General features: G+C 36.2%; 5 protein-coding genes across 12 annotated transcripts; 2 read left to right on the top strand and 3 right to left on the bottom strand.

Annotated features, from left to right (window-relative positions):
• Positions 1-4,595: 4,595 nt before the first annotated feature.
• Positions 4,596-9,340, top strand: LOC147524049 (RNA-binding (RRM/RBD/RNP motifs) family protein). 3 transcript variants are annotated; one of them, XM_086601745.1, is made up of 12 exons: positions 4,596-5,047; positions 5,320-5,873; positions 5,962-6,051; positions 6,155-6,394; positions 6,816-7,037; positions 7,134-7,431; positions 7,569-7,897; positions 8,020-8,129; positions 8,238-8,338; positions 8,427-8,503; positions 8,584-8,680; positions 8,863-9,340. In XM_086601745.1, the coding sequence occupies exons 1-11, from the start codon at positions 4,864-4,866 to the stop codon at positions 8,677-8,679; spliced, it is 2,301 nt and encodes a 766-aa protein (XP_086457871.1). In that variant the 5' UTR covers positions 4,596-4,863; the 3' UTR covers position 8,680; positions 8,863-9,340. The 3 variants fall into 3 exon arrangements, with proteins under 3 accessions (XP_086457871.1, XP_086457864.1, XP_086457854.1); XM_086601738.1 differs by having other exon boundaries at positions 8,808-9,340; XM_086601728.1 differs by having other exon boundaries at positions 8,788-9,340.
• A 3,225-nt stretch (positions 9,341-12,565) lies between these two features.
• On the top strand, positions 12,566-13,623 carry LOC147524048 (BolA-like family protein). Its single transcript, XM_086601722.1, has 3 exons — positions 12,566-13,159; positions 13,249-13,271; positions 13,363-13,623. The coding sequence occupies exons 1-3, from the start codon at positions 13,097-13,099 to the stop codon at positions 13,532-13,534; spliced, it is 258 nt and encodes an 85-aa protein (XP_086457848.1). The 5' UTR covers positions 12,566-13,096; the 3' UTR covers positions 13,535-13,623.
• Positions 13,624-14,053: 430 nt separating this feature from the next.
• On the bottom strand, positions 14,054-20,766 carry LOC147524047 (Plastid-lipid associated protein PAP / fibrillin family protein). 4 transcript variants are annotated; one of them, XR_015218477.1, is made up of 9 exons: positions 20,636-20,710; positions 19,540-19,603; positions 19,139-19,451; positions 18,896-19,011; positions 18,703-18,825; positions 14,663-14,761; positions 14,513-14,557; positions 14,281-14,440; positions 14,054-14,187 (listed from the first exon to the last, which is right to left on the bottom strand). XR_015218477.1 is itself a non-coding variant. In XM_086601673.1 (9 exons), exons 2-9 carry the CDS (start codon positions 19,567-19,569, stop codon positions 14,118-14,120), a joined length of 870 nt encoding a protein of 289 aa, XP_086457799.1. In that variant the 5' UTR covers positions 19,570-19,603; positions 20,636-20,719; the 3' UTR covers positions 14,054-14,117. The 4 variants fall into 4 exon arrangements, 3 of the variants coding, with proteins under 3 accessions (XP_086457799.1, XP_086457812.1, XP_086457802.1); XM_086601673.1 differs by having other exon boundaries at positions 14,281-14,354; positions 20,636-20,719; XM_086601686.1 differs by having other exon boundaries at positions 14,281-14,354; positions 19,139-19,466; positions 20,636-20,716.
• A 560-nt stretch (positions 20,767-21,326) lies between these two features.
• Positions 21,327-27,803, bottom strand: LOC147524046 (calcineurin B-like protein 1). 3 transcript variants are annotated; one of them, XM_086601698.1, is made up of 9 exons: positions 27,493-27,803; positions 27,057-27,192; positions 26,437-26,519; positions 25,070-25,129; positions 23,894-24,002; positions 23,722-23,774; positions 22,687-22,767; positions 21,795-21,907; positions 21,327-21,701 (listed from the first exon to the last, which is right to left on the bottom strand). In XM_086601698.1, the coding sequence occupies exons 2-9, from the start codon at positions 27,133-27,135 to the stop codon at positions 21,638-21,640; spliced, it is 642 nt and encodes a 213-aa protein (XP_086457824.1). In that variant the 5' UTR covers positions 27,136-27,192; positions 27,493-27,803; the 3' UTR covers positions 21,327-21,637. The 3 variants fall into 3 exon arrangements, with proteins under 3 accessions (XP_086457824.1, XP_086457837.1, XP_086457830.1); XM_086601711.1 differs by having other exon boundaries at positions 21,327-21,721; positions 27,493-27,631; XM_086601704.1 differs by lacking the exon at positions 27,493-27,803 and adding an exon at positions 27,284-27,436.
• Positions 27,804-37,145: 9,342 nt separating this feature from the next.
• On the bottom strand, positions 37,146-45,483 carry LOC147524045 (uncharacterized protein At1g28695-like). Its single transcript, XM_086562912.1, has 3 exons — positions 45,191-45,483; positions 44,699-45,076; positions 37,146-37,836 (listed from the first exon to the last, which is right to left on the bottom strand). The coding sequence occupies exons 1-3, from the start codon at positions 45,335-45,337 to the stop codon at positions 37,279-37,281; spliced, it is 1,083 nt and encodes a 360-aa protein (XP_086419038.1). The 5' UTR covers positions 45,338-45,483; the 3' UTR covers positions 37,146-37,278.
• Between the last annotated feature and the right edge of the window lie 7,994 nt (positions 45,484-53,477).

The raw sequence follows: 53,477 nt of genomic DNA, 5'->3' as shown, positions 1-53,477 counted from the left end.
AAGAAAGATTAAGAAGCAATAAACTAGAGTAAAGCAATAGAGGTTTTTCTTAACATGAGTGGATTTACTCCCTCCACACCTTTCCATATATTGATTTATACTTTGTTTTAGTGCACATGTTTACGTAATCTTTAGAATCTAAAAATAAGATAAGTAGTTTTAGTATAACTAAATCTTAAACTTACTAGTTCCCTAAATAGCATAATCAAGTGGTATGTTGTCCTAGACTTTAGGTTGGTTCGAATCCCTACTAAAACTAAACGAACGAACATTCGTGAGTAAGGACAGATTGAGTTTACACCAAACGGAGCAAAGAATCCAAATCTCTATAACCGCAAAGTGAAAAGATCACTTATCCTTGCTATTGCTCCATTCCAGGATCTCATATACCCATCTTCTAACTTTCGATCCAATCTTTATGTACTTATGTTCTAATACCTAATGGTGAAGCAAACCAAATGTCATTAGCCCAATGGCATTCGAAATTAAAAAGAGGTGTTCCATGGCTTCATATTCCTTAGAACATAAAGGATATGAGATATCATCATTATTTATTCTATTATTTATCATGTCCGATCCCCAGTTGGAAAGATATTAATATACATTTTCCACAAAAATATTTGTTCTCTTGCTGCCAAGTTAGTCTTCCAAACCCTTTTAATGGACTTAGTGTGGAAACTTTAGTCATTATCTTTCCACTGATCTTGGTTAATCAGGTTGAAAGCTAACTTGACATTGAAACAACCTTTCTTATCTGCTCACCAAATGAGTTTATCAGCCCAAGCTTGAGGCCTGATGTACGTGTACCTTGTTGATGATAGATACAATCATGGAATCGAAAACCCCCCTTATGAGCTTCTGATTCCAGCCAGAACCATCAGCCATCATAAGGTGGTTAACTCTCCAATATTTTTGCATGCCTATGGGTGGCCATATATCTATCCTTTAAAAGGATAGATTTTCCATGCATCATAAGCTAAGGATCATGAAAGACTGAGGTTTTAGTCCCATCTCTAATTCTCCACACGGACCCTTTCTCCACCAAGACATGGTTGTTATGAACTCCTTTCCAAAAGTAAGAGGCAATGGAAGGTGTCCCTTCAGGATGCCCTAGCCATCTGTGTTATTATTTTTTGCGTGCGTTAGAGCATCATCAACGCACTGCTAAAAACCATTTCTAATGTGACAGATAGAATTTTTTTTGGCAATTTCGTTCACTAACGCGTTGCCAAACACCCGTTTCCATCTCAGCAATTGTTAAATTCTCGACCAAAATACTCAAAAATTTAGCATCCACTTGCACGGGACAACTTTACCCGTCCAGATGTTGGACGGGTCAAGTTTTGCCATCCATAATGTTTTCATTTTTTTCATTTTTTTTTATTAAAAAATTAAAACTACTCAATTTTGTACCGTTGGGCCCACGATGTTAGACGGGTCAAGTTTTGCCGTTCAGAGCTTTTTCAAAAAAAATTAATAACAAATTAAAATGGCTAGATTTTTTGGGCCCAACGGATATATTTAGATCCGTTGGACTTGTAGTCTATATATATTCATTGGTGCCTCACTCAATTTTCACCAATTCACTTATCTTTCTCTCATCTTTCTTCTTTCAATTTTCAACAAAATGTCTTCATATAATATGGAGCGTCATTCTCGTCTGAGACATGGTTTACATTTCATCCATGCTGAAGATGAATTATTGTGTTGAGAACATATGGTTGCAATTGTTGGAATGGAGCGTGCTGTTGTATTGTCAAATTATGGACCTAGATGAGTTTTTTGGGATAGAACTTGTGAAATATTCAAACACAACGACAATCATGGAGATAGAATGTATAAAGTCTTATTGGACCGATTTTTGAGGGTTTGTAAGAATTGTAATAAATATTTTAAATTGGAGCGTGCACTTACAATTGTTTGTGTTTTCAGTAGCGATGAAGAGCGCTAGCTAAAAATTACAGAGAAATATATGTTTCTAGAAACTAAAGGAGTAGAATTTGTTCATGAACGTTGTTTGGAAATTCTTTGAGATGTAGTTGAGTGGTATTAGTATAAGTTTTAGCGATGCAATTTATTTAAGTTTTATTTTGTAATATGTTTTTATCGTTTAAGTGTATATTTTTGTATGATAAATGATGATATTTGAGGGACAATCATTAACATTACATTTTAGAAGTTTTTGTATAATGACGTAATAATATAATGATGTATAAAAATATAATAATTGTTGGGTGTTATCGCTCAACATGAGGAAAATTGGAAAAACCAAGAAGCTGCTTTTTTTTTTTTGTCGTATGTGGTACTGTTCGTTTGAAGATGTGAAGGGGTTGGTCGCGCTCAGATTTGCCTTGACCAGAGCGCGCGCCTTACCTGAAAAAAGAAGATTTATTTATTTATTATTTTTTTTGGTATTTGTTACTGATGGACCCCAATTTGTGTTGGGCAGACTCCAAAAAAAAATGATTATTACAAGTGTGTCATTAGTCTCAAAAAATCTAAAAAAAAACAATTATTACAAGTATGTTATTGGTCACAAAAAATTGGATTCGAAAACCCCAAACTTAAACGACCCGGCTAGGTCGTTTGGACTAAGTCCCAAACGATTGACCACCGTTTGGGACTTAGTCCAAACGATGTGCCCACACCGGTCAAGAGCCCAAAAAACAGAACTTTATATTTTTCAAAATCCAAATCCCAAACGACATGGCCACACCATTTGGACTGAAGTCCAAACTGAAGTCCAAAAGGTGTGGCAAACGGTATGGCCACACCGTTTGGACTGAGTCCAAAACGATGTGGCCATGTCGTTTGGGATTTGAACTTAGAAAAATCCCCAACGACATGGCCACATCGTTTGGGATTTGGACTTTGAAAAATATAAAATTCTGTTTTTTGGGCTCTTGACCGGTGTGGGCACATCGTTTGGACTAAGTCCCAAACGGTGTGGCCAAGTCGTTCGGACTTAGTCCAAACGACCTAGCCGGGTCGTTTAAGTTTGGGGTTTTCGAATCTAACTTTTTTTGGAGCAATGGCATACTTGTAATAATTGTTTTTTTTTTAGATTTTTTGAAACCAATGGCATACTTGTAATAATTGTTTTTTTTTTGGAGTCTGCCCAAAACAAATTGGGGTCCGGCAGTAATAGGACCCTTTTTTTTTGTCGTGAAACAAGTCTACTAGAAGTTGAGCACCCCTCTTGCCCGTACATACCAAGTTCTGATTTTTTGCCAGAAAATTGAGATCGTGTTTTTACACTGAAGTTTCACCTTAATATAAATAGAAGAGTTCGGGTTTTGAGAAACCAAGTCGATCTTGAATAGAAACCCAATTTTGAGAACGTAAAAAAACCAAGTAATAATATAATGACGTATAATGCATAAAATAAATTTGGATATAGCCTCCTTTGTTTAATCAACATAATTCATATACCTAAACCTGTTAAAATCTTCAAAATAACAACAACAACAACAACAACAACAAACCAATATAATTATTACAAAATATCTACGTGTCATTAATACTATGGAACTACTATGATAATTCCATCTTCGTCCTCGCCCTCGCCCTCGCCCTCTCCCTTTCTTAGGAGCATTGCCTTGCTGCATGATCTCGGTAGGTACTCTCTGAAACATCAACGCAATGTATGTAATTTAATTAAAATCTAAAATTTGAGTTGTAAAATAAATATTTGAAAATGTAAAACATATAATTAATAAAATTACCAAGGCTTTCACTTGGTTTGTTAAATCTGCTATCGTCTGGTCACGTTCATGAAGTTGTTTCTCAGCGTGTGCTCTTTCAGCTCGTTCATGGTCTAAATACCCATAATACTGTTAAGTTTGGTTAATTTAAACCAACTCGAAGCCCCTGGTTGAGTAAGATTTCATTTGCTAAGCGACCACGCAATATTTTATGTATTGTGTCAATATTTTATCTAAGTTAAATCTATATAGTACGTTGAAATTAACATAATGAAAATATAAATATACCTCATTAAGCTGTTGGAAGTCAGGTACAAGCAGACAAGATGCTATCGTTTGGATGCTCAAAAGAGATGGTGGTCTCCATTCCCTGAGAACTAACAACGCAGTATGACCATGTGTCATATGGATCACTAGGTAGGGGTACATAATAACCATGATATACTTCGGATGTTCTGTTGGAACTTGCAGGTTATGGGAATTCGACGTCTCGTTTAAAACTTTGACTAATTGTCACATCCATGTTTGCACCTTTATAAAGTGTTTGGAACATATTTGCACTCCCCGACCTATGCAAAAGACTCCTCTTTCGTCCAGCTCGATGATGGTGATCCATTGGAAAAAACGGAATGAAATTTGGTAGAAAAACGATCTTTGATTAGGTGATTGAAGTTAGGGAGCTTGAGTTTATGTCGCCTGCAGTTCGTACGGAAAATGGTTATTGGAAGCTTGAATGCGCGTTTTAAAAAAAAGATTGTTTCGACCGGGACTGGACAATTTTTGTGGTTTAAAGAAAATTTAAATTGGAACGGGACAAGTATTCCAATAGAAACCTCAAATTTTGTGAAAATGCATTAGTGTTAATAACAATTTTGATTGACCAAAAAAACTGATGTGTCACAATTTATTTCAGCACTGAGTCGCTAGATGAGAAAGGGTACATCAAGATATTAGATCTATAGTCAAAACTCAAAAGCATATCTCTTTAAAAAAACCACTTTATTCTCTCTCTCTACCGACCTAACTGTCATATATAAACCGACGACTCAATCTTTAATATTCTGTTTAATAAAAAAACATTACTACTTTCTCCCAAGCCAAACTTATTATTAGGGTTTTAAATTAAATCTCACCCCAAACAACAAACAAAAAAACAAGGATGCCTCCACGAACGGTGAAGAAGGTTGTTAAGAAAACACGAGCTGCCAAAGGTACAGCCGCGGCTAAAGCAGCGGCGGCTCAGACTCAACAACAGCACCAGCAAGTTGTTAAAGAAGAAGAAGAAGAGGCTGAATTAGAACCTGAATTGAAAGTTGAAGAGGCTGAAGCTGTTTCTGTTAAAGGTGAATTAGATTTGATTTATTATTAATGAATGTCATAAAAAGTTTTGATTTTTATCGTTAGTTATAGCTTGTACTCAACTTAACTTATGAATTACACATGCATATTAACCAAACAAATCTCAGTTGATCCTTTTGAACTACGTATTCGTATGTGAAATTATTGATATAATGCTGGGAAAATGAAAATGGTCTGGTGATGGTTATAGTTGCATTTTTAACTACTGTTCTCCTAATGACATGAAGATGAGCTTACCTGTTTTCCTACCATTCAGAGGAGGAAGATGTGCAAGAGGCATTTGACGAAGAAGACGAAGCGGAAAGGTTAGAGTTGGAGGATAATGAGGTGGAGTATGAGCCTGAAGAGGAGACTGGAATAGACTATGATGAGAAGGAAATGGAAGATGAAGAACCTCGGGAGGAAGGAGATGGCGATGAAGAAGGATCTGAGGAGCGAGATGTTGGTGATCTGGAAGAGGGTGTTATTGCAGAGGAGGAAATGGAAGATATTGGTGAAGAAATTGAAGGGGTAGGAGGTGAAGAGCATGCTGAGGAAGAGCATGAAGAAATGGCTGACAGAGAGCATCAAGAGCATCATGAACTTGTCAAGGAGAGGCGCAAGCGTAAGGAGTTTGAAGTATTTGTTGGAGGTTTGGACAAGGATGCATCTGAAGATGATCTTAAGAAAGTGTTCAGTGTAATTGGCGAGGTTGTTGAAGTCAGGCTCATGATGAATCCTCTTACAAAGAAAAACAAGGGCTTTGCATTTTTGCGTTTTGCAACCGTAGAACAAGCAAGGCGAGCCGTTAAGGATCTGAGGAACCCAGTGGTATTTTTCTTGGTCTTTTCCTAGTTCAAATGGAAAGCAATATTTGAGTTAAAAGTTTTCATTGAGCTCTTAATGTCTTTGCTTCCAGGTTAATGGGAAGCAGTGTGGTGTTACTCCCAGTCAAGACAGTGACACACTTTTTTTGGGTAACATATGCAAAACATGGACAAAAGAAGCAGTATGTTGTTTTTGTACATAGTTTCTTATCAAGTTATCCACAAGTTGCTATTATGGACGGTATTTTTATTTGTTTTCTGACACTGAATGCATTTCTTATTCAGTTGAAAGAGAAGTTGAAACAATATGGAATTGACAATGTCGATGATTTAACACTGGTTGAAGATAGTAACAATGAAGGAATGAATCGTGGGTTTGCCTTCTTGGAATTTTCATCTCGTTCTGATGCCATGGATGCTTATAAGCGTCTGCAGAAGAGAGATATTTTCTTTGGAGTTGATAGAAATGCGAAGGTCTCCTTTGCAGATTCTTTCATTGAGCCAGATGATGAAATCATGGCACAGGTATATGCCGAGCATTAACTCCTACTTTATCCGGCTGAGGTACATTATTATGTCCGTTACTTGATATTGCATTTGAGAGGTTCTGGGTGTCCATTAAGTATTGTATTCTGGGAGAGATGAAAGTTGATATCGTTCATCAAGTTCCTATATTGAATGCAAAAGGAATGTGAGAACATTTTATTTTATTTTATTTTTTTTCTTATTGGGAAAGCTGATATATTAAATTAACAATGAGAATTTGGAATTCGTGTCTATGTATGCTGTGGGAGGTAAACTTATTATCTGGTGTAAATGTGTAATAGGCTTAATTTCCTGTTTTAACTGTGTTATGTGCTTTTCACCTACATGCTTGTAATTTCAAGTTCATTTGGATTTGGGCGCAGCTTGAACTTGTTTATGCGACTGTCTATCTTAAATTCAGGTTAAAACTGTATTTGTCGATGGTTTACCTGCTTCGTGGGATGAGGACCGTGTCAAGGAGCAGCTAAAGAAATTTGGGGAGGTTGAAAAGGTTGAACTTGCCCGCAATATGCCATCAGCTAAGAGGAAAGATTTTGGATTTGTTACTTTCGACACACATGATAATGCAGTTGCATGTGCTGAAGCTGTTAATAATGCTGAGTTGGGCGATGGAGATAACAAGGTCTGTCTTATATTAAAATAGTTTTGTGTTTGATTCTTGTGAACTATGTTGTTTTTGTTGCAAATGCCAATCTTGCTTTGTTGCATTATATTTCAGGTTAAAGTTAGGGCAAGATTATCACGCCCATTACAGAGGGGTAGGGGAAAGTATGCCACTCATGGAGATCTTCGTTCTGGAAGAGGGTTTCCTCGAGGTGGTAGGGGATCCTGGGTCAGGCCAGCACCTCATAGCTTCCCTGGTCGTGGTTTAAGAGGCGTTGGTGGCCATTTGGCGCCTAACCATGGTCGTGGATTTAAGGGACCTTTTGGATTTAGAGAGAGACGTCCTGTTATGGCTGTACCAGAGAGAGTCAGACCCATGCCGCCCCCTATGAGGTCTTACAGTAGGAAACCTGGTAAATCTTCGGGCCTAATATTCTCCTTTAATATGATCTAGCTTTAGACAGCAATTTTTAATTTTTAATTATTTTAATATTTATTTTTAATTTTTTTAAAGTGGTTTGTAGTTAATTCTGGTCTTCCATTTGGGCAGTTCCTTCTTATCCTAGGAGTAGTGCAAAGAGGGACTTTGTTCGACGTGATGAGCCTCCACCAAGAAGTAGAGTTGCTGTAGATTATGGCTCCCGAGCTGCTCCTGAGAGGCGTGCATCTTACAAGGTTGACTATGCTCCCCGTGGGCCGAGTTATCCTGATGACATGGCTCGTGGTGTGGCTCGTGGTGCAACTCGTGCTGCACCAAGGAGGGCTTACGTTGATGAGGGCTATGAACGGAGGTTTGAAAGACTTCCTCCAAGCTATAGGGAAGGGCGTTCTCGTGATTATGACTCAATCTCTGGATCTAAACGTCAATATTCTGCGTTGGTTAGTATTTATATCAGTCATATATTTCCAATGGACGCACCCCTGTTAGTTTTCCTTCAGTCCCCCCTTCTTTTATGCACAACGGATATTTGATTGTATGAAATGCTTGCCTGCTTTGGTAGGATGATGTCCCTTCCCGCTATGCGGAAGCTGGTGTACGCCAGTCACGAGCTCGTTTGGATTATGGAGTTGGGGGCAGTTCTTCCCAGTATGAAGATACATATAGTGAGAGGTACTTTTAAAATGATTGACTTGTGTTCTTATATATTTTCTCTTATCTCGGAACATTTATATTGTTAAATTCATATGTAATAGTGATTAATATCAATTATGATTTTAGGCTTGGGAGATCTCAAATTGGGTATGCTGGAAGCAGAAGTTCTCTGTCTGCCCAGGATTCACACGGGGTGTATGGTAGTCGCCAGGGGATGAGCTATGGAGGTATAAAACTTTTAAGAATGCGATATTTCATATTCGCTCAAGATTCAGTTTTAGTTTTCTAATTACGTACATACTTGGTCTTGTCCAGGTTCTTATGGTGGTAGTGATGTTGGTGGGACGTATTCATCAAGTTATAGTGGTGATTACGTGGCTCGTGGACCCGATGTATGCAACTAACTTGAGCAGGTGTTATCTTTGTTCTCTTGCGGATCTTTGTTCCTAATATGATTTTTTTTCTTTTACAGATGGGGGAAAGTTCCTATTCCTCTCTATATCCAAGCCGTGGTTTGGGTAGTGGAAGTTACTTGGGAGGTGGTGGGGGTTCTGGTTCATATTACTGAGGTAAATTGATACTCTCGCTTTACATATTGTTATAGATTGACAATCTGAGTGATTGTTTCAGATTATTGGTTTATCTTTCATAGTAATAAGTTGCTAGAACACATTAGGATTACTTTCGATATAGCAGTCTGATTGGCGGCGAAGTTGTAGCTCTGTGGTCACACAAGTTCGTGCTCTGACAGATTTTGCAAAAGTCGCTTAATAGGCTGTGGATTATTCGAAGCCTACTCTTAGTGAAGCCTGCATCTTTGTGAAGAAAGTTAGCTTTTCAAATTGCATTCTGCCTGTCTTTAATCTCAAGTGGGAGTCTTTGGAGTTCTCTGTCCTATGAAGCGAGGACAATACATCTGTGGTCCACAACAAGTTTAGAGAACAGGGATGTCTTCTGGTTTTGCATACTTGTGGTTCTAAGTATTGGAGCTTAAGTCAAGAAAGCCTAGTATTTATTTTCTGTGAAATGCTTATTTATTTCTGTCCCTGTAAGAACTCCAACAGATGGACAAAGAGGTTGTATGGTGCTTTATAAGATTTGAACAAGCTTTGTATGACGTACATTAAAGCCTTGGGGTACATGGAAAGTGATTATAGCACTTCTTGATACTCAGTGTTGAGAATTTGGTCAAGTTTTATCTGGAAATAACAGAGGATATATTATGGCTATTTCTACTTGAATAACTACTTTAGGACCGCAGCCTTGAACAAATTGGAAGTTCTGTTGGAGTTAAACACAAATATAGAGTTGATTGGTATATCATATAAAATCAAGTAAAATAAGTGGTAAGTTTTGGAAGAACTCTCTCTTTGGTCCCAGTTTTAGTTGGGAAGAATCCCGTTAAGTAAGCATACTGGTCATGAAGGAAGAAATACAACATAAAGGTTTGGTGAAATCTCTTTTCACCTGTTTGAAAGCCTTGAAGGCGGGTTACCTTTGATCACTAACAAACCATGGAGTGGGGGATTTGTGATGCTTACAAGAGTATCCTTGTTTAGCACATTCTTGGTTATCATGTGCATTCAAAAGTTGCACTCGTAAGGTGGACAACCCTATACAGGAAGGGTGTTGTGGCATATCCTACCACGATAAGGCTTTTGAAACATGGAATTTTGCATATGCACAGATTTAAGAATTTAATTTGTCATTTTAGCTAGCTCTGGTTGTCTGCATGAGACATATGTTTGAGTTGGGAGGTAATTAACTTGGAAGGGTTGAGATCTTCACAAGGAAACCTAATTATTTTACATTATAAGTTGCCAGTACTCAATGTCATCAGGATATTAACAGTTAACATGTCAGAAGATTGTTACCTGACCAACAGAAGTGAATTCTCCCCTCTATTTTTAAATAGTTGGTCTTTGTTCAAAGTGATGACAGGTTCTGTTTTACTAACTGTATGACTAATTCTAAATAATAGATTAGGTCAATTAGGTGATCTGGCTCACATCTATGAACAGGATTTTTGTATGTGCTTCAGTCTCTAGTTTGCGTTGGTCCCTCTTATATTGATACGTGGGACTGCAGTTTTGAATTTGGATAATGTACTCGGATATACCTAGTTCCGCTACTTCACTTGAAAGACATCACCCTTTTCATCAGTGTGTATAATTGATCTCAATGTTGTTGTCTAGAGCTGACTTGTTTGGAGGTACTACTCATGATAATTTCCTCAAGAAAAGAGTGACAATAGGATTGGATGCAAAAGTAGCATACAATTTTTTATGCCTGGTATACTTCATAATCCATTGCCACCGATAAGGAAGCCTGAAATTCATCCCACAGGCCATAGAGGTATGATAAGAACCGAGTAGCATTTGGGTTTTGCGGAAAAGCTTTTTAGTAAACTGAATTCAAGTATTTAAAGTTTTAAATGACTTTGTTGGTAAAGAGTGGTATAAAAGCTAGATTCCAGTGAAGTCCTGAATTTCTCTTGTACATTTTTCAATGAATGGAGACCTAACAAAATAACATCGGTCTCAATGTGTTAGACGTTTGATGTGTTACTTCTTGACATACTCTGAACTGTTGCTGACGAAGGGCTCTATCATATGTTCGTAACTGTTCCTTTTCTTGAATATCACGTTACAAGTGCACCATGTGGAAATTTTGAGAAGTTTCTCATATTTAGTCAAAGAAAATACCTATGAATCCTTAAAAGAAAATACTTCTGGACATACTCTGAACTGTTACCGACGAAGGGCTCTATTGTAACTGTTCCTTTTCTTGAATATCACGTTACAAGTGCACCATGGGGAAATTTTGAGAAGTTTCTCATATTTAGTCAAAGAAAATACCTATGTAAGACTCCTTCAAGGAAAATACTTCTCGACATACTCTGAACTGTTACCGACGAAGGGCTCTATCATAACTGTTCCTTTTGTTGAATATCATGGTACAAGTGCGCCATGTGGAAATTTTGAGAAGTTTCTCATATTTAATCAAAGAAAATACCTATGTAAGAGCCCTTCACTGATTAACAAAGTGATAACCCTCCCCAGCAAGTTCCTGTGGTTCCACAGAACACCTCACCACATGTTCATGTGGCTTTGAGATAGACACCACTGCCTTAGAGCAGCTTGAGCACGTGGATGAGTGTCAGGCTCACTCGGTCTTCTCCTTTGTGATGGATCTATGTTGCCTATAGTTTATAGTTTTATTACTTGATGCAACTGTATTGCTAACAATATTTTTGGTGCGTAGTCTCTCTTTGTCATCTGTTCTTTCCAGGGTTAAAGTGTGAAGTGAAGCAGCAATTCACCTCGTTTCTTTTCTTTTACCATTCGCTTTTCCATTTGTATAAATAATGTAACTTTTGTACTCGGGAAACTAATTTAACAATGTGTGGTTATCATTTTGTTAAAATATAGTAGCAACGGCTCTCTGAAATATAGTTGTCGTGTGTGGTTTATTTAAATTCTCTTTTTGACTAAGGGCATCTCCAATGGGGGGTGTAAACCGTATAGAATGGAAATTTTACACCCCAAATATAAAAAAACTCTCTCCAATGGGAGTTTCTCCAATGGGGTGTAATTTAGCTTAGTTAATAAAAAGGGGCGGGGAATTAAAATAACGTCTCTCTGCTTTAACTTAAAAAAAGCCGGACGTCACTTCAACACACGTCTGAAGCTTTATTTTTGGAGTGACGTCCGAGTTTAAATTAAAGAGGGACGTCACTTGGAGTGACGTCCGAGTTTAAAATCTATTTTTTTTGCACTCTTCCATTGGAGAGTATAGAGTGTGGATATTTATGAGCTATACAATACTATACAATTAGAGGTGTAAAATCCTAATGGCACTTACGTGGAGCCTAGGTGGAGGTGTAATTTTACACCCCCCATTGGAGATGCCCTAACAAGACAGCAGTATGAATTGCAGAAAAATGCACACTAAAAGTAAGAAGCTTTAACTTGGACCGGGTAGATTACACTTGCATTTTCTCTACCGCACAATACTTAGTTTATGTGCCTTGGGGACAGTTGGGTTTTTCAAGTGGGAGTGGATATGGTGGTCTGGGGGTTCCTTCAGTGGGTGCGTCATATATTCCTATCTGACGGAAGGTAGCTTTCCTTGCGCAAGTGTCTGTTTCAAAGTTTGGTTCGCTTCAGCGGAATTTCCAGCCAATCTAAATTTATCCAAGATTATCCAACTCTCAATAAAGCTGTTGCAAGAGTTGTGTTTTGTTGTGGTGTTGAACAAGTGATCTGATCGAAGTATCCACAACCAAATTTAAATATTCCATCTTTTGGTGAATCCATGGGCAATTGTTAAACCAATTTTCAAGCGGAACCTGTTGGCTGATGGTGTGTAGATCCATTCTATGCGCACTGTGGATGGTATTCATCATTTTGTGGAACGCTTTATTGAAATGGACGTGCAATTATACACAAACCAAACATGCCAATTCCAATATGAATTAATACAATATAAATATATATGAAAAAGAAAAAGAAAAAAAGACGTAATAAGCATCTTCAATCGTAATTCAGTGTTAGATTTCGAGTTTCTCAATACAAATTCCTTTCCAATATCGACAATAAATGAAATCTTTACAAAAGTGGGCATTGTTTCAACTTTCAAAAGCAGAGTAATCTGACCCAATTATGCAAAAAACATTTGTTCCTTTGTTAGACAGCCTTTTTATTTTTCACAGGAATATCTACGCTCAATCAAAATTCTTCCGTTGTTTGATTGCACCAAACAACTTGTGCATGTATATCACTTTATACAAGGATTAAAAGTGTACACCATAAAGCTAAGAAGAACGACGTCCACCCACATACACAAATGGGATTTGATGATTGCTCTCAACCATGGTGGGCCTTGTATCCTGGGCTGGACCTGGTGATACATAAGGCCCATGATCCATATTTTTGTATATATATAAGTTATTATAGAAGAAAAAAAACGAGAGAGGTCTGAAGATGGGTGTGACGAAAGAGGGAGTTGAAGCTAGTTTGAAATCAAAGCTCAGCCCTACTCATCTTGTAAGTTTTTTACTTAGTTCTTTAATAGTAATATGTTTATAGGATGCTCAATATATAAATTAACATTTTATTTTTATTTTATTGTTCAGGAAGTAATTGATACATCAGGCGGGTAAGAATTTTGTGATAATTAGATTGTGAAACAAACAAACTTATGAGTCCATCAAAGTTATATATACTCCTTTGTAAACATGTGTTATCAGGTGTGGTGCAAGTTTTGCTGTTGAGGTAGTATCAGAACAATTTGAAGGGAAGAGGTTGCTGGAAAGGCACAGGATGGTGAATACTGCACTGGCAGAGGAGATGAAAGATATCCACGCACTATCTATCAAAAAGGCTTTGACACCAGCCCAGTGGAACCAATCTGCTGCTTAGTTATTTTCTTTACATAATCTGAAATATATTTATGTAGAACATCAAATTTTAAGATCATGGAATGCAGTGGTGCTTTGTTGCTCCTTTAATTATGGTCTTTGTGCTTACGCCATTAGTACCAACAATAGCTCTTTGCTTCGCTTCTGTTCTGGGAGGACTTAAAAATTCATTTCGGTTCCATATTTATCATTGAATCACACCAATCTACCATCTATTACACTTTTATGTAACTTGTATTTTTGTATGTCATGAACAGGCCTTTGTCAGACCAGCTTCGAACAGATGTATATATTAATGTTGTTTTCAACACCATACCAATCTTTATCTGATTCATTTCTGTACTCAATACTTCAAATGTTTTTGGTTAAGTGGAGATTGATCTTCAATGTGTTCCGTAAGCTTAGCTTTTGCGAGAGTCGATGCACTATGTTGATGAGCATACTTGCTATTCACATTGGGATTTAGTGGCCATATTTGCTTTCGATTGATGGGAATGAGGTGATCAGTGAGAAAGAAACGCAATCAGAATAAGGCTCTTTATTGAATTTGTATATATGAATTAATAGGCAATCAAGGCATCTTGTTACAATCTTTCTAAGATGAAGATATTGTCTTTATTGTCCCTCCCTATCCTGATAGTTTCATCAACATATCTGAAAAATCTCAGTTTAAGGATCACCTCAGAACTATTTGTATTGCATTTAAACGAAAAACAATATGAAAGTGTAGACTAACGGAAAGGATACGAGATCTCCAGCCAACCATCTGGGTTGAAGACGCTAAGCAGAAGGTTGTAGTTCTTTCGGAATACATTCATCAGCTGTTGGTTACCAAGCAAAGTCAGTTAATGTTGACATTTCAGCATGAGTTCTTCAGAGTTCAGACTATCTACGGAAGCAACTCATTCTTGCAAAAAGAAAAAAAAATCTTGATTAGAGAATCTGAACAGCTGAATGACTACATGAAGGAAGACTATACCTTGTCTGGAGTGATAGTCGAGTTCTCATATTTAATATCTACTCTCTGCCGAAAGTGAGACAAAAAACAAGATATAATGAGGGCGTCAACTTAAAAACAGAAGTTCCAAGTGTTTTTAAGGATGATTTAGGAACAGGGGGAGTTCTGAACTGATTTGGATGCAATCTTGAAGGAGGCCTCCACCGTAAGTTGTCCATTTAACATCTGCAGTCCCCTTGCATTGAACTCGATAACATTGACTGCTTTACCCTGACACCAACAATGACATAAACTTCTTAGATCCCAAAGTTTGGGAATCAATCTTAAGCACTTTTCAAGTAATCCAAACAAAAAGAAAAAGAAAACAGCTGCTTCATTTATGTGAAAAGGTTCAACACCTTTCAACTAATATGACATGGCAAGCTAATTCCCAAAGCCCCAAACCAGGCGTACTAAAAAGCTCCTCAAACGCCCTAGTTGTCAAGCAGCAAAAAGTAAAATTATGTGACCTAGAATCCTTACACTCCACTACATTTTCAAAGTCGGCGTCCATTCAATCGGCGTTGACCTGATGGAATTCCTCTTTACTCATTTGTCAGTATTCAATATACTAGTACCATGCTCATACAAAATACCAAATCATTCTTCAGCTATATTCTAGTTAGCCTCTTCTAGGATTCGGATTTTGGATGTAGGTTGTCCTGGATACCAAATTGCAGGATCCAGCCAATACTCCTAAAAACTAAAATTTCCAAGCCATCAAGGAGTCTAAAAACTAATTATGTAAGCTAGGATCCTTAGAGAATGATATGATACTGTTACTATATTATTTGGTCCTGTTACCTGACAGATCACTTCTCATAAAATATAACTGATCTATTCACAATACTCGTGTAATATCCCATAAAATTTTCTGTTTCTTTTAATTAATTAATTAATGATTAAATATTATAACCATATATGATATATTGGATAGCTTAATATTTATTATGGGTATGAACTTTAAAGACTTATTGTATTGTAACACTAGCTTCAGATTGGGCTTAGTATAGTATAGGCCCACATGTTAGTAATATAGTTCCAATTTGCTTTAGAACTTGTATTGACGACAGAAAAGAAAAACATTAATGTCTATAAATACTTAGCTATTATACATAGGGTTGATTCGTAGTAGAAACTAAAATATGAAACAAAAATTAAAAAAGTTGTTGATGGCTAGGATCAGAAGCTTGGAAAGGAGAACCTTACTTTATTGCTTGCTTTATTTCAAGCCAAGCACCGACAATACTTGCTTCTTTCTTTTCTAGTTAGACATACTATGTTTTGTTATGTTATGTTACCATTACATTGTACTTCTTTTCTTTATGAATATGTTTTGACCATGTATTTACTTTTGCATATTATATGCTAAATATAGAATGGCATGTGATAGTATGATGTGTTACCTATGGTTATTGTTATGCCTATGGGCTATTGCAACAAAATTAGAGTTAGGTCCACGCTTGTTCATGAATACTATTAGTAGCCATACCATTAATAGCCAAACCATGCTTTCCCTTGGTTGAGTATTCGGCGGACTATTCTCATTTACTTTAAATATTTATTAATCTTAGACCGTTAAATCAAGGGGTTTTTAGGTTTTGGTTCCCCTAATAATAACGTAATTAGGCTTTGGTCCAAAAATGATCGTTTATTAGGTATTGGTCCTTCTGACCGTGAGTTGACTAACCATGGGTGTTAGTCAATCTCCTATGATTTTTCTATTACCCACAATACCCCTCCACATGCCTTACACGTGAGTCATGAGTAAACATAAATTAGGTTTTGGTCCTTCTGAAAATATCTTAATTTAGGTTTTGGTCATTCTAAAACTTCAACAAAGCCTAAAGCGCTCTTGGCATCAACTCCACGGGTAAATGATAGTTGAACCTACTGGAAGATACAACTAGCTTGACATCCATCAACGGATCAAAATGATGTCTTAGAAAAAATCTCTTGAACGCTTCTCCAAGTAGGGACTGCTGCTATAGGGATCACTCCTTGCAACTCCCACTAATTGGGGTATACTGGTTACAAGGTGTTCATATGATCCATTGTGCGTATAATAGCATGTGGATGGGTCAGATTATACAACCAGATTGGGACATGTTTCAGTCTGATCACCTTTGTACAAAGTTTCATGCCGGGTCTAGGGCCATATGTGGTGGACCAGTCTATGTGAGTGATTATGTTGGTGGTCATGAGTCATGACTTTGATCTCATCAAGAAGCTTGTGTTTCCTGATGGAACCATCCCCAGGTGCCAACATTTCGCTCTCCCAACAAGAGACTGCCTTTTCAAGAATCCACTTTTTGACAACACCACCATCCTAACAATTTGGAACGTAAACAAGGTATGCATAATGGATTCTCAGAAAGTAATTTATATATATGTTTTAATTCCCACCACAAAATTTTGAGATTACGATTTGAACTGTAAACCTACCGACTTGATCATATATATCCTGAACTCTTTATTGTTTTTCATAGTTTGGAGGGGTTATTGGAGCATTTAACTGCCAAGGAGCTTGATGGGACCCAAAGGAGCGGAGGATAAAGGGCTACTCAAAGTGTTACAAGCCAATGTCTTGCTCAGTTCATGTTATGGACATCGAATGGACCAAAATACAGAAGCAATTGATCTCAGAAATGCTACGCAGTGTGCCTCATTGAATCCGACTTACTGTACTGTGTCGCTTCTACATCCAAGTATCCAACACCATAAAAATCACCATTCAACCATCTTCTTTCGGGATACTAAGTATAGTGCCGATAAAAAAGGTGGTGGGTCGCATGACTAAATTTGCACCCATTTGGCTAACCAACATGTTTAACAGCGGAGGGACCATGCAAGAACTGGAGTATAGTTTCAGAAACAAGTTTAAGGCTACTGTGAACATTAAAGTTAAAGGTGCAGGGAAGTTCCTAGCGTATTCAAGTGATGCTCCAGAAAGGTGCTATTTGAATGATGTTTGAAATGGATTTTGAGGGGTTGACGGATGGTAAGCTGGCCTTGATTCTTCCTTGGATAGAAGACTCGTTTTATATTTTGAAGTATACTTTTACTCATGACTCACGTGCAAGGCATATTTTCAGAAGGACTAAAACCTAAATGAAGATATTTTCAAAAGGACCAAAACCTAATTTAATTTATGTTTACTCATGACTCACGTTTAAGGTACGTGGAGGGGTATTGTGGTAATAGAAAAACCATAGGAGATTGACTAACGCCTATGGTTAGTCAACCTGGTCAACTCACGGTCAGAAGGACCAAAAAACTGGTCAACTCGTAAATTTTATACACTGTCCAATATACTCTTAGCTAAACACAACAAACAATAAGCTCAAATAACTAAGTGTCAAACGTTACTCATACCAACAGGATATACGATAATTATTATCATGTAAGCACATCATAAAAGTAGAAATTCTTGATTTTCCGTATCAAATAATGTAACGTGTCATATATCATCCTATCACGTTCAACATAAATCATATAATGGTATTCATGAACAGAACCTAACTATAATTCTCTTGCAAGAACCCATAGGCGTAACAATAACCATAGGTAACACATCCTACTATCACATGCCATTCTTATATTTAACATATAATATAAAAAAGTAAATACATGGTCGAAACAAATTTATAAAAGAAAAAAAGTACAATATAATGGTAACATAACATGACAGAACATGGTATCTCTAACTAGAAAAGAAATAAAGAAGCTAGTACGGTAGGTTCTTGCCTTGAAATAAAGTAAGGTTCTCCTTCCAAGCTTTTGATCCTAGCCGTCACCTTTTCTTATTTTTTGTCTCTTTTTAGTATCAATAATACAAATCAACCCTATGTGGAATAGCTAGGTATTAATAGACATTAGTGTTTTTCTTTTCTTTTTGCCAATAAAAGTTCCAAATCAAATTGGAACTTTATTACTAACATGTGGGCCTATACTGTACTAAGCCCAATCTGAAACTAGTGTTACAATTCAATTAGTCTTTAAAGTTCATACCCATAATAAATATTAAGCTATTCAATATATGGTTACAATATATAATAAATAATAAATTAATTATAAGAAACAGAAAAATTTACCGAATATTACAAGTTTACAACTCAAGTTTTATGTCTGTGTTGAATGGAACTTACAAGAACTTAGTGACTACTAAATACCTTATCGATGTCGATAGTTTGGAAGAAATTGCCTAAAGTGATGAAATCCCGCAAGCCAAGCTTTGTTCTCTTCGATCCCAGGATTGTAATTGTGCTGTAGATAAGCTTCCAGCACCCACCAACCTTCCATTTAAACAGAGTAATTATCCAACTGATCTTGTGGTCAGTAAAATTTATTTACAGGATCTTTTACCTTATCCAGATTTTCTGTAGGATGAGGAGTTGGGTTTTGAGATTCTAACAACTTGACTAGATCTTCAATCTCAGATTTTTTTGCAGATGGGACTCCAAATATGCCTCTGTTAATGCCTTCGCAAATGTTTATTCAGTACAATGTACCAGAATTACCACTCAAATGTGCTACAAGGTTGCAGTATAGAAAGGAGAAGGTAGGACAGATCAAAAGCTTAAATCTTAAAGTTCCAGATGGCTATACCTTGTATTGCCTGATAAAGGCCTGCTTTGATCTGGGGAACCTTTTTATAGTCATCAAACACTGTTCCTTGTTCTTGGACATTATCAGTTAAACCAGAACTTGATTCATCTGCTTTGATGGCGTAGGTAGGCCCAAACCCCGAGGGGTACTCTCCAAATCCAGCCACTCTCTTGATCCTTAAGAGAGTGACTGATACTACTCTAGGAGTCCTTATCATCTCTGAGATCTTAGGTGAAGAGGGAAACAAGTTGCAACATGGGACAGGTGGTTGGACAAGCACCCCAGCCATGGCCTCAGTTACAGATCTTATTACCTAGAATGAAGAAACCTGTTTAAATAACCAAAATCAGAAAACAAGAATAATAATTATATTGTAAAAAGTTAAAGAACTTGATGTTTACCATATGTTCAAGTTTTCTGCTCCATTCCATTTGAATAACTTATCCTAAGTTGCTGTATATCCATCTATAGACACGGTTGGCATTCCGTTACATTTTGTTTTGAAATCCTTCTTAAATTAAATGACACGAATATTTCATTCTTTTTATGTTCAGAAATAGGTTTAAATAACTCTTTCAAGAATTTTCCTAATAGAAGAGATAACTCTCCATCATCAAACTACAAATAGTATTCAAATTAAGAGTGCTTAGACTTGGTTGTTAGATGATACTATGATAGATCCCTAGGGAAGTATGGACACAAACATGAGTGTCGTGTCAGACACAATGAGGTCATTACAATACGACAAATATTGAAACACAGAACACGGGAATGATATCATTCTCTACGGATCAATTTCCTTCCAAAATTGGGCTAACAGCCTGGTATACAGGTAATGACAAGGCTCCAAATGTTTTAGGACAACAACAAAAATGTGCCACCAATGGACAGCTTTGCATAGTACATGGTACATAGGAAGGTTTTAATAACCTCTATCCAAACTATAATTTGCATACCAAGCAGTGAAGCAAGGACACATACACGTGGTAGAAGCACAGCGCATTAAACCCAAGTTTTTGCTCTATTTTTTTTTTTTTTGGTAAGGAAGGAATAACATTTCAGTACACATTACTCATGGGGATGACAACAACTAACAAACCAATTCAAAGTGGGGACTAGACAATAAAACTTATAGCCTCATCCTATACCTCTAAACTACCAAGTACACGGATCTAATACTGGAATTTGTGTTTTCCTCCTTTGTATATGGGTTACTGGGTTATCAAAGAAACTGTAACCAAAAGAATATTTTTGCTTCAATTTCTTATGAAAGGACAATAAACTGAGACGATACTTCACTTATTTTTCAAAGAAAAACTTAAACTAAATATCTTAATGCAACTTGCAATACATGAGTCAAAATATAGAACACTGAGCATAGTTTGCAAACAAGAATATTTTCACTTCAACTCATTTCATAAAAATACCAAGTCTATAATGAAACAAGTAACCAAAAGAAAGAGTTGAAGGAGTAAATTTGGAAAGTGGGAAAGATACCTGCAGAGAGAGAGAGAGAGAGAGGTCGTGAAGGAGATGAGGAAAGAGCTCAAAACTCAATTTCACTCTGTTTGGCAAAACAAGTGTTGAGACTTGAGAGTGAGACAAGTACAAATGAGAAGGCAAAAGACCTTGATACCCTTGGAATAAACAAGATAAAGAGTTGTACTGATGCAACAAAGTATACGTACAGTTCTAGGAAAAAAATAATATTCTTGGCATTAAATCTGCTTAAATCATGGATCAGGGGATTTATAGGTCAAATCATTTAAGTTATGCCTTTCATATGGCATTCTGACATCCCTATGTGAAACAGATGTTACGAACTTGGAAACGATAGTATTTGTAGTGCACACAACTTTCCCAGTGCAACAATCTGTTGCTTCATTTTTAGGCATTTAGGCCAGTAACAATGCTATGGTAAAATACACAAATGAAACTGCTCATTCCTCATGGACTCGTGCAGCTACTTCAGGTTAAGCTTCTTGTGGCTGACTTATTTAGCAAGGGACTGCCTAACGGCTTTGCACATCTGCAATGAAAATAATTCTTCGTTAAGCTTATAATAGGGTGTCATTGTTGCCACTGAGGAAGCCCAAAGAACGGGTTGGCACACTATCTGGTTGAAATGCAATCTAACAACAGATTGCACAGTTTTAATGAGCCGAAGTCTGAATTAAGTTGTTAACACTTAACAGTAAAGGTTTTTTGTTTTTTAATTTCCATTTCTCAATCATCTAAATCAAAGTGCAACATCCATATACAATCCTACGTCAATGAATTACTTTTTTGAAATTCTCTGCCGTACACCATAGTTATTTCACAGGCAGGCAGGCGCAAGCTCACACACACACTTGTAAAGGCAAAGGCCAAGGGATGACCATGTGCCGCGTTGACCACCATCACCTTCATCTTAATACAAATATAACTTGGAAAATCACACTTATCCCTACTTCAAATTAGTAAGCAAATAACACACCCAAAAAACAAATACGCATTGCTTCAAGTGGCCACCTCATCGACTTTTGAGTTAAACACAAAACTTGGAAACGTTGTTGTTATATCCCTGCATTTTCAACATGTTAACTGGAAGTCAGCACTCAACAGGGTGTTCTCATTATCCTTTCAGAAATTTCAACAATATTCTTGTAGTACATACCTGAGATATGGTAGGGTCATGATCTTCAGCAATGATGGGTTGCGAGAAACATAATTTTGCCATTCAACTTTATCTATCTTTCCATCTTCATTTGTATCGGCCTCTAAAAATGTCTGTTCACATGGTCATAAGACGTGAGTCCATTGGACAAAATACCGGTTTCACAAGATATATATGTGTCATAATGGAGCGTGTGTAGCTTATGTTTTGATTAGAAGATACAGGCTTTTTAACATAACAAGTAAAGATCCACTGCTAGTAAAAGCCAAGAGCATCATTCTAATCACAAGATCAATAATATACAACATTTGACACTAAGCTCCATAGAAACTCTACCGACTAGTATGAGTGAAAGAAATGAGAAGGAACGAAACACTGTTTAGCGGTCCAAACACTGTGCACCTCTATCTGGAAAGCACTCCAATATGTCAACTACCATATTCTTCTAGAGACTTGAACCAAGATGCTACTGATTTCAAAAGGTGTTATCCTACTGATAAGCTTGCTTGTAACCAATTTTCGCATGGAATGAGGTTTTAAGAATGATGAACTGTCAACAATTTTACAAGCATGAACTTCTGAAAAGGGAAAAATTCTATGTATATCAAGAAAAGGCCATGGGAAGGAACACCCGTCAGCATGTAATTAACATAGGTAGGGAAATTTTGTGCAATTAGACCTGGAGAGACTTGAACCCGGGACCCATCATAGAAAAAGCTTTGTACCATGTGAAACTGCCACTTACTCTGGGAGCTCAAATTTGATGGGAGGATATATCTTAATGCAGATCAAGAGGAGGCCCAGGTATAGAACATAGGTGGGCCACACCAAGAAATGGGTTGGAATAATCTCAACAAACTATAAACGGCATGAATGAAAAGCAATAGCTTACCTTATCAAGTATGATTTCAATTGTCTCATCAGTCAATTTCATTTCTGATTCCCATAAAAGTGCGAGTAACATTTGCTTCACCTGCCAAAAAACATTAACATTATGTTATAGTCTGCTTACAGTAATGAATCCAATTTTACCGATAAAAAAGTATTAACACTCTAAATGATAGATATGTATAAAGACCTAAGTTTAACTGATACTTATTGTAATACAACCATTCTAAAAGAGAAATAAGTAAATCAAGCAAGTGGGCTGAACTCAATATATGAAGAATGATTAGCTAGGATGATTTCAGAAAAGAACTAAATCATTCACAGGAAACTACAATAAAGACTGTCTTCAACAATATCAATTTCGTCAAAAACAATATGAAAAATGAAAAGGAAAGTCAATTACACTTAAAAATAGTCCAAAAGTACGCAACCTTTCAAATATTATGACATCTCGCTGCTGTATTTTTTTTTCATAATAATCCATTCTCTTTTGAAAATTTGTGACCATTTATAAGATCTTAATCTTTTCCAATGATGCTCATTTTATCAATCCAAATCGAGGCACTTTAAACTTCTAAAAATTTAAAAATACAACATAGCTTTTTGCATATTATGCCACCCTTCCTACATTGAGCACCCTGCATTTTGAGAAACTGAGAATAAATGTCTGCCTCATTAAAAGTATGGAATATATATGTATTTCATCTTTTAGTTAATATATGAGCTATCAATTGTTTAAGTTCTGCATGAGAGAGGGAATCAACGACTATACTTCTTAGTACCAACAGCAATCATGTAAAATTTGAAATTTCCCTTTTGAAACTGACAACTTACTAAAAAGTAGAAACAATATAATGAAACCATAAACTTGGCAACTCTCTAGCTTAGTGCTGGGCAACTTTTCCACACAGTTTAAAACAATATCATTTCATAGGTTTTCAAACCCTTTTTTTAGTTTCTGATTGATATACAAGGCACAAAGAACATACAAGTTTTTGTTTTCTTTTTATGAGAATCGAAAAAAGAAAAATCAACTAACCTCGTGACGTTCAATGAATCCTGTGCCATCCATGTCATAAAGCTTAAATGAAACTGTAAAGCAATGTGGCATTTTAGCATTTAGCAAGTACACTATTGATTTGTTTCAGTATTGAAGTATCATCTACATAGCGGAAATTATAAAAGATGTAAAATTATTTACTAAGACATACACTCTATCTTGTCTTCTTGTGAAGCATTTGGATGAAATACGCTAAGAGATCTGACAAAGTCACCAAAGTCGATATATCCCTTCCGCTTGACGTCGAAGAGGTCAAAGATCTGCACATATGGAGGTACTTAGTCCACAATATAAAAACAAACCAAATCCTGTAGGATTTTTTTCGTTTTGGTTATAATTAATGCATAATTACCAAAAAGTACAACACACAACGGCGGATTTTACACTCCGGGAATTCTTTTAACACCGGCAAGCTGCCATTAACAGAATGCTGTTCTGATTCCGTACTTCATACTTGGCCTATAACTGTTGTATATGGTATCTCTTCCGCCAACAACACCACCTCCATCTCCTACACCAACACCACCAACACAACCTCAGTTTCCATCACCTCCATGGTGGAGATGGAGGTGGTGGACATGGAGGTGGCAGTGGAGATAGTGGTGGCGGCGGCAGTTGTGGTAGTGAAAGAGAAGCATGTGCAAATGCCTTTTCTTTGGTGATGTGTGCTACTTAATTCCACCTCATACAACAGTTAAATGTCGAGTGGGAAACAAAGGTCAGATTAGCATTCAGTCAAAAGATTTTAAAACTGCGCTATGAAATGGGACGTGTCCTAACCAGTACCACTACAGTAAATTGTACTTTTTGATAGCATGTATATTATCACAGTATACAATCTTGTCCCACCAATCCACTACACTCTTGGACTAATCAGGATAGATCTAATACTCCTGTTAGTGAAAATTTTGAAGAATTACTCTAAAGTCCCAGGTTAGCCAATACACAAGAATGAATGGGACTAATCATCAGTTCAAGAGTATACATACTCCACAAAGCAACTAGTCAACTACTTAAGTCTTCTTATATGACATTGTATATTTACAAAACTACATAACTGGAAGAGACACCTTCAACCGTCATTCTTTCGTCTGAAGACCGTTTATTCAGTAAAACAATTATGTATAAAATTACTCTTTGAGATTAGAAGAATATTTTTCTGCAAAAAATTATATATCTCTTTTCAAAACTTAAAACGCCAAAATCATGACTTTTTACTCCTTAAGTCTGTTAACAGTGTAATGGATTGGTCAGATGCTTACACTTACGGATGAAAAACTAAAACAAGTACTCAACACCCCAGGAAAAAAATAGTTTGTCGTTTTACCCTATTCGCAAAAAGGTTCTCCTTCTTTCCATTCTTAAAGATAGCTAACTGGAACTCTTCCTGCATACAACCAACAAAACAATTATTTACATCACATCCAATGTGGTAAGAGTTCTATTCAATGTGATAAAACTTAATAGATTATGCATTTCGTACTGCAAACAAGACAATTACTTAAATCATGCTCATTATTTTGTTTCTTCTAATTAGTACTAATCTCATATTGTCAAATTTAATAAAGCCAATCTTTAATTAGCATTGGGCTTGTTTTATGCCCTAAACAAATAAAATAACTGAAGTTTCAAATATTATCATTCCCACTATACTACTAGCTTCACTGTCAAAATATTCATGAACCCTCTACTGTAACATCACTATCATACATCCGCGAACCGCTTTTACAGGTAATTGGAGTGTGCTTGACAGTGGTATCACCTGTTAGCCTGTTACATGTAGTCTGATGAAATTTTATAATTTCATTTTTCAAATTTTCAATTCTACATTACCTTCGAAGGAGGATTACAGGTGCAAAGGACCTTTGGAATACATCATGTGTTGTGACATGTATAGACAATTCTCTGCATCTCTCAGCGTCAAGTACGTGTTAAAAAAAGAGGAAAGAGAAAAACATTGTTGTCCTTTGAAATTTGTTTTCAGTAGAGAAAATGGTCATGGAAGTTTGTGAAATTTGGTATGCCTATGCTTTCTATATTTAAGCTCATTCAGTACTTTATAGGTGGATCCAAAATAGCTGTGAAAAAGAGGAGGATTAAGCGAGGATCTTAACATCCTCTATTAACAAATTTTATAGAATCTGAATATATTTTCTTTGAGGACCTGGTTTTTGAACGATTACTTTGTATGGAGGGATTAGTCCTCCATTACAACTTGCCTTGTCTAATACATTTGTTTGCTATATCTATCAAAGTAATGAAATGGGAAGCAAAACCAAGATTATGAACATCAAGGGACCATTCTTCTTTTGAAATCTTATTAATTACTTATTCCTTCTCCAGTTTTACAGATTTTTCAATTCCTCATTGACAATGATTTGAAGGCAAAAAGATCGAGTGGCATAACTTTTCATACGCATCTAAGGACCTCAGTCTACTAAATTTAAAAACACGGACCACAACCAATGCTATGGTTCAATAAGAACCTAAAACAACTCTTACAGCAAGCAATGAATATCATCTGCAACAATTTATTACTGTAAAAATTGATTAAAAAACGAAGCCATAACTAATTCATCAAAAAGTAAAATTAATGAGATACTATTCAAAAGCCATAACAACGCAAACAACATTAGCCTTAGGGGAAAAAGGGTGCAAAACTGCATTCAGAGCATATTTAGAAGTGAAAATTACCTTGCTAATTAGCCCATCATCAATGACAGAACAGCTAATGCTCTTGTACAGCTCAAACAAAGCTTCTACTTCGCTAACACTAACTGCAAAAGTGCGAAGTGTTATTCAACCATCGAAAGGACATAGGAATTCACTGCCAACAAATAAGGAACAACACAATTTCCAGTTAAACTCTAGTAAACCATTTTTTCCCAAATTTCAACAAGTAGTCAAAGGTTGTCATTCCTAAAACTACACATATAAAATGCCAAATATCAAGAGTATGAAACCCAAGTAATTATTATTTGCAAGACTGTCAACCAACTAATAATATTTTCCATTCTTAAGATAGCTAACATAATCAGCATACTTGCACCTCGATCTATAGTGTTTCCACGAAACCATGCAAGCATATTTTATTAATCAAGGGCATGTTTGATTCACAAACTCAAGTCATCTTTTATACTATTTAATAATTAATCAAATAGAATTTAGTAATCAAGTAAGAACAGCCAGGTTACTACCTATTCCCAGAAAATTATACTTTAAAATTTCTAAACCATCATTAAAATAAACAACACACAACAAAGTATTAAAAAAAAAAAAAAAAAAAAAAGAGTGAGAAACTTTAAGTGACTTACAAGAAGTTTGGGAAGAAAGAACAACAGGATCTTCAAACGCAGGGTACTGTTTACTGTCTTTTGAATGAAAACAGCCCATTCCCTTCCTTAAAAAAGCCTAATCAACTTTACTTTGATCCAACCAACACATCATCAACTACAAGAGAGAGAGAGTGACAAACATATAAATAAATAAACAAGCTTCAACAATTATTAAATAATAATAATAAACATATAAAAACACCAACCAGCTCAAAATAAACCATTAAAAAAACACCAACAGAGTTGACTTAAACAAACCAAATAAAAAATAAAAAAGGTAAAAATCAAATCTTTTTTAACCCATCAGCTCAAATTCTCCATTTTAACAAACCCATTTATTACAAAACTCATAATTCATCAAAATATCATAAACCCATCTCAACTAAACATTAAACAAAAAAGAAATGAGCTTTACCTAAAAACACGCAGAGGGCACGTGATGCTTTGATGAACAAGAGAGTGTGAAATGTGAATACGTTGGGAAAGGAAAGAGGAGATATTTTTGAAGGCGAGAAAAGAGGAACAAGGTTTTTTGAGACGCGGAAAAAAGTAAGTTCAGATCAACGGCTATAAACTGGTTTGATTAAGTAACAAACCGATAATTACGCGGGTAGGTTTTAAAGACTTGGAGAAAAAGTTTTAAAAAATAATAAAAAGTGAGAGAGTTGGGTTTTCCAAGAAAGAGGCTTCGTCTTATTTTGAAACACATGTCACATGTGGGGTTGTGCTTTTTTTGAAAACAGCAAGGAGGAATATTCAAAAGTGTGATTCCTATATTCTCTTATTTGTGAGTACGTAGGGCCTTGAAAAAGTCTAGAATTGGACTCAATACTGGGTCCATTGACTCCATTCTAAGTTCTAACTTGCTCCTTCTAAGAAATAATTTAATTTTTTTTTTAGATAAAAAGAATACACTTCCAACACTAGGAAAAGCTTCTTATATTCTTTACATCCATACGTAAACTAATAAGCGACTTTATTGTAGTAAGGTTCAAAGTAAAATGTGGAGGGGCTTGTTGTCCCCTAACCGCGAGTATATAAGCAATAATATTCGAATTTTTACAAATATAAAAGAAATTACAATGATCGAACAAAGAGATACTATAGTAAATATCATATGCTACTAATCTAGCTCCCCAAGATAAATTGGTTCTTTTTTGCTCGAGGACTTCAACTAGGTGTTTGCAGTCCGTCAAAATAGCGACACGTCGGACCTGCAAACGTCGACACAAGTTTACTCCTCCTCGGATGGCTCGTGCCTTTGCCTTTTTTGGGTCAGCAGCACTAGTTCCGTCTTGTCATGCACCAATACAATATCCAAAGTTATTCCATATAGAAAAACCGAGGCCTGCCTAGTCAGTGTTACTATTCCAAGAGGCATTTGTAATAAGATAGTGACAATCATTTTCTATCACGGGCCAACTATCTATGTAATTGCTTGTAGCATAAGGTTAGTTTCTTTCTTGTTAATGATGGAGGTTGAAGATCTACGGATTATATTAACTACATTTGTGTGCTTGTTGCTAAAAATATTAGATCATTTCTACTGGTCCATATTGAGAACATGATAGAAGCAAGAATACTTAGAGTGTCTCTTATCTCAGTTTTATTTTTTATTCTAGCGATAATGGTGGTGATAATAGAGGTAAGGGTAGCATCTTGATTCCAGTGGTCTGTCCTAATGGAAAGGTTAGAAGCATACCAGACATGTCTGAGCAAATTGCAGTGAAAGAGTGCATGAGTAGTAGATTCCACCTGGTTATTGCAGAGCGGACAAATTCCAGAAAGGATAGGTTATATTTCTATTCTATAGATTTTCTCTTGTGGAAAGGTCGTTGTTGCAAATGGCTTTCCAGAAAAAGAGTTTTACTCTTTCTGCTGTACGTGTCCAGGTTCCATGAGTGATTCCAAAAAATTGGATTATGGTTGTTGTTGTTGTTGTTGTTGTTTTATGTGTTTTTGCTTAGATATTTGTACACCAACTTCATTGTTAGTTCACCATTTTTTTCCCCATCTATTTTATGGAGTCAACATGCTCGTTGTGACTAAGCGATATTTTCATGATTTCTGTCACAATATCTGGGAGAAAGATGTTATGTAGAGCGGCTATTTTCCAAGTTCGAATTCCATTGTCAATGAGATCTTCCACTCGCTGGTACGGGCTTGCGCGTGACAGAGGCCCTATTGGTTTTCTACTTGGTAAGGTTGGTATCCAAGGATCCAACCATATGTCAATGTTTCTTCCTGTTTCGATATGTCAGCAAAGTTGGGGGATGATATCATTGCTTGCTTTGATAATGTCTTTCCATATCTTCGAGGCGCTAGCTTTTGGGCATGTGGCTTTAATCATTGACTTTCCACGTGCATACTTCTTCAAGAGACTAGCAGCCCATGGTTTGTCAGGCTCTTTGATTATTTACCAGAGTAATTTTGCTTATAAAGCAGTGTTGTGATGTGAAGCAAGTCGAACTCCTAGTCCACCACACGACTTTGATTGACAAATCTTGTTCCAAGAAGTGTAATGCACCTTATTTGTGTTGTTGTCTGTTTGTCCCCAAAAGAAGTTCGAGTTTACATCCAAATTTTTTTGGATTGAAACTGACAAGGGAAAATCGACATGATGTACAAGGGAATTGCTGAGGTAACGACTTTTTGAGCGTAAGTTTTCCAGCTTGAAAAGGAAGTTTTGCTCTCCACCATTCCATTCTTTGGGTAACTCTCTCTAAAACTTCTTCAAAATCAATTTTGTTTTTCCTTCTCAAAACTAGAGGAGCTCTCAAATATTTGGCATGGGTAATGGTCTTCCCAATCTTGAGGATTCTTTTGACAATGCGTTGATGTCGATGATGAGTATTATGGCTGAAGAAGATACATGACTTCTGAAAATTGATCTACTGTCCCGATACATTTTTAAAAGTTTCGAGGATATCTTTTAAGACTTGTGTTTCAACTATATTTGCTCTACTGAATATAAAACTATCATCAGCAAAGAGTAGGTGAGATATGAGGGTATCACTTCTACTGATTAGACGTTTCTCCTTTTCGACATTGGTGAGTAGTCGCGAGAGGACTTCCATGTAGATTATGAACAGAAAAGGTGATAGGGGGTCTCCTTATCTAATACCCCTTTCTAGCTTAAGAAAGCCTATGGATGATCCATTAAGCTTGAAAGAGAGAGAAGTGGTGGAGATACACTGTTTTATCCATTTCCTCCACAAAAACCAAGTGCTTTCATAGTTTTCAGAAGAAAATCCCATTCAACTCTGTTGAAGGCTTTGCTTAGATCTAGCTTAATAGCCATGCATCCAGTTGCGCCTTTTTTCATTTTCATAGTGCGGATAATTTCATGGGCAAAGACAATGTTGTCAAAAATCTATCTTCCTTTTACAAAAACACTTTGGGATGGTGAGATGAATTTCTCCAAAAGCAGTTTAATGACGGTTTGCAAGGACTTTTGTGAGTATTCTTAAGCTAACATTGCACAGGCTAATTGGACAGAAATGGTCTAGAGTTTCAGGTTTTTGGCACTTTGGAATGAGGGTGATATTTCTATGATTCAACTTAGTCAAAAGATGGTCAGAGTTCATGAAGCTCTTAATAATGTTTAGGAGATTGAGGTGTATTATGTCCCAATACTTTTGGTAAAAGAGTGGGGTGAAACCATCAGGGCCGGACTAGGGGCTTTGTGTGGGTCAATAGAAAAAGTGTTTATTTTATTTCGTCCAGAGTAACTTCTTTAATGAGTTCTTGATTTTCCCGTGACAACATATTCAAAAACATTTAGATCACTGATTTTGGTAGTTGGGTTAGATGAAGTGAAAAGATTTTTGAAGTACTCCTCAATGGTTTTACCAATTGCGTTCCACTCTTTACCCATGTGTGTGCCATCAGTTTTCCTGATCTTGTTAATCTCAATGCGATTCTTTCTGACAACAGTCAATAGGTGAAAATAACGTGAGTTTGTCCCATCATAGTGTAGCATCGTATCTTTAGATTTATCCTTCCAGAGTTTTTCTTCGAGTTGGATGGCTTGATTAAGGTTCTTCATCAGGCTTCGCTCGTAGGTAAGGTTCGAATTAGGGTTCAGTTGGCACTTTCTGATCTCGTCACAGATGTTTTGCTTCGAAAATGGATATTCCCAAAAACATCTTTATTCCATTTGTTTAGATCTCTTTTAACTCTTTTTAGTTTATTGCAGAAACAGTAAGGTTGTGAGCCTTGGGAATCGATATTCCAAGCTTTGGATATCACATTCTTGCACTATGGCTCGTCTGTCCACATAGACTATAAATGAAATTGTTTCGTGTACGGGCTTGAGGCGGTGTTACATAAACTACTATAGGCCCATGGTCAGATATGATGATTGGCAACTTCACTGTTCAATTCTAGCATATATTTGAAAAGAGTGTTCTCCAATATGAGTTCGCAATGGCTCTATCTAAGCGTTTTTTTTATGAGATCAACTCCGTTACGTTTCAATCTTTTATTACTCCAAGTGAAAGGGACTCCTTCATATCCGCAAACATGAAATCAATGAAGTGGGAAGCTTGAGTGACACGGAAGGGGTTACCCCCATATTGTTCTTCTTGACAAGTGGTTTCATTTAGATCCCCGACAATGAGCCAAGGGGAGGAGTGATTTGCAGCAAGGTCAGTGAAACTGTTCCAAAGTTTTGATCGATGCGAGTGGTCTGGATGGCCGTAGACGAAGGTACATAGTCATTCAGTCCCAAGAGGATTGTTTTTAACAAGAATTGCAATGTATATTTCGCAACAAAGGAGAATGTTGAGATTGAAGTTGTCATTCCAGTTGAGCCATAGATCACCACTGCGACCGTTCGATGGGAAGTTTGCAGAATGTTGGAAACCAAGGGACGAGAAATGGTTGAGACTAGTAGGCACATCTACTTTTGTCTCAGAGAGGAAACATATATCGGATTTGATAGAGTTCATATGTGTTTGCAATTCCCGAATTGTCGCAGAAACCCCGCTTCCACGACAATTCCAAGCAAAGTACTCATTGTTGCTTGTGGGAGAAAAATCACATAAGTTTCTTAGTTGTGTCAATATTTGCCACAAAGTAAAAGAAATATGGTGTGATACTAAGGTGTTCAACAAAATATGGGTTTTCCTCCTCCTGCTTCTAGTAGTAAGATAGAAAGAAAAGAGGTAAAAGGCTAAGAGCATAAAAGAGTGGTCAGATCTTCAACGCTCGACAACGACGATGGCACGCGCGTCAGTTCTCAACTGCTTGAGAGAGCAAAAGGGTAGTTTGGGCTCGATTCCAATAGTTTTTGCAAGCCGGAAGAGTGTAGCTCAAGGATCACCTTTGGGTTTCTCACCCAGCAGAAAGGAAAAAAAAAAAAAAAATATATATATATATATATATATATATATTATAATATAAAATATAAATATATATATATTATTATTATTATTATGATTAAAATTATATTTGGGGGTGGATTTCACCAGAAGAAGAGAGGATAGAGGTGCTACTAGGGCAGTGGAACGGGTTCTCGAAGGAGATGGTGATATGTCACCGTGAGGCGGTGCTCCAATGAGTGCCGGCGAGCACAACGGCTTCGAAATTTGGCCGTTAAGGTCTATTGTAAGGTGGAAACTCGAAGTCGCCAAAATAATCGCCAATGACATCACGAGAGCAAACTTTTAGAAAACAATTTTTCTATTTTTAAGATTGCAGTTGATTATTAAGACTACAATAATTGCATCACTTACCTAAAGAAAAACATGTAAGTGTAAAATGTAAGACCATTCCCAATGCAAACAACTTTGAGGGGGAATAGCAACTTGTCACCCTTATGAGCCAAAAAACAATGGCGACAATGAGGGTAGCACTTACTACTGAGATAGTTGCTGACTTATGATCTTCGGATGGAACCTTTTATTCCGTCTCGCGTGTTTTTTTGTTTTTTTTTTGGGCCGGGATGTTTCATTCCATCCGACGTGTTTTTTTTTTCGATATTTTTTCATTTTTTAACATTCAGACGGAATAAAACATTCCATCCAAATTTTAAAGTTACCTTTGCATTGGGCAACCACTAGTAGCTTCTCACCAAGAAGGTAACTATGAGGGAAAATAGTCTGCCTATGTGGAGGTAACACGTTGTTGCTTACATTGGGAATGCTCTTACCTAAAGAAAAACATGTAAGTGTAAAGTGTAAGAGTTGTAAAGTGCAAACCAGTTTGAATTATGAAGTTAAGATATGGACATTTTGAATTATGAAGAGAATATAAGGATTAAGACATAATTTAAAACATTTCTCGTTGCAATAAGCCAATGCAAAATTTACTTTGTATCAAGCTTTTTTCTCGATGCACAATTTACTATTTGATTTGGTGTTCAACGCACCATCTACTTTTCGTTGCGTTTTTTGTATGCACAACCTAATTTGGACTAGACATTTTTTTTGTGATTAGGTAAAAGAGATGATATATTTATTTACGAGCCTGTTATATGAACTCCACCTTATATGAACTCCAAATTAACTCCACCACCAAAAGTGGATTTATAAGATGAATTGATGGCTGATTTTAGGTGAAGATAGTCTTCTGATAATGAAGAATCTTTTTACAAAATATCAGCCCAAACGAAAATGTTTAACCTTGTCAAAAGTTGTTTTGAAATTTGAGAAATTTGGACCGTTGGACAATATTATAACATTATAAGCAAATTTCAATACGTCTAGACATCTTCAAATGTGTTGATTTTTTCTAAGAATGATCTATATTGTAGGGAAAATATCTCCACAAAAAATCAACTTCTAATTTGTTTTTCATGGTGGAGTTTCTTTGGAGTTCGTATAAGTGGAGTTCATATAACGTGATGGATTTACGAAAACCAATAACTACAGGGTATACTTCTCCTTAGAGGAGACACTTGAGGGAGGTCTTCAATTACAATCCATTACAATACAGCTAGCCATCTTCATTCATAGAAGTTGCCAACATGCACCTTCTATCACAGAGAAATCACACTCAGATTGGAGCAGTGAGAGAGTCTCAATTCACCATCATGTCTGCGAAAGAATTTCCCAACTAGAACCGTAGAATACCTTTGATAGCATGAATATAATGATTCTACCAATCATTACACCAATTTTAATTGTGTGGGCAAGCCCTTTTAGCTTAGTTGGTAAAACTTTTAGGTGATGATACTAGAGGTCTGGGGTTCGAATCCCGCTACACACTATTGAGTTACTCTTTTTAAAAACAGGCTTACCAATAAAAAAAAAAAAAAAAACACCACCATTACAGAAAATTGCATTGTTCCCATATCTCCCATATGATGACATATTTGTACCAGACACTTGAAAACTACGTAACTACGTCATTGTGGACATTCGACAATGTGGGTGGGTTTTGATTTCGACAACAGTTTTATAGGAGATCATCCATCCTAAAACTACTCCTCTTGAGCACGGTTAACTACATAGTTCTCACAGAATCTCTAATCAAACGATCTGGAAAAAAAAGGCCTCGATTTGTATATATATACTGTTGATCAACCCCAATCTTGAACAACTTTCTAGGTGCTAGAGTGCATTCCTGGCACAACTGTCACCCCATAGCCTAGGCTCCTTTCCAAATATTTGGCGCACACCCTACGGGCCGGGTTAGGCTCCTTTCTAGTATACCCCACAGGGTATTACAAGTTTCTCCGGTTCATTTTCTAAGTTTTATTCATGCAACTCTTGCGTCTTTTTGTTTCAATCAATAACCTTTCATATGTTGCTTGGTAATAAAATGAAATCTGTCACAAGTCCAATTAATATATATATATAGTCCTGAAAAGTCTGAAGTCCTCCACCAACCAAAAAGTTGAAATACAAATTGGTGGATGCTCCTCATGAATTGTTCTACTTGACACTAGACAACTCAATTAATTAATTTATATATTTTCATTCCATGGATTATTTTTCACTTTGCACATGTATAAAGTGTGATTCGATTACCATGCAAAGTACATGGTTGGAATTTGATCATAGTTGCATTTTAAATGCTTTGGTGGACATTAGCTGCATGATCAAAATTAACTATTAGGATCATGCTTAATTAAAAATTATTGTAGTTACATAAGCTAGCTCAAACATTTTGAGATTTGAGAATTTGTATTCATAATTTTCCAATGGCTCCTTTCCCTTTAAAAATAGTGTTAAAGTTTGTATTCATATATTTTCCCTTTTTCTATTTTACATATATTGTTCTTTAATTTCTATTTTGTTGACTTTTGGTTATTTTTTATTGAGACTATTTTAAAGGGATAGGGAGCCATTGGACTCAGCCTAAGAGAATATCTTAAGCGCTAGCGAAGCGGAAAAGCAAATAGCAATGAATCTTATCTACAATATTAGTTCCCTCCGACCAATAACCATAATACAAAATATAGATTTTGGGTTTAATCTCCCTCACCAAAAAATCATTACACAAAAATCCCCAGAAGTGAACAAATGCATAAAACCTCCCTATTATTTAAAACATAACATCAAAGCCAAAACAGACCAAAATACTCCTGTGAAAACCGGGTTGACGTCATCAATCTTTACTTATAATTTCGGCTTAAAGACAAACCGGGCTGACGTCATCCTATGTAAATTTGTATTTACATATGACAATATAAAATTACACGGTCTTCTTAACCTATTTAAATTTAAATTTTCAAATTTTTTTAAATTTTTTTTTAGGAAAATTTAAAAATTTAAATTTACATATGTATAGTATTTTTACATATTAAAATTTAAATTTTCATATGTAAATTTAAGTTTTCATATGAAAATGTAAATTTACATATGACAATATAAAATTACACAATCTTCTTAACCTATTTAAATTTAAATTTACATATATTCTGTGAGGAAAATTTTCAAACCCAAAAATTACTATGTAAATTTCAGTTTTTATAACTCCAATGACTATGCAAATATAGTTTTACATATATATGTATATGACTATGTAAAAATACATTTACATATAGTCGGAAAATTTCAATCCCAAAAGGGTAAAAAAGAAAATAAGATAAAATGGTAAATAAAAACAGATCGGATTTTATCTCTTTTTTGAAAAACAGAAAGGTTATTTAACGAGACCTAAATAATAGGGAGGTTATATGATATGGGCCGATAGGAGGAAATTTATATTCAACTGAGTTAGAACCAAGGGGCTGAGCCTCATTTCTTGATACAAAATATTAGGATATGACAAAATATCGATTCCTGATTTATGGATATGTATCGTGGATATATCCTTCTCTTTGGGGATATTTGACATTGTTTCATATGCAAATATCGTTGATATATCTAAAATATCAACAAATATTGTGAATATTTATTGATATATCATGATATACAATTTATATTTATTTGAAATATAATGGTAAATATTAAATAAATTGTTACATACACAAAATATTACCGATATTTACAATTGTAAATATCTCTAAGCATATCGTGATATTTACTTATCCTTTGCTAAAATCTCGATATATATCGTGATATATCACAATATATCATGATATTTCGTACTATGCCAAGAACTACTAGCGCTCTCTATGCGAGGAAAAGGGTACAGATAGGCAGATTGTCACTTCTGAGCAGGCATGGAATACTTAGTGTTTGGAATAGAATATGAATGCTATGAGGCTTGGGCGAGAGAGGAGGTCTAGGATGCCTAGATGAAAGCAACGCTAAAAGAAAAGAAAGGCCTCTAAACTTTGTAAACAAGTGAGATAGGCACGAAAGGGGGCATTCGGATCACATAAAAAACAACATTATATATTGTCATTACTTTTCTTTAACAAAACTATTTTTTTTTTCTTATTTTTTAACAAAACTAAAAAATATTATAATTACACATTTTCATAGAAACAGAGAGTTCATAAAAACCTTATACAAAAAAAGTAATTGAAATATTGGGTTCAAATGTTCAATGCATAGCCTAGTATGGAAAACAACGATATCCTAGAAATGAGTTAACGACTATCTATGGAGATAGCTAGAGTCAAATGCAAGAACGACTATCATTCCCTTAAATACGAAATCAATTCCATTGCTACTCAAATAGAGATAGGCAAAAGTTTGTCCAAGGTTGGACAATTTCAGTTGATGAGCTATCTCTTTATGAAAATCTCCAAGATATCATCACTTAAAGGTTTTACTAACTTTGATAGCAATGAATATCAATTTTAGCTTAAACTCGCTCTGTTGAAATTTCTCATAGACGTTATACATGCCACATGTTTTGACCAGCGTAATGTTGACATATCATTCGTGGACCCTGATAGCCGTTTCTTAGAATCATCAACCATTGTTCTATAACTCCTCCAATCTCGAAGGACAATAGACAAATCAGCCACCTTAGCATCAATACGAGGACAACAATTTGCATGAACTGTAGCAACTACACTAAAATTTTTACTATTTTGGCAAAATCCACTAAAAAAAAGTGTGTCTAAGAACCTCACTCTCAATCCCAACTTCTTAAACATACCAATACGCATCATTTTCTGAAGTACATCTTGTTCATTCATTCCTTTGTAGTTTGAATAGTTCCTCATTGCGTTCCAAGTTTCGAACAATGAGATAGTTTTGTTGTTGGACTTGACAAAGTAGAAACCGGCATTAATGTGGTTGTTTGTAGACCATGGATTACCATTAAACTTATCAACACTTATTTGAATATCCCCGCTTTCATTTTGGCCCAGCCTTATAAATGGATTACGAAACCACATTATATCCATATCCTGCATAGATTGAAAATTTTATAAGCAGATTAGTAATAATAACACGTACATATATAGTTTCATCCAGTTCAAATTCTAAGGCTGTACAACCACAAAATGGCTTCACTACTCCTATGGGCTAAAAAGAAGCACCATTAAAGTTGTTGTTCGGAGGGGGCGGCTCTGAGTTTCAAGGGACCCTATGCAAAGTGCTGATTTTTTTTCCCGCTTAAAACATACATACTATTTGTCACAAAAATTGTATAAGTTCTTGAGCAAGTTCTCAAAAGAGTCAGTGTGTATGCATATACCTACTTTCTAGTATTAATATTAAAGCTCGTCACCAATGTATTTTTAAAAATTCCACATAAATTGAGAGAATACAATTTTATTTATAATACCAAAAAACGAAAGAACAAAAGCTAGAAGTTCTTTTTTTATTAAAACCGGAATATATCTTTCTCGTATTAAAACAACAACCACATCTTCTAAATTAACTCAACTACTAAACCATGATTTCTCCCGCAATTAAAACGGGTTTTTAAAGCACATTTAAACCAATTTGTTAGGCAATTTATAACACTCTGTGTTTTTATTCTTTTATTTTTCTAATAATAATAATAATAAAGATAATAATAATAGATAATAGATAACTGAATATAGATAACTATCAGATACGGATAAAAGCCCGTAGGTAAATGGATAAGTGTTGTCCCTTGTTTTTCGGGGAGTTTTCTCACGTAGAGTTTTTGGGAAAAAAAAAAAAAAACACAACGAGGATTTTAGAAAAAATGGGAGTTTTACTGAAGGAAGGAAAGGAAGGTTTTCCTGGTAGCTGGTTGATAATCGGAGAGCGCTACAGGTGAGTAGATTAGTTTTCTATTTCACGTATAAACTTTACTGTTAAAGATTTCTGCTCATGTTTTCGATTCATTTTTCGGTTATTATTAATCGTCCTGTCTTTTGGTTGTTTGAACCCTGGTTGTTTTGGCTTTGTATCGAAGTTGTTGACGCCGGGTCAGCCGGGCTTGAGGCGTCAATGGCGTCTCGAGCCAATATAAAGAAAATGTATTTTCTATTTTGTATTGAACTGTTTGACGGTTCAAACTCGGGAGCTTTGGTAATGGAGGCTCGAGCGCGTGCCCCATGGATCGTACTGCACTTATTTTATGAGGTTGTATTGGTGGGTGTCGGTGATTGGACGAGCTATACAAGCTCTGAAGACATCGTTAATGGCGTTACTGCCATTACTGTGTTACTGAAGGTTTTGAGATTTGTATTTATTTTCGTGTTTGAACTGTTTTTGGTTGATGTTATGGGTTGTTGAGGTATGTTTGTATGTTGGAATGTGGATGGGGGCTGTTGAAAGGTGGTGGAAGCCATTAATGGCGGCGGTAAGGTTTTAGATCTAGATTTGATGAAGTTAGGATTGAATGATTTGAGGAATGTGTGTTTGTTAAAGTTGTAGGGATTGTTATGGGGAGTAAAACCGCTTGGTTAAATTGGGTGGTCGATTGAAATTTTGTGGTGGCCGGTTTTGGTGGTGGAGGAGAGAATTTGGTGAGGGAGAAGAACTGTTGGCCGAACTGGGCCTTGGGCCTTAGGTGAGTTTGGGCCGATCCAAATCTTTTAAGGTGGGCCGGTTCTATTTTTAGATGGGGCCAGTTCTAATTTTTAAGTGGTTGGGCCTTAGCTAGGTTAGAGTGTTTTGTTTGGGCCCTTTTCTATTTGTTTTGTAATTTGTGGACCAGTTCAATTTAAAGTTTTTGGGCCGAATCCAAATTATGTTTTGGGCCAGTTCAGTCTAAAGTTTTTGGGCCAGTCCATAGGACTTAAAATAGATCTAAATGGGTCTTTCAACATTTAAACTTTCGGGTTTTAAGGTTTGGGCTTGGCCAGTTGGGTCCGAACCATTACCTTGGTCATGAGCCCATGAGCCATGCACATTGACCTTAACCATGAACCATGGCTATGATCCTGAACCTGTCGAACGTGGAAACGACAGTTTGACTTCGACCATGATGGTTGACTTTGACTTTGACCAGGGTTGAATTTTGACCAGAGTTGACTGTTGACCAGGATTGACTTTGACCAGTTGACCCAATTAGACCTTTTAACTCGGATTATGATTTGGGTTATTAAGATAGGTCTAGGGCTATTAGCATACTTGACTTTAGGCTAAGACCTCTATATATACGTGTGTATGTGTATTAACTACTATGTGATTTTGCAGTATTTTATGATATGCAACGTTATGACACTAAGACATCCCTTAAATTAATAACGCGTAAATAAAAAATACAGGAATCAAGATACTCATTCATTTTCTGAAATGATATATAAAATAAAGTTCAATAATGCGTAAATAAAGTTACCGCGACTCTTTTAGAACTCCACCACCAAGTTTTGAATTGAGTTTTATGACCGCCGATGTCATAGGTTAGGTGGACATTTATTGAATGTGCCATAAATGGCCCGTTAAGCGTTATATATGGGTATTCATTGAATGTGCCATGAATGACCCGGTATTATTCATTGAATGTGCCATGAATGACCGATTGTTTGGACTACCCTAGAAAGGAACTAAGGTATTAAGCCTTGGGTTAGTTGTATTCCTTGAGTGTCTTGAATGTAGGGTTGGGTATTCCTTGAATGTGGCGGGAATGACCTAAGGTACATAGGTTGTGAAATATGTGTATAAGAAAAGTAATTGATTAATTAATAAGAGAAATTTTTTTGATTGTGCGAATGTGCTTGGGTTTACTTTTGAATACCTATAGGATATCGACAAATGTTAGAAGTTCTAACTTTCTTTTGCAGGAGGGTAGGACTTAATAACATTTTGTGCAGGGACGCGGTTCTACCCTTATACAGCAGTGGATATCGGTAAGTTTTAATTAAATGACTTAGTATTAAAACAAGTTATTGGAATGAGTTAATAAGATGGAAGTCTTGCTTGGGAAGAAGCTATGCCGGTTGAAATGACGAACTACCTATCTTCCAAGTCAGAATGATTAAGTTATGGAAAAATATAAAGTGATTGTTTGGATAATTAAAGTATGATAATGTTTATATGTGGTTAGTCTACTCATACCAAAGAAATTCCATTTTGTCGACCCATGTTTGCTTTGTTTTTGGCAACGTGGGTGTGTTCTTGGGAACATAGGTGGAAGGCAGTGGAACCACGGCGTGTGATTGATTCGTGCCTGGAGCAGTCCGTTAGTTTTCTTTTAGGTCTGATCTTATTGGAAGGATGTAATAACGTAGGTTACATTTTTATATGACATGAGAATACGATGTTGGAAATTGTTATTCTTAAAGTTTGTTTAGGTTTGTATTGGGATGGAAGAAAGTTTTTAATAAAGTGATAGTTGAGGAATTTGGAGATTTTTGTTGTTAAGTTGATCCTGTTGTGATGTGGGTTTTAGGTTTTGACAAGTGTTGTATCCCCCGTCATAGCCTGGGTTTTTAGACAATTGAACCGAGTGATGTTTGAGATATTTATATTTCAAATATTCATTTTTTTTAATTGTTTAGAAATTCGGGCTGTGACACAATTAAAATGGGGTTTTAACCAAAACAGGAATCTTTCCATGATTAAAACGATTTCTTATGAAATTTCTATATGTTCTTGAGCAAGTTTTCAAAAGGGTCGGTGTGTAAAACACGATCCTATTTTTTAGTCTTAATATTAAAGCTCGCACTTAATGTATTTTTCAAGCTCTATTAAAAATTCATGTCATCCCTATTAAAACTGGAATTCCTAACCCAATTGAAAAGAGAAATTCTAGCACTTCTAAATTAAAATGGGAATCATTATCTTACTAAAACATTACTCAGACTTTTAAATTCAGTCAACTATTAAAACGGAATCCCTCCCCTAATTAAAAAAGGGATTTTGAAGCACAATTAAAACATGAATATTTTTCCCAATTAATTAAGACGTACAATTTGTCATGAAATTTGTATATGTTCATGATCAAGTTTTCAAAAGAGTTACCTAATATATTTGTCAAACTCTATTAAAAATTCATATCATCTCATATTAAAACGGGAATTCCTCCTCCTATTAAAAAGAGAAATTATAGTACTTCTAAATTAAAACGGGAGTCTTCTCCTACAAAAATGAGAATCACACTTCTAAATTAATTAAGTCAACTATTATAACATAATCCCTCTCTCGCTGATGTTGATTCCTTGTTAATAATTAGAGTTGTACATGGAGTCTTAATTAAGAAGTTCCTTCCGAAAGGAGTTTTATAGAAAAAGTGATGACATGGCTTTCTCCTCAACAGAGGAAGTGCCACCTAGGAGAGACTCCTTCCACCTCAGATGTACTCTCCTTTAATATAGAGAGAGGTGAAGAGGTGAATAGGTGATAGATATATAGATAGACTAGAAAGTAGGCCAGTGTATACGCACCGACACCGACTATTTTGAAAATTTGTTCAACAATCATAACTATACATATATAAATTTTTGAACAAATTGTGATTTCCATTTTAATTTCCTAATAAATCGTTTTAATTAAATTTTAAAAACTCATTTTTTAATTAGGCGAGGGATCTCGTTTTAACTAGAAATGCTATATTTTCCATTTTCAATAGAGTGAGGAGGAATTCCTGTGTTTAATAGGAAAATGATTTCTGTTTTACTAGAATTTCTTTTTTCTTAAGATATATATAATAAGTACCAATCTAAGTACCAAATTTGTGAGTGATCTACTTACTCATGGGAGATGGAATGCTCTGGTTCACGCTCTCCCACAGTGCACTCTGAATGATATATAATATACTGCAGCCTGAGGTATATAGCAATTTGGTTGAGGATAGAACTAATTGGACCCCCCACCCTAATTAATGGAGTATATATTTCAAAATCTACTTACTCTGCACTTAGAATTCCTAGGGAGATTGTGCAATGGTACAATATGGTATGGGGGAAGCTAGTAGTGCTTAAACATTCTTTCACGGCATGGTAGTTGTTTTTTGGTAGCTTACCCACACAGGATAGGTTGATTAAAAGAAAAGTGTACGTTGTAGAATCAAGATGTTATTTGTGTAACAATTCTAGGGAGAATTCAAAACATTTTTTTTTAATGTTCTTTTAGTAAAGCCCTATGATGTTGTGTTAAACAACACCTTGGGCTGACTTTTCAAGCTCAGAACCTTAATAAAGAGTGAATGCAGCTAATGAGGATCTGTCAGAGGAATACATGTGAGGCAGAGGTGTATATATGCGCTGTTATCAGTTACATCTGGAGGGAAAGAAATTATTGAAGGTTCAGGAATACTTCACAAGAATGGCACAATCGTGGAAGCGGGTCGACATCGATATGGGAGTGTATTTGTAAGGACAACTCAAGACAGTAAATGATACTAGTCATGCTAGGCTTATGTTAGATAGACTAGGTCTTATAGTGGAATATGTTAGGAATGAGCCTATTTAATGTATCTGGAAGAAGCCAGAAGAGGGTATAGCCAAACTGAACACAGATGGAGCTATGTCAGAGAGTAGATGTGGTATTGGAGGAACTATTAGAGACTTGAATGGTGAAGTGCTATTAACATTTACTAGTTTCTGGTGGGCTCAGAAGTGTCCTCGATCTTCCAGGAGTTCAAAGCTATATTATGTGGTCTATAGGGCTGCCTGAAGATCCATATCTCAAGGATTCAAGTAGCCTCTGATTCAATGAGAGCAGGGAATATCTTGAAGGGAAAGGAGAGTCCACCTTGGTAGTATGCTGAAGTTATAACAATTATAAAAAAGCTTCTGAGAGAGTTTGTTAGTGTTAGTTTTGTTCACGTTTTTAGGGAAACAAATCGCGCTGCTGATCACCTTGCTTCTTTAGCTACGGATCATGAAGTGGAATATTTTGTACCTCCTCTTACTTCAGTGCTTGAGGAGGACAAAAATGAAATTGTGTAATTATGATTTTGATTGTTTATGAATGAAGATAGGGCCAGGTCATGTCATAACCTCAAATCTGTTAAAAAAAAAAATACAAATCTAAAACAATTTACAACTTCATCTACAAAATGAATTAAAACATAATTTTTTGTAGATATGATCTACTAACCATAAAAATTATCTCTACAAAAATTCAGCTCGTTTGACAATTTTTAATATTGACAAAAGATGATTGGAAAAACTCGACATTTCTGGACCGTTAGATATGTTTTCAAAAGTGGGCAACAATTTTTATCTAGGTTCGATGATATCAAACGAGCTGAATTTTTGTAGAGATGATCTTTATATTTAGTAGATCATATCCACAAAAAATTAGGTTTTAATTCATTTTGTAAGTGAAGTTGTGGGTTATTTTGGATTTGGTACTTATTTTAAAATCCTTTTAAGAGCCGGGCTATATCTTAATATTGAAGCTCCCACACCACAAAGGATATTTTTCTAGCTCTTTTAAAATTTCACCTCATCAACTCCTATTAAAACGGAAATTCCTCTTCTATTGAAAAGAGAAATTTTAACACTTCTAATTAAAACGAGAATCTCTCATATTATAATGGAAATTTCTCCCCTATAGAAAAGGAAAAATCTAACAATTCTAATTAAAACGAAAATCATTCTCATATTAAAAATGAGAATCACACTTTTAAATTAAAATGGGATCTCTCTCTCAATTAAAAAATGGGTTTTTAAAACTTAATTAAATCAATTTGTTAGGAAATTAAAACGGGTTAGCGACAAAAACATGAATCACGATTTGTTAGAAAATTTATATATGTATAGTTATGATTATTGAGCAAATTTTTAAAAAAGCCGGTGTATACGCACGGGTCTACTTTCTAGTATATAACTATTAATACAACTTATAAAAGAATATTATATAAACGTATAAAAAACGTTGAATATAGATTGTACTTACAGTGAATATGAAACTGTACCCACGCTTGAGTACATCAGCCAGGAAGAGAGTTCTTCTCCACATCATATTGATGAAATCACGAGAGTTGAACAATTTTTCTTCACCATAATCGACACCATCAATCACAAGTCTATAGCAATGAAGTCTAAGAAACTTACATCGATCGTAAGCAACTTGATCCATTGCAACCAGAAGAAGATGGTTTATCAAGAATTGTGTATCTTGTCCTAGCCAAAAACTCTCAAGAAATAAATCAAGCATCGGTTTCTCCCCTTCAATATAAGCCTTGTTTAGTATAACTACAATTAAAGTCTTGTTCTCTGTCGCAACTCCATCCAAAGTTGCTTCAAGCTCATCTCGTAAAGTCACCGTGGTAGTCTTTTAGCACAAAAAAACATGAGTTAACACGGATTTATTTGCAGTGTGGTGTCTCAATTAAGACCATTTGAACATGTACGTATTTGCTTGTATTTAAAAACGATAGGGGCTTACCTCTTTAGGTGATGAACTATATTGGCAGTACTTGGACGAAAGGAGACCCTTCGACACGTCCGATGTTGGGATAAAAATATAGAGTGCTCCAACTACAAGTAATGACACAAATGCTAAATGCCCAACACGCTTTGTTGGACAATCCATGGCATGGGCTACGTACTTCAATATTGTTCCTGGTGAAGAATCTGATAACACACAACAACCAAGCTAGAGGTTTTGCTCCTCTAAAAGATGAAAGTGTAGTGTGTTCATGTGTTGGCGTACTGTTTCAGCGATAAAGCGAAAATGTGTTCGGCTTAATGCATTTGGGGTTTTTTTTTTGGTGTTATATACTTAATTATATATCTCTAATTGGCCTGGCTTATCACAAAGTCAACTCATGTCCAGCCCTTTGGAACTCAAATCAATGATTAAGTTCTAGGAGACAATTTAATCGAATCGACATTTGTTAGCACAATTCTTCTGGTTTATAAATGCAAGTGTGTATGCACGTCATGTTGGACGTCTTTTGTTTATTAACACGTTGTTCAAGCTGCTGGCAAATTTTCTAGAAGTATTCTTTGCATTGACACGTTTTTGCATTACTACACCATCATTATTACTTGGAATTATACATGAATCAAGCTCCAGGGATAACAGGATCTACATTGGGGTGTTGTGTCTTGTCGAGAACTCTAGATTAACTTCTATTTATTTTCTTCTTTTTACAGGCTTATTCAGGTGTATTCTGCTGAATGCCCCTTGGATGGACTTAATATGCAAGAACTGTAACAAAGAATGCCAACAACGCAAAAAGAGGCGGTAACAGTAGGTGTGTTTCGATTGTTGAAGATCACAATGCAATTATTTAGTTTGCATATACATAGCAAAATGTGAAAAGTGAGTTGCCCCAAATTTGCTTTGGGCAGAGTCAATGGAGATGGCTTGAGCCTTTCCCATATTAGAAAAAGTAACTTGCTATCTATCATATTTTTTATTTTCTATATCTAGTCTTTACATAATTTCATAAAAACACAAATATTTAGTTGGCCTTGCTATACTAGATGGCCATAAAGTTTTAAAATTTGTCAAAAATAATCTGCAATTCTTTACACCAAATCTTTAGAATTAATTCTAACAAAAATTTGATTTTAGACATTCCAAAATTGGTTGATGTCACTCAACAAGGAAATGCCATCCGAAAAAAAATCCCTAAATTTGGTTAATTTTTATGATTAAAATAGCTTCTACTTATGAAATGTTGGTTGTAGTACAATATAAATTCGAGCCACTGGGGGGAGGGATTTTCATTCGCTCATCTACAATTATTTAGAGTTTGCAAGATTAAGATATTATTTTTTTTAAAATTTAAGAAGAGATAGGAAGGGAAAGGTGTGAGAGGACTTGTTGTGATGTTCATGGTCGTGCTATGTCAAGTTATCCAACAAACTTATGCAGCCTCCATAAACAGCTATGCTATGGGGATTGTAATGGACATCCAAAATAATCCTCATGTGATATACACACGACACCCAACACAACTCGTACCCAACGAACTCCGGACATCCAATGACTTGTTGGAATCTTGAATGAAATTGTGTCCTCATGGGTTTGAACCCATGACCTTATGTCTCTACTACTCTCTAATGTGGGGGCCTTTAGTCCCACATTGGTTACTAAACTTAAGTCACTTGAGTTTATATTGCTTTGTGTCCTTATGGAGGGATAGTGTAGAGAGATATAAGGAGGTGCTCACACGCACACAAGGCCACCTTGGTTTGGGGGCTCTCGGGAGGTGAGAGCTCCAGAAAACCTTAGTGCGCGTGTGTCCACAAACAAATCACGCTTTTCTTGCCCTAGGATAGTGCGTGCGTGATTCTTGCCTTGCCTTGCCTTCAGTTGCGACTTCAAGTTTCTATAAACCAAAACGTTTTCCCGTTTTCAAAGCATGAAAAATAGATCTGATTTCTCTTCTCAAAAAACCATGTCTGGAGTACTGAGAGTTCCAGGGGTTGTCATTTGCTGGTGACTTACCCTTCCACTGTTGTATTTTGGGAGGCGTACGCTTGAGGCTAGCAGCTACATTACCGGTGGTGTTTTTCATCTTAAGGAAATTGTGCCGAGCACAATCCTCAGTGATAAGTTTTATTTGAATTCTTATTACTTTTTTGCTTTACTAGTTAATACAATCTTAAGACGAAAAAACAAGAATGTCTGGAGTATGAAGAAGTTATGAATGGGCTGAAGGTGTCATACGACTTGAACCTTCGCTTGGTGTTTGTCTGTTGGGATTACTAGTTGACCAGTGACCTTAGTCTTGAACTGTTCAACATATATATAATCCAAGTCAATAGGTAACACACATAACTTCAAAAATCATTATAGAGTTCCCCTCAGTTGTGCTCGTATAACCATGAGCTTCCCAGGTTTCATGAGTGTTCTAGAGAACAAGCCTATAAGTTCTCATAGGAAGCGGCTTTACTTCCTCACTCATATAGGTGCCTCTATCAGGAGTGTACTGTATCATTACACCCCACTGGAAACCCAGCTATAGAAAGCATTAAGAGTATTCACTCATCCTTGAAAAGATACAGAAGGTACTACTACATCATAGGGATGGGTACAGAGTTTTCACTCTAGGTGTACCATAGTAGACTTGGACAATGTTTTGATAATGTTTCGATTAAAAAACTAATGCATCTAGGCAACATATCCAAGAATACTATTTCTGAAAAAGAGATGTGAAGTATGTGTAGAATCTAAATATGCTAGGAAACCTTTTAAAAAGGTAGAAAGAAATACTGAGTTGTTGGCATTGATTCACACTAATTTATGTAATCTTAAAGGTTACATGACTAGAGGAGGTAATAAATATTTTGTTACATTCATTGATGATGCTTCACGTTTCTGCCATGTTTATCTTCTTAATAGTAAGGATGATAACTTAGCTAGATTTATTTCCTTTAAAACTGAAGTTGAGAACCAGTCAGACAAGAAAATAAAAATACTTAGGTCTGATAGAGGAGGTGAATATTCTAGTCCTTTCAATAAATTTTGTGAAGATAATGGTATTGTACATGAGACCACTGCCCCTTATGCTCCCCAATCCAATGGGATAGCATAGAGGAAAAATAGGACTCTCAAAGATATGATTAATTCAATGATCAATAGCTCTGGGGCTTCTATGAACCTATGGGGGGAGGCTTTGCTAACGGCCTGTTATATTTTAAATAAGATACCTTTTAAAGACACAGATAAAACTCCATATGAGATGTGGAAAAATAGGACACCATCTTATAAATACTTTAAAGTGTGGGGGTGTTTGGCTAAGGTGTCTATACTAACACCTAAGAGGACTAAACTTGGCCTTAAAATTGTAGATTGTGTCTTTATTGGGTATGCACAGAATAGCAGCGCCTACAGGTTTTTAGTTTTCAAATCTAAAAATAAATTTGTTGATGATAATACCGTTATTGAGTCGAGGGATTCTGTCTTTTTTGAGGATAAATTTCCTTTTATTGAGAGATCTGGAGGGACTCCGAGTTCTTCAAGACTTGCTCCTAGAGTTCGAGAAGATTTTTCTGCTGAAGATGAAATTGAACTCAGGAGGAGCAAGAGACCTAGGACTAACACCTCTTTTGGACCTGATTTCCTTATTTTCTTGGTAGAGGATGATCCTTAGACCTATTTAGAGGCCATGTCATCTTCTGATGCTATATTTTGGAGGGAGGCCATTCTAAGTGAATATGAGTCCATTATAACCAATAACACTTGGGAGCTAGTTGAGTTGCCCCCTAGTCTATTGGAAATAAATGGTTATTTAGAAAGAAACTTAAGGCAGATGGATCCATTGATAAATATAAAGCGAGATTAGTAGCAAAAGGCTATAAACAGAGAGAAGGGTTTGATTTCTTTGATAATTACTCTCCTGTGACAAGGATTACATCTATCAGAATGTTAATAGTTTTTGCTTCTACTCGTAATCTCGTAATTCACCAAATGGATGTTAAAACGACATTTCTAAATGGGGAATTACAAGAGGAGATATATATAGATCAGTCAGAAGGTTTTGTTTTAGAAGGCCTTGAGAGAAAAGTTTGTAGACTAAAGAAATCTCTTTACGGTCTCAAACAAGTTCCAAAACAGTGGCATAAGAAATTTGACAGTGTGTTAATCTCTAATGGTTTTAGTATTAATAAGGCAGATAAATGCATTTATTGTAAATTTGAGAAACAATCTGGTGTAATTATCTGTTTATACGTGAATGACATGTTAATCATCGGAACCAATTTAGAGACCGTTAATAAGACTAAATCTTTTTTGAGTAAGCATTTTGACATGAAAAATTTGGGTATTGCTGATGTCATTCTTGGCATTAAGATAATGTATAATTCCAATGCAATTACTTTGACTCAATCTCATTATGTAGAGAAAATGCTTAAAAGATTTAATCAATTTGACTGTGTACCTGCCAGAACACCATATGATCCTAATATACATTTGACAAAAAATATTGGATCAGGTTTTTCTCCTTTAGAGTTTTCTAGGGTTATAGGCAGTCCCATGTATCTTATGAACTACACTAGACCAGATATAGCTTACGCCGTAAGCAAACTTAGTAGATACACCATAAATCCCAGCAATGAGCATTGGGATGCTCTTATCAGAGTATTGAGATATTTGAAATATACTTCAAATTATGGTGTTCATTATGGCGATATCCAAATTGCTTGAGGGTACACAATGATGCCAATTGGATTGCTGATTCTCAAGAATCTAAATCCACTAGTGGCTATGTGTTCACTATGGCAGGGGGTGCAGTGTCTTGGAAATCATCTAAGCAAACTTGCATTGCCCGTTCCACTATGGAATCTGAGTTTATAGCTTTAGATAAAGCTAGTGAGGAAGCAGAGTGGATCAGGAATTTTTTGATGGATATCCCGCTTTGGCCTAAACCTGTTCCACCTGTCTCTATTCACTGTGATAGCCAAGCTACTATCTTGAGGGCAACAAATACTTCTTATAATGGGAAATCTCGACATATTCGTTGAAGACATAACATTGTGCGACAGTTGTTAAGAGATGGGATCATAGCTATTGACTTTGTGAGGTCAAAAGAAAATTTAGCTGATCCTTTAACTAAAGGCCTGGCTAGAGAGCTGGTTTTTAGTACATCGAGGGGGATGGGGCTAAAGTCTATTAAAGACTAAGCCTATTTATTTAAATCACCGATAACTGACACCCAACCTTTGTGAATGGAGATCCCAGGATCAAGGTTCAATGGGGAAACAAGTTATCTGCGTGATTTGTGGGGGTACTACACCTAGAGTGAAAACTCTGTATCCATCCCTATGATGTAGTAGTACCTTCTATATCTTTTCAAGGATGAGTGAATACTCTTAATGCTTTCTATAGCTGGGTTTCCAGTGGGGTGTAATGATACAGTACACTCTTGATAGAGGCACCTATATGAGTGAGGAAGTAAAGCCGCTTCCTATGAGAACTTATAGGCTTGTTCTCTAGAACACTCATGAAACCTGGGAAGCTCATGGCTATACGAGCACAACTGAGGGAACTCTATGATGATTTTGAAGTTATGTGTGTTACCTGTTGACTTGGATTATATATATGTTGAACAGTTCAAGACTAAGGTCATTGGTCAACTAGTAATCCCGACAGACAAACACCAAGCGAAGGTTCAAGTCGTATGACACCTTCAGCCCATTCATAACTTCTTCATACTCCAGACATTCTTGTTTTTTCTTTTGTTTCTTTATAATTTCATTCATGTGGGGGATTGTTGGAATCTTGAATGAAACTGTGTCCTCATGGGTTTGAACCCATGACCTTATGTCTCTACTACTCTTTAGTGAAACTGCCATAGCGACCTGGGCGACGAACTCTACGCAAAGACAGAAAGTCGTAAAAATGCCAAAATCGGCGCTGCCACTGGATACACTAAGAGGTCCCACTCTGCGGGCCCAAAAGGCATGACGAGTCAGCATAGGCAGGTGGCAAGTGATGGTCTTAATTTGGTGCCACCTTGCAATAGGAGAAGACACGTACCAATTCAAAACAGGTGGTTTGAATTGAAATTGGCTAAAACACAAAACACAAAAGGACAAAACATTAAATGAAAGTTTTGTTTCGTAACAAAACTTTGGATCAAAATAATTCACATGGAGACAAAACTTTGTTATTCAAAGTTTTGAATGTCTCAATTAGCAAACAGACGAAACCTAATTAAAGGCTTCCAATTCAAAATAGGTGGTTTGAATTGAAATTGGCTAAAACACAAAACACAAAAGGACAAAACATTAAATGAAAGTTTTGTTTCGTAACAAAACTTTGGATCAAATTAATTCACATGGAGACAAAACTTTGTTATTCAAAGTTTTGAATGTCTCAATTAGCAAATAGACGAAACCTAATTAAAGGCTTCACGAGAGATCAGCCTATATATATGTAAGGGGGGTCTTCATTATTCGGCCTTCAACATTTTCATGCTCTAGCATCCGCTTAGCAGTTAGTTAGTTTTATTTCAGCACTTACATTCCGTCATTTTCATTCCAGCAGCTTAAATACTGTAAGTCATTTTACCCTTAATAACAGTCATTTCTTTTCTAGTTTAATTCCTGTCCTGCATTTATTTACTTAATGTATATAGCAAGTTTTATTATTCCTTCAATGACCATGAGCTAATCCCCCCCCTCTCAGGGGGAGGGTTATGCTGCTCGTGTGAGAATCTGGATTGACTCTTTAATATTCTAGAATCACTGCTTAGGAATTAGGCATAGATTAGACATCCGTCCCAAAATGGTGAGATCACAAAATTTGGAGATTGATGCTCGAAACGAACTCGTCTCCAAAATGTCTGCGACTCTATGGTGTCGAACACTCTCAATTTGTCCAAACTTATGTGGAATCAAGCCGGAGAGCTGAAATGATATTCCAGAGATGAAATATTAGTTCAATTCCTTATGCTAGTGCGATGCGGCTCAGAGATGTGGGCATGCGCTACGGATCAATACTCGACGTCATCTCTGAACACGAGATGAATTAGAGATGTAGTGATGTGGTAATATAAACTGTTGAAAGATGATTATTGCATGAGTATGACTAACTCTCTCCCTGTTTCTTTATCTTTGTTTACCTACATATAAATCACCGTAGTAATTTACATTATTTGCATTACCGTTAATTTAATTAAAACCAACTAAAAAACCTAAAATCCTACTCACCAAAAGTTGTAATTCTAGTTGTGAACCTTTCCGAGCCCTAAGGTTTGGACGATCCCTTACTCGACCTATCCTACCAAACCCATGTGAGTAAGGTAACTTGACTAAAACGAACGACTAAACGGACTTTGGACTTCGGACTTCGGACTGTGGACCTCGGACTTAATCAAGAAAACCAATAAACGTACAATTAAAAGTTTTTATCACACCACAAAAACCAAGATATGACCAGATTCCAGTGAGGAATAGAGGCTCACCGACAAAATGGAACTGGAACGGGGCTGGACTACTGGCAACACCACCAAGAAGTGCGCACGTGGAAGCTTCTTCTGATGACAGGCATATGGTTATAGAGGAGAGAGAGTCCTGTTTGAATGTGGTAAGAACGGCTAACTTTGAAAGCATGACCTCTGGGCCAGTGACTGTTATTGTTTCTGTCTTCGGGGACCGAACTTTCTCTGCTAACGGCCATGGGCCAGTGCTTCTGACCTAAGCCCACGAGGAACAAGGCTTACCCATTAGTCTTTTGCAAACACCTGGATCACAAGATGGGGCCTTGGTGGTTTGGAACCCTGATAAGAACTACTCGGGTATGGAGTTGGATGTGGACGTGGGTAGGGCCCTTGGACCGGATGTCGCAGTTCTGATCCAAGATATCTCTTCAGCTTCTGGAAGGATCGAGGCTATACAAGAGGTGGGCTGTGCCTCTGTGGAAATAGGAGACCTAGGCTCGGAGGGTGCTAGCTTAGGAACTGGAAAAGATCTAGGGGGTGATTATGCCTCGTCGAAACATAGTTCTTCTCACCTTTCCTAGGCAATTATTTCATTACTTGAAAATGACAAAATAGATGGGACTAAGCATGCCTCTATCTCGCCTGGAGCTAGTATACCAAGCTTTTGTTTTATTGGTTTACCTACACGTGGTAGGGGATACAAAACATTGGCTTCTCAAGGAGCTAAAAGGCGTGTTTTTTCCAGATGTATTAAAAAGACTCCATTAGAGGTGGTGTGTGGGAAACAAAAGGAAATTTGTTACCAATATCGGAACAGAAACATAAACAAACTCT

Source organism: Coptis chinensis, chromosome 1, assembly GCF_015680905.1.
Source record: "Coptis chinensis isolate HL-2020 chromosome 1, ASM1568090v1, whole genome shotgun sequence".
Lineage (NCBI taxonomy): Eukaryota > Viridiplantae > Streptophyta > Magnoliopsida > Ranunculales > Ranunculaceae > Coptis > Coptis chinensis.
Note: the sequence above shows the minus strand (reverse complement) of the source record. Positions and strands in the feature narration are given on the sequence as shown.

Coding starts and splice junctions, on each gene's coding strand:
- LOC147524047 (XM_086601673.1), bottom strand. CDS start 19,569: ATGGAATGGAGCAGAAAACTTGAACATATG. Junction 19,452..19,539: donor GCAGAAAACTTGAACATATG/GTAAACATCAAG, acceptor TCTTCATTCTAG/GTAATAAGATCTGTAACTGA. Junction 14,355..14,512: donor CGACTATCACTCCAGACAAG/GTATAGTCTTCC, acceptor GGTAACCAACAG/CTGATGAATGTATTCCGAAA.
- LOC147524045 (XM_086562912.1), bottom strand. CDS start 45,337: ATGGATTGTCCAACAAAGCGTGTTGGGCATTTAGCATTTGTGTCATTA. Junction 45,077..45,190: donor ATAGTTCATCACCTAAAGAG/GTAAGCCCCTAT, acceptor TTGTGCTAAAAG/ACTACCACGGTGACTTTACG. Junction 37,837..44,698: donor GGTACAGTTTCATATTCACT/GTAAGTACAATC, acceptor CAATCTATGCAG/GATATGGATATAATGTGGTT.
- LOC147524049 (XM_086601745.1), top strand. CDS start 4,864: ATGCCTCCACGAACGGTGAAGAAGGTTGTTAAGAAAACACGAGCTGCC. Junction 5,048..5,319: donor TGAAGCTGTTTCTGTTAAAG/GTGAATTAGATT, acceptor CCTACCATTCAG/AGGAGGAAGATGTGCAAGAG. Junction 8,339..8,426: donor CCAGGGGATGAGCTATGGAG/GTATAAAACTTT, acceptor GGTCTTGTCCAG/GTTCTTATGGTGGTAGTGAT.
- LOC147524048 (XM_086601722.1), top strand. CDS start 13,097: ATGGGTGTGACGAAAGAGGGAGTTGAAGCTAGTTTGAAATCAAAGCTC. Junction 13,160..13,248: donor AGCTCAGCCCTACTCATCTT/GTAAGTTTTTTA, acceptor TTTATTGTTCAG/GAAGTAATTGATACATCAGG. Junction 13,272..13,362: donor GTAATTGATACATCAGGCGG/GTAAGAATTTTG, acceptor ATGTGTTATCAG/GTGTGGTGCAAGTTTTGCTG.
- LOC147524046 (XM_086601698.1), bottom strand. CDS start 27,135: ATGGGCTGTTTTCATTCAAAAGACAGTAAACAGTACCCTGCGTTTGAA. Junction 25,130..26,436: donor ATGATGGGCTAATTAGCAAG/GTAATTTTCACT, acceptor GGTTGTATGCAG/GAAGAGTTCCAGTTAGCTAT. Junction 21,908..22,686: donor TTGAAATCATACTTGATAAG/GTAAGCTATTGC, acceptor CCATGTGAACAG/ACATTTTTAGAGGCCGATAC.